Here is a 72,089-nt window from a genome sequence, read left to right as displayed (position 1 = left end):
TACTACTACTGGGAATTAATATTCATCAAGAATTTACTATAGCCCAGCACTGTGCTGCAAGCTTTCCATGAATTTCCTCATTTACCCCTCATATCAATCATTTACAGTAATTCTGTTATCTTCATTTTACAGATCAATAAACAAAGAATTCAGAAAAAAAAATGTATCTGGCCTAAGGCCACATAACTAATGTGGGTGGAGCCACATTTCTTTTCAGAGCCCATGCTGCTAGCCCTTAGAGTATACAGGTCTGCCTTTTGTTAATCTTATGTCCATGCTTGTATCCTCAACTTTCCTTTTCTCCTATCATTGGAAAGATAGCAGCAGGCCAAATTCAATAAATACTTATGGACTTTAAACCCAAAAGTGAATTGGTCTTGATTCACCCCTGGACCAAGAAAGACTGGCAGCATGAAATTGTTCCAGGTCATCAATGTTTTCAACGTACCAGCTATGGAAACTGTCATGTAGCTTTGTGAGCTATTTGTGTACTAAGATGAATAAAGTCCCCACAGTTGGTTTTCAAATGATCCAGGAAGTTCCTCTTCTCTTTAGCCCTGTTTAAAAAGTAAAATGAGATTAATTTCACCATACTGTATACACTCAGAATCCTACTATCTTCCATAAGATAACAAGGAAAATGATCTTCATACAAGTAAGACTTGGGAAACAGTAAGTGCAGGAAATGTGGCTCCTATAACACAGAAGATCCAGAAGGATCTGAGCACAACACCTGGCATTAGTGTGGCACATTTGTTACAATTGATGAAAGCTCATTTGTATAATTGTACCATTAGCTACAGTCCACGGTTTAACCTAGGGCTCACCGTGTTGTGCAGTTCCATGGATTTTTTTTTAAACTTTTATTCTGGTAACATACTTATAACCTAAAATATCTCCTTTTAACCACATTCAAATATGTAATTCATTGTTGTTAATTACATTCATAATGTTTTGCTACCATCTCCTTACTTTACTGGAGGAAAAAGGAGGAGGATGAAAAATAAAGAATGAATATGCATAAAAAATGGGCATTGGTAATAAAAAATCAATGCCTTTTTATTTTATGTTTAGAAGCATTGTTCACTATCTTAAACACTGACAGTTGGGGGCAGGGGGAAGCACAATTCAAAATTAGAGATTCTTCAACTGCTATTAAGTGGGCTTTAATGGGTTACACTCTTGTATGTCATGTGTGGAGGGCAGGGGGCAGGGAGGGAGGTGGTAGCCGAGATCCGGGGAAGGAGAAAATGGGTCAGTGAATTCCCAGCTCTGCAGCGAGGTGCTTTGCCAGCCTTGGCTCCTAAGAAAAGAGGCCTTGTGATCCATCACAGACCAATTTCTGCTGACTTCAAAGAGGATGTTCAAGAGGAGAAGATGCCATCATTCAGGAGGGATGAACATCTTTCCAAATAATTGCCAAGAACCTTTAAAATGTAGTTACTCATCTTGGGATAATATGAAACTCTAGCAAGTATACACTGCAATAATCATAATAAAGCATGAGGGAAATGAGCAAGATGGGCTCAAACAGACACTCATTTCTGTTCCTACCTTCCTTTCCTTTTCTTTCTGCCTTTTTGTTGTTCTTATTGCTATTGTTTTCCTTGACATATCTGTAAAATCTGAGGGGTGGGGAAGGAGAGCATGGATGGAATTAATTTGTTCATTCAATAAAAAATTAGGACAAAATCCACACCCAATTCAATCAAAAAGTGTTCAAGGTGTGTCTTGGTCCGTTAGGCTGCAGGGATAAATATCACACAATGGGTTGGAGTAAATAACGGGAATTTATTGTCTCCTGGTTTCAGAGGCTAGAAGTCCAAAACCAAGACTTCAGTAAGGCTATGCTTTCTCCAGAGCGTAGGACAAGTTCTGGTGCTGGCTTGCAGCGATCTTTGGAGTTCCCTGGCTTGCATTCCTGCCTCCCATTGTGTGGTCATCTCTCACTGCTTTTGTCTTCCACTGATGCTCACCTTCTCCAGTATGGCCTTCTCCAATAGGCTGTGTTCAAACTTCTGCTTATTAAGGGCTCCAGTAATACAGATTAAGGCCCATTCTGATTCAGGTGGGTTACCTTGTAACCAAAAGTAACATCTTCTAAAGTTCCTATTTACACTGGAGTCCACACCCACAAGAAGGCTGATTAAGGGCATGTCTTTCCTTGAAGTACATAATTCAACCTACCCCTAAGTGCTGGACCTTGTAATTTGCTAGCCATCCAGTCCGACCTGACTCCACAATCAAATGTCAGGTGGCTCCATAGAGCAACAGCAAAAGTCATTTATAGTGTCTGCATCATCATCACCTATCTCCTCAAACAGGTGTGAAGTGTCTGTAAGGCTTTGGGGTGCGCATTAGCAACATGGAGCACTAAAAGATATAGTTCTTACTCTCGAGGAGCTTACAATCTAATTGTGGAGACTGACAGACTCAGAAAAAAACAAAGGTCTGTTGCAAAGTGGGTTCAAAGGCAGGCCTGATGTGCCCAAAGACTGAAGTGGACTTCTTTCCATATGAAATTCTGTTTTATTTTATTATGCTATTCTATTCTATTCTAATTTATTTACTGTATTCACTGATTCCCATCTCCTTACTCTTCTGCTCTGGGTAAAATTAGAGAGATCTGCTTTAGAGATATTAAGAGTTTGAGGTGATGAGTGGAAAGTTAGCAAAAATTAAAATGAATATATTTGATGTGTAAACCTAAGAAATTAGAGCATGAAGCATTGAATTAGTAAGGGTTTTCCAGAGAAACATAACCAATGTATATATATACACACATACACATAAACGTACACACATATATAAAAAGATTTATTGTAGGGAATTGGCTCATGTGATTTTGGGGGCTGGTAAGTCTGAATTTTGCAGAGTAGGCTAGAGCCTGGAAATTCCAGGAAGGGTAATTTTGGAGTCTGCAGGGGAGGTCAGGGAGTAGTAGAAGGTGTAGTCTTGAGGCAGAATTTCCTTCTGATTCTTAAAACTCTTGGTACTGGGTTTTAAGACCTCGAACAGATTGGATGAAGCCCACTCCCATTGCTAAGTGTAATCTCATTTCCTCAAAGTCAACCAGTTGTAGATGCTAATCTTTTCTGTGAAATACCTCCACAGTTAACAACTGGGCCAAACAACTGAACACCATATGGTAGCCAAATTGGCACATAAAAATAATCATCACCAGTGTAGATTTGAAAATCATCTGAGAAAAGATGGTGGTTGAGGTTTGAAGGCATCTTTGAAGGAGTAAAGACAAACAGAGGGCTGAGGACGGTGCTTTAGTAAGTAGCAGGACATTAGGCACAACCAGAGTGAAGGCAGCAGAGAAGCAAAGACCAGAGCAGTGATGTCTGGTAAACCAAAAAGAGGAGTGTTTCCAGAGGCAAAGAGAGGTCAGGCTGACTATTGTAATTGCCGGTTTAATGAGTTGACCCCACCAGTCTGTGAAATCCATAAAGGTATGGACTCTGTCTGTTCTACTTTATAGAAAAGAATAATAAAATATGTGTAGGCCCTCAAAAATATTTGTTAAATGAAAGAATGATTGCTGGGAGGCAGACTTAAGCTTGAAGCCCCACATTCAAAGAAAGTGGGAAATAAGTACTCAAACAACTTGCATTCTGGGTAAGCTACTGTATTGGTGTGACTGGGAGGAACTCTTTCTCCAAGAAAGGCTTTCCAAGAAAGTGGAAAAATAGAACACACCAGACAGAATTCAGAAATGTTGATAAGCAATACCTTGTGATAGACCAGTTTCCATTCAGTAGTGATAGCTTATCAGAATGGACTATCATACAATACTAATCAATGTATATCTGCACCCCACTTTGCAAGAAATCCCTATATATGCTTGCTTCTGCATTTACATTATATAATCTGCCGCTTTCCACCCCCTTGGCAGGTTTCTTATCACTTTTTGCTTGGTACTGCCCAGTTCACGAATTATATGTTGCCTAAATATACTTCAACAAAAATTTTTAAATGCCTCAGTTTATCTTTCATAAAATGTGTTCATGTCATTTAAAGTCAAGTACAGTTCCAAGGTGATGCATAAATAAATGTACGATAGTTCAATTCCAAGTGAATATAGATTTATCCAAAATGTAAATTTGAAAAAAGAGACAATTTTCACAGACTCCAAATATGAAAATTAACTTCATTCATTCCTCAAGAGTCCAGAGAAAGTTCTAAGTTTGGAAAGGTCACAACGGGGTATAGTGAGTCAGGCAAGGCCATGGGTTTTGATTTTGCTTTGCACGAAAAGTGGCATTTGGGTTGGAAAGTAGAGGAAGATGGTCCTTCCCAAGGGGCAGTCTGGATGACAGGGAGGGGAGGGGCATGTGGGCAGGGGTTGGTTAGGAGTCAGGAGAACTGTGTCCAGCCCCAGCTGGACTACAAACCAACTGTACTACTCACTTTCCTCAAACCTCTTAATCTGAAAAATGAGAATACTATTAGATATTAGATAAGGATTATATGAGATGGTACGTGAATGAAGCACTTTTCTAGTGTAGTTAAACCCTTGATAAAGGTGAGAGGCTGGGAAAGCAATGGCTTTTTGAAGGAAGAAGCATTGCTTTATCCTTCATCATTATAGTTTAGGGACTTTAGCTGTATTCTCAGTAGGAAAATAATCTGGTAAATTCAATTTTCAGTGAGGGCTAGACTAGTATTCAAGAAAAGGAAAGCAAAATGGAGAGATACAATCCTAGGGCATGGGGAAGAGGTAAGGGAAAAGCATGAGTGGGACATTTTCCAATTCAATCCAATTTCTACTTTGTTAGTAGTGCCACAGAAAGGTAGGTGGCACCATGGGGGAAACATGGTGTCATAGAAAGAGGGAACTGTGGGAGAGGTGGAAAAGGCAAGATGGGGAAAAGGACAGAAAGGAGGCTTAGGAAAGGTATTTTGGACTCATCTAGATAGGATCCCAATACCAGCTACTATGTTTTGCAGTTAGTACTTGGGTGTAGACAAAGATTTCACATTAGCACTTTCTATAAAACGGCACAAGGCAAACCATCTCATTCACTAAAAAGGTGGGAGATATTTTGATATTGAGTCCCTTACTTGCCACATGAACTTGATCAAGTTACCTGTCTAGGTAAATAAGAAAAGTTCTTATATATGTGGGTATGACAATTAAATGAGATAACAAATGTAAAGGAGCTTGACACAGAGTCAGTGCTCAACTAGCTAGTGTGCCCGGGTGTAGGAAGAGGGTAGCACATTGTTACATGCAAGAAGCAATGGTTTTGGGCATTTTTTAGGATGTGTTTTTAATAAAATAAATTTTTTTAAAAAAATTAAAGACCCCCCCCTCTTTTGTGTGCCCCACTCTGCTCCTGTCTGTTCCCCCTTTGCCCCCATTTCTGAGGTGCACTGGGAGGCTCCCCTTCTGTTGGGGACTTGGTGACTTTCTTTTTTGTACCTGGGGCTGTGGTGTACCTTCTGGTGTCATTTCCCACCCCTAGACCCCTACCTGGTCCCCTCAGTGTTGTCACCAGATCTGATTTGTATCCTCCTGAGAGGACAGAGAGAAATACATGCCTTTTCCCAGCCTCTTTCTAGTGGTCTCTCTGTGCCTCGCTTCAGTCTCTTTTCTCTTTCACCCTTACCCTCTCCCCTGGGCTTTGATGAAAAATTGCCGACTGTAGCTTTGGAAGTTTATTTCTGAGAACCGTAGATGATTTCAGTAAAACCCGTTGATTGCTAAAAAAAAAAAAAAAAGAAGCCGTGCAAATCCCACTCTTTAAACTACTCTCTGTGTGGCCAGTGCAAGATCCTGAATTGCTTGCAGCCTTGGTGTTTTCATAGTGGGCATAATAAGAAAACTTACCTCACAGGACTTTTATGAGCATTATGAAATCATATTTACAAAGTCCTGAGAATAGTACCTGGCTCATGTAAGTGCTCTAAGTATGTTAGGTAGTAGTATTAAAAAATAATCAAAAGCTGTAATTGTATTAACAGCTCTCAACATAAAAGACACTCTTTCAGTCAAGAGGTCCTACTGACCTTGGATGTCCTATTTGAGGAGAGGAAGTAAAGACATAAAAGGCAGAATATGTGGCACAAAACTGTACGATACATGTCCCTGCACACAGAAATTTTAAAAGGCAGAGTTTCACTGAGGGGGGATTTCATGGACATTTATGGTCACAGTATTCTGATTGGCTGAGGGAATCAGTAGGCTTTTTGCCAGTTTACTTTCTGTTCACAGAAATAAATGTTGGTTGTGTCTGAAAAGTGAGCCATTTTCTTTTCCTTCACTTTATTTTGATAGAGGAATGTATGCAGTCAAGGCAGACTAGTTTCTGCTAAGTGAAAATCTGGTTTAAATAGTATAATATTAAGCTGAAGGGAAACCAGAAAAATGTTTATTACAAGATTAGTTTGTTGAATTTTCAACATTTCCTATCTAATAGCAATGAAGAAATGGTTCAAAGAGCACTAATGCAACTGGCCAAAACGTTAAAAGTAGAGCCAGCTTGTTTTTATCTACATGATAACAATCAACTGGATTGGTGGGTTATTTCCCTGGCACTCTTGCCACCTCAAGTGTCCTCTCTAGATGATGGCCTCGGCATCATATGGGTGCTTGTGAGAAACTCAGACCTACTGAATCAGAATCTGAAGTTTAATGATATCCCCAGGTGATTTCTATCCACATTAGGGTTTGAAAAGTACTGAGTTAGAGTCTGGAGTTATAGTTACACAATCTTAATCATACAGTCTTTATCTCAATCCAGTTTACATAGATATGACCTAGGATTCTTAAAACAGGGAATATGGATATGAACACAGAAATATTTCTTACTCAGTATAATTACTCGATGCAATAGATTTTCCCCAGCTCAGTATATTATGATCTAAGTAGATAAAGTGTGAACTTTACAAAAATGTAATAACAAAAGTATGCTGTCAATCAACAGAAAACCATACATTCAACAGAACAGCAGAACAACTGGGTTTGGACTTCCTTGGGGAGACTTTACTTCTTATTTGAAAGGCTGTTGTTGTAATGTTAGTAAGGAGGAAGCAGATGTTAGTGGTAACTGCATTTACTCCAGAGGTTTACCTTTGCCATCTAGTAACTGCCTGACCTTGGGCAAGTTGCTGCAAGTTTTTCATCTATAAAATGGGAAAGTTAGCAAGACTCACTTCATGGGGTAGTTGAGAAGCTTAGATAAGTTAACAAGTATACAAAGAACATACAGGGAAGCAGATGTGGCTCAAGTGATAAGGCCTCTGCCTATCATATGGGAGGATCCCGGTGAATCCTAGAGGAGAAAGACAAGAAGACAAAAAGAGAAACATACAGAAGATCACACAGCGAATGGACACAGCAAAAACAGCAGGGCAGAGGGCGGGGGGGGGGGGGGGAAGGGGGCAGCGGGGGAGCAAAAGAAAGAAAAGAACATACAACTGTCCCCAGCACTGTATAAACATTAATTATTAATGACAACCTATGTTTGATTTCACAATTCCTCTCCTGTTAAACTATTCTCTTCCCCCAACATATTTTCATGGCTTAAGATAAATTTGAATAAAATTTTAAAAGAACATTGGTAACTCCCTTGGACAAGTTGGAAGTTCCCAGGGGATTTCAAAGCCTGGTGAGGAATGCCTGCTGAGTATCTTTCTACCCGTGGAAGCTGCTGTTACAGTCTCAATTTCCCTCTCAGTTTATTATGATTATAGAGTCAGGCCACCTATCCTCGTTTTGGCACCCAGATAAAAATCTCTTAAGATGCAGGTTTGTGAAGAGGTTGTGGGGAGGTGTTGGATGAAAGAGCAGTGCCTCTTCCTATTTGGGCTGCGGGGAGGGAGGGCTACTACCACTCTTTTTCACAGAACTATTCCAGTTCTGTTTATAAGCAGTGTTCTTTGCAGAGTGGATGTTGAGCAAACACTTGTAACACTCCAGGAAGTTATAACATCAGGGAGACTTTCTAACCACTGGAATGTGTTCTAAAATGGAATGGATGGCCTTGTGAAGCAGTGGGAACCAGAAGCTGGAAGGATTCAAGTTAAGGCTGGTGCTTGACTCTTAGGGCTAATTGAGGACTGGCTTAAAGTGTGAGATGTTAATCTAATGGCCTCTACCACCCTAGGAATTCCGTGGCTTTACAGGTCAAAGGCTATCTGGGCTGGATCAGAATGGCAATTTGATCCAGGTCTTTTTTTTTTTAAATTTCCCAGGATCTTTTTGTTTTTTAAAGACTCCAATTTTATTTATTTTTCCTCCCCTTCTTCTTCTCCCTGCCCCTCAAAAAACAGCCATTTTTTTGCTGTCTGTGTCCATTTGCTGTGTGATCCCTGTAACTGTTTCTCTTGTGGTCTTCTCTTCTCATCTTTCTCCTCTAAGATTCATCAGGATTCGTTCCCCAGGGACCTCTGATGTGGAGAGAGGTTCCCTGTCAATTGCACCATCTCAGTTCCTGGTCTCTGCTGTGCTTCACCTTGACTCTCCCCTTCGTCTCTCTTTTGTTACATCATCATCTTGCTGCGTGACTCACTTGCGTGGGCACTTGTTTACTACACAGGCACTTGGCTCGCCACATGGGCAATGGCTCACCACGTGGGCCCTCACGTGGGCACTCAGCTCACCACATGGGTACTTGCGCAGGCACCCGGCTCACCGCATGGGCACCTGAATGCCACATGGGCACTTGCGTGGGCACTCGACTCACCTCATGGGCACTCGGCTCACTGTGTGGGCACTTGGCTCACCATGCAGACACTGGCTCATCACCCAGCCGTGCTTTCTCTTCTTTTTCACTAGGAGGCCCCAGGGATCAAACCTGGGTTCTCCCATATGGTAGGCAGAGGCCCTATCACTTGAGCCACATCTGCTTCCCTGTCCAGGTCTTAATGTAGATTCTAGACACTAACTCCAAATGAGGTTCTGTATTGAAGCTTTTTGTATTAAAATCACCAGTTTTTAAATGGAAACACTTAAGATACCCCACACTTAGTGTCAACCAGTTTTGATACTTGTATTCATTTTATTTTGCTTTGATATCTAAAGAAAACTTCAAAAGACAGATGTGGCTCAGGCTCTCAGAGTCTCTCTTGAGTTCTGAGAGGTCCTGTTCTAAGCATGCATGTTTTTGTGGTCCACTGTCCCCTTGCTCCATGCTTCTTTATGGCCTCTTTATCACTTCCATAAGATACTCAATTCAACCAAGCACATTGTGATTACTCACAGGGGAGGAGCCATTCAATAGGGCATAGCACAAAGCATTTCTTTGGGGGAAAAAATCTCGTCAGGTCTTTTTCCAAGTCATTCCTGTTGACCTTAATTGCCTGACTCCTGCCTTGCCCACCCCTCCCCAAAGATCATCACCCCAACTCTTAACCTCCACCCCATTCCCACGCAGAGCTATTGTGCTCATCCCAGCCTCTCCCAACCAGCAGACCCACATCCACATAAGCGTTCAGGAGTGTCTTCTAAGGAACCCTCCTTAGCGGGTGATATGTGCATAGGAATGGGTGCTTAGAATTTTTAAACCATTTTTAATCATATAAGTATATCACGCTCTTTTTTGGGACGGAATTTCCCATTATGATTTTGAATTACTTTAACATTATTTAGGCACATCATAAGGTAGGCTGTTCACATCTTTGTTCTTTCTTTTTCAAATGAGACTGTACCTAGTTCATGGTATAGTACCAGTAAATGAACCATAGACATAGAGCTGACTCAGCCTGCATTTTGCATTTAGTTATTCAGAACATCGTTGGGCTGGTCTGAATAGCCAAGGCATGTAAGAAGAGAAAGATGGCTTGCTACCCTTCAGACCCGAGCTGCGGTGAAAAGAGGCAACAGTCAGGCCATGAGAATGAAGAGCCTATATCCAATGATACTGTTTTAGTTCTTCTAGGGAAAGTTTTGAAATAAGGTTTTCTTCTTGCAGAAACTAAGATGATAGGCTTCAGGCCATGCTTATGCTGTATAATGTAGTGAGGAGAGCAGGACAGGTAAGTTAAAGAGGCACTGATGGTGGGGAGGGACTAGGTAAGTTGTCACCCATAAAAGATGTTGGTGCTCTTCCTGGTCTTAAGAGAACCATTTGCAAATTGCAAAAATAAAGTAAAATAAATTTACAAAATGCAAGACAAACACCCAGGCAAATCAATATTGCTGAAAGGGCTTATGCTTACCAGATCCCCAATTATTTGTAACTTGCTTCAATGTTTGCCTTGAGGGCTGGGCCTAAAAGAAAATATTAATGCCATGACTGGGTTTATATAAAAGCAGCTAAGTCTGATGATTACCTCATTTAATTAAAACACAGTGCAGACTTCCCTACATTGTATGGAGGGTAAGAGCCCAGGATTCGGAAAGGGACTGACTTAAAAGCAGCCCTCAGTTCCAACCCTTCCCAGCCACATGACCTTGGGCAGGCCACCTAACTTCTCTGAGTCTCAGATTATTCATGCATAAAACAGAGATAATAATATCTACTAAATGATTAAATGAGAGAATTCATGTAAAGCACTTAGCACAGTGCCTGGAACGTAATAAGGACACAGTAAATGAGTACAAGTTGAGGTAGTTATAGTAGGTTATGAATCTGAAGAGAGTCTAGAGAGCAAGGTCTTTATGTTCCAGTGAATTGCCCACAATCAGGACCAAAGGGCTGGTGTTCCAGACAGAAAGAGTGAAACCATAAATGCTGTGGACTCGGCGGTGGGCCACGGCAACCTGAACTCTGACTTGGATTCCCTTTCTCTGGTAAAGGAGGCCCACCCAGGGCCTGTCTTGAGCGTCCTTCTCAAGGCTGCTGGTGAGCAGGCTGGTGCTGGGGTATTTCCAGAAGAGGGGTAGAGAGTGGGCCCCATGTGTAACAACAGCTACCCCTAAGGCCCGAGAGCCTCGCAGGACGGGCCCACCTTTCTGTATCGTTGCAGGGGTCTAAGGAGCCAGGGTGAGGGAGCAGAAGAACCAATATTTGACTTCCCTAAAGTGCAGCTCTCTAGTTGAAGGCATTTCAGTTCTCTATGGAGAGGTATACGGCCAAGCATGGCTCCCGCAAAAAGGCCTGGGTGACATCACATGCACATTGCACTTGCTGCGGGGATCTTTCTGAAGCATCTGCTGAGTTTCTATGTACAGCTGGTCCTGTGAGGATTGATCTTCCTGTTTTACCTTTGCCCTACTGTAGGTGGGGCAAAGGCAGTGGGGCTGGCCCTGGAAAGAGTTAAATGGCAGTGTCCTGCAAGAAGACAGAGAAGGCCCAGTGTGTTGGCTTTTCAATAACATTTGACTTTGTCCCCTTCTATCGCCTTTCCTCATCTTTGATCTTTCTACTTCCTCACCCAGCAATTCAAAGCAAAGGCTGATATTTAGTACAATTAATAATAATAATTACCATCTATGGAGATCTAAGTATGAGCCGGGTGCATATACATGTATGGATGGATGTGGCTACATGCATACAGTTGGCCGTGGAAGTTAAGTATCATCACTCCTTTTTAACAGATGAGAAAACAGAGGCTGAGAAAGGTTAAATATTTGCAAAGCTTTTTCCAGCTAGTGAAGTAACTGAACTCGAATTTAAATCCTCAGTTAGATGTGGATTTAAATTACATTTTAGCTGGCTAAGGCCTCCTTCTGCAGGAAACCATCTACCTCTCCCTTCTATCCAAGTAATGTGTTCTGAACCGACCTCTGACTCCCCTTACCCTCTCTCCTCCAATACCTGCATCTAGATTTGAACTCTGTCTAGTCCTGCAGGACCCTGGCATCTTCTCTCCTCCACAGTCATTTCCCTTAAGTTGTCACTCAGCTTGTTCTAACAGGGAATGGTTGGTGCCCTAGTAGAACATTCCTGAATCCCCTTCCTTGCACACTACAAGGGAATTGAGAGTTACAACAACTGCCCCTCACCTGTGCTGCTCTGATATCTTCTCTTGCTATTTCCTACCCCCCACACGCACCCTGGCCAGCCTCCTGGGGAGGGCATGAGCCCAGGTTTGCTAGTCTTTTCTTTGATGGCCATTGCAGGGAGAGGAGGGGTAAGACTTTCCAGAAGTAAAGTAATTTTACCACTGATTATTTGAATACAGTTTTTAGGGGTATGTAGGCAAAGATTTTCTTTCAATAGTTGGATACCTTCTATTTTTGTCAAGGAGTGCTTATCTTTCCATTTATGGGTATAATATAATCTTTCATTTTAAAATAAAATTACTTAAGAAACTAAGTTGGTTTAAATTAAAGTACAAGTATAACACAGAAATGACAAATGGGTTGGGTGTGAATAGCTGATGCTTAAGAACCCTCGTTTTAAGCCAACCCTTCTGAGAACTAAACCTAATTTGTCCCAAACCAGCACCTTTGGAAAGGTTTCTCATGTCTGAACACTGGGGGAGTGGGCACATTTCTCAAGTGCAGATTCATAGACTATCTGTGCTTTTGAGGAAGTTCTATATGCAGAAATGACAGAGGAAGAGTGCCCAATTGGATTATGAGTCCAGTGTCCACAAGCAATTGTTTTCTCCACCCAATTACTGCCCTAAATGCTCTCTGGATCCTAGCTGCTAGCTACAGTTTCTTTAATCCACTGTCATTTTTCTGGTTATTGCTCATGAGGTGGATTAACAGACAAGTTTTCATGGTGGAAGAAATTGGGAGATTTAATAGCTTGCTCCACATCTCAGTTGAAGAGCGGCCAAGCTGTCCAGCCTTGATCAGCCAGACCCTAAAGGACTTTTTCTTGGACTCTGCTGCCCATGGCCTTCAGGCATGGGAACACGTTCACATGGGAAGGAGCACAAGAAAGGAAGCTACTCAATTTATCTTTCTTTCCATCTGAACTGTGGCCCCAGATTAGTAGCTTCTTCCTGTGAAGCTACTGCCTTTAGGAAAACAATGTAAAATTCACAACTAGTATTCACTGAGCGTACTTAGAACTTTGCATAAGTCATTTCTTTAACCCTGTAAGAATTTGTATATTCTCAAGGGAGATGAAAATATCTATATGATCAGTTTCACAGATGATCAGAATCAAAGTTCTCCCTCCTTTCTTTCCTCTTCCCTAAGAACCCAAATATATTCCTATTAACTGCTGAAAACAAAATTCAAATTCTGTCGCTTGACTGATGTGGGTTCTGCTGCCCTCTAGTGACAGAACAATTCTTCAGTGAAGTTAATGTCACTGGATCTTCAATTGTCTCTACAGGATTATTTAGACAATTATTCTTACTTGGTCCTGCAATCAAAATAGTTAATTTGTGACAACTAATTTTTCTAACAAAGCATTTTTTCATGCTGTACATAAGCTCTGATGGTGGGTCCCTTAGAAGTCTTTCAGTTATAAGAAACTGGCTTAACCAAAACCTGAGAATTCATTGAGTTGGGTAACAGAGTAGTCTGGGTAAGATTTCAGAACTGAGGCTCCACCTCTCAGCACTGTTTCCTGCGGGCTAACTCTGTCTTCAGGTCTGGCAGTGCACAAGCTACCTTTCACCAGCACATCTGTTCCACACCTCACATCCTCCTACCTCAAATCCAGAGGAGAAGAAAAAGAGTTTATGTCCCAGAGTTACTAGCAAAGGTCGCGAGGTTTATTCCAGTTGAATGTGATGTGCTGATTGGCTTAAGTGAAGTGGAGTTCCTAACTCCCCCACTTCTTCCTCACATCCCATCCATACATGTTGGAACTGGGATTGGTGTCAAGACCACCTTCTTCCAGCTAAGAAGAAGGGAGAGGGGCAGTTTTCCAAAGCCACTTGGAAAGTAACTGTTCCCAGGAAGGAGTGTGAAAGATGGAGGAGAAACAGTCAAAGGTGACCACTACAGTTGGGAATTATTAAAATCAAATTATTACTAAACTATTTAGTAAAAAGCAATTCACTTGACAACTTTTTAAAATCTTAGGCCCACGAGGGAAAGGAATAAATTACTGGGGAGAAGGTTTAGAAGTTATTTTTCCCCTCAGCTTTTTATATAGAGATAGATGAGTTTAAAGGCTATTCAGAGTGAGTTATTCAGAGGCAAGGGTATGTTTTCGAGTAGAAGAAGCAAGTTTTAATTTATATGGTATGGTTTGAGTAAAATCAGGATCATTTTCCAAAATACATCTCACATCTGGTAAAGTGCCTAATTCTATTATTAAAATGGTATTGTTAACAGCTGGGAACCAATAAAGTTGGGCTTGTTCAAAGGGGTCCTTGTCCTCTCAGGTCTGTGGAAAAAGCCTGCAAAACTAATTCTCCTAGAAGATTGTAATTTTTTGCACTTGAAGGTTTGGGAACACTCAGGAATGTGCTGTCAAATAAAAATAACTTTTAGAGATGCCCAAACTGTTTTTCCTAGAATACCAGCATTCATGAGTATTAATAGGTATTCTTCCCAAAGGGTCCCATAGACAAACAAGTTTGACAGCAGTATGTTTCACAGCTCCCTCTTAGATATTAAAAAATGTGCATTAGCATACTAAAGGTTCTGAGAAGTCTTGAATTAAAGAGATCTGTTTAAATTAACTCAGAATTTTCCAAAATCATTTAATCATGAGACATATTTCCCCCCCCCCCACCCCCACAAGCACTTATTATTATCAAGTTGAACTGGAGGGTAACTAGGTGTATAGGAGTGAGGAGGGGGGAAGACGATAAAGAGCAGGAACTTAGGAGCAAGGATATCTACATTTAATTCCTGGCTCTGCAATTCATCAACTAAGAACTTAGCTCAAACTTTACTCAAACTGCAATTCTTTATTTGTAAAGTAAGCTCTTAATAATCACCCATCTCATTGGGTTAAAATGATAAGTATTAATGAGGAATGATAATTTGTGAAAATCATTTGCTCATAATTCAAACTCAAAATGTGCTGATTTTGCCAATCATCCTTTCTCACTTTCTCTTTCTGTTTTCCCCTCCCCTTTGGTATGTCTCTAATTCAAATGAACTTTATTTTTTAAAATAGTTTTTCAGAAAAGTTACCAAGTTAATACAGAGAATTTCTGTATAGCTGTCCCCTGCCCCACCCCCCACCCCCCTTTGTGTTTCTTATGTGCTGAAGCTGTGTGAACAAGACAGGCATAACCAGGGGCTTCCCGGCACTAACAATCTACTGGAAAGCGGGGCAGAGACAAAGTAAATCAACACCTACAAACTGTGCAGGGACAGATCCAAAGCAAGGCAAGTAGAGCTACCTAACACAGACTTGGGTGCCCAGGACAGGCATCGAGAAGGGAAATACCAACTAAGACCTGAAGAATGAAGAGTGAGCCAGGCAAAGGTAGGGGAACAAGAGTGTTCCCAATAGGAGGAAGCCAAAATGGGAGGGAAGAAGGGCAGTGGAGTGAGGTGAAGGGCTTGGCGCTGGATGCCAAAGAAATATTGAATGTTTCAGTTCTGCCCAGCCTTCAAACTGCTTCCAGACTCAGGCTTATTAATGGTGTCATTATTAAAACTTCCCTTCTGTAAAAATTCATGCAAAACTATCTAAACAGAGATCTACTTTGCAAAAACAATAGTGATTTTGAAGTGTTAAACCAGAGCGCCAAAGAATTACAGGAAAAAGAAGAAAAAAATATATGTATACTTTTAAAAGAAAATTGGCCAGGAAATAATGAGTAACAAAGGAGGTGAAGTAACTGCGAACGTTTGATACAGCCGGAGCTGTGCGATTTGTCATATAGTTAGCTTTGCTCTCCTCTGAAACCTAATAGCTAAGATGCTCCTCCCTCTTCCGAAACCCATAACACAATTTTTGAAACTTTTCAAATAATAACGATCACTTTATATCCTATTCATGGGCTCCTGCCTACTCCTCAGGTCGCAGCCACAGTACGGGGACGCTGAGTGGAGGCCCAGCCTTCTTGGATTTTCCCCAGCCGTTTACCAACGGCCTCTTGCGCCTAGCCAGTTTTTGCGTTCCAGTCTGGGTTCAGAGGCCTTCCTAAACTCAGTTTGAACTACAGCAGAAGAGTTTATGAAGGACAGCACGTGTTAGGTTCCTCACCTAAACACAGCACGCCAGCCGGCCGCGGAAACGCGCTGGAATGGGGAATGCCCACTTGCGCAACAGACCCTGACTCCTTCCTGCCCCCCCCCCCACCTCGCTGCTGAAGCAAAGCTCCCTCCCGGACCCCGGATTCTCCACCAAAGCTTGCCCCACCCCGAGGTGGGGAGGCATTCTGTTAAGTCATCTTGTGTCTTTCCGTAGAGGAAAAAAAAAAGCGCTCAGAGTCGCTTCTGGGGAGAGAGAGGGAAGCGGTTTAAAAGTAACTCTGCCTGAGCCCCGGGGGCGGGCCCTGGCGGTGAACACACCCCCAGGCCGGCCAAAGCTCGCCGAGAGGCCGGGCGGGGCTGCCACCCCTCCCGGGGTGGGTGACCTGCTCGGCGCCGCGTTCCCCCGGCGCCTTCCTTCACTTGGGCGGCTTGCTCGGCAGCTATGCCGCGGCTTTCGGTTCTCCTGGCTCTGGTAAGTCCTCTCCGGCCCGGTGGGGGCGTCTCCGGGCCGGGCCCCGGGGCGGCCCGAGGATGCGCGCTTGGGGTGCGACCGGCATATGACAGATTGGCTCGCGGGGGTGCTGCTAGTCCTGTCCCTCGGGCAGGGGTTCTCAGGAAGCACATTTCCTGGGACATGATGAGAAGTGCGGACCCCGCGAAGCAGCCAGAGCAGACGGTGCGCGGCGCAGAAGTGGGCGCGGTGGGCGAGCGGGGATTGGGGAGGGAGCCCGGGGGCGCTGGAGGAGTGCGTCGCCGCGGAGAGGCGGAATCTTCTGGGCAAGTCCTTACTTGTCTAATTAAAGGCCCGTTTCTGCGTGGGTGGGCGTGCGCGCGGCGGGAGAACCTGAGGTGCTTGGAACAGGTGCTGAGCGTGTTCAGCAGTTCTCAGAGTTAGGGACTAAAGCAGCCCCGAGGCAGTGGTTAAAGCTGAAGCGTCAGAAGGCATCATTTCCTTCTGGAAAAAGTTATCTTGGAGTTTGTTTATTCCCTTATCTCAACAGAGAAAAAGGAACTGTTTTGTTTCCCTTCCGGGAATCCCTGTCCTTAAGACTGTGAGTCGTCCCAGGTTCTCCCCCTACCCCACCCCGTCATCTTCTTTCTTCACTTCTTAGTGTACACTCCCACAGATGGTTGGGAGGAAGCTTTGGTGTCCTCCTCACAAGGCACTACCCGCTCCCACCGAGCCAGCTCCCGGGCGCCCGATCTCGGCCTAGAAGCTTGAGCACCCTCCACCTCTTTTGAAGGGTCCGTCAGAACTACTAGCCTGATGACTGATGATCGAAGGGACTGACCCCTAGAGGTTCATTTGGTTACTTCAGCCACTGAGAGTCAATGGATTCTTATTATTTGGCTCCAGGTACCAGGGACTGTGACAGGAGTGTTTATAAACGTGATCTCATTCGATTTCACAGCAGCCTTGTGATGAAGTTATCATCTCCATTTTGCAGATGGGCAAATGGGGGCCCAGAGAGTCTGAATAATTCAACCACGCCCACATGGCTAGTAAGTGGCATAGCCAGGATTTTGCTCAGATCCAACTTCAGTGTCCAGGCTGTTTGTTCTGGAAGTTTTAAAAGCTTTTACCTGGACCTGATATACTTTTATTCTGTACCCACTGCCTTTAACCAGGGCTGAAAACTTTAAAAGTAAAAAAAGGGGCTTTGGGTGGAGATGGATCCCTACTGCAGCTGAGATAAAACTTAGGTCTTTGAATTCTACTTAAAGGTGTGCCTTGATGCAGCATCAGCAGCCCCAACAGATGAAAGTTAACTCTCCTCTTCAGCCTAACTAGTAAAAGGTATCTTTCAGATAGCATCAGGAGTAGAAAAAAAAGTCTGTGATGTCTGAGGTCTTCTTATGATGGGGGAAAAATACCCAGGTTCTTTCAGAAAGGACTTGTAGTATTTGGGCTCCTTTAGAAACTTCCTTAGGGAAAATTTATTATTCAAAATTGAGGAACCATTTAAACAAACTCAGAGGACACTCTCCTCTTCCTTATCATTGACCATGAGCTACTGCAGTGTTGGCTGTTTTTAAAAAAAATCCCTTAGGTCTTGGGGCAGCACTAATTAGCAAAGTGTAGTAAAAGGATTGCAGCCTAGGGCTATGCTTGTTGTAACTTTTGTACAATAGCACCTTTACTAGATAATACGTGTTTAAAGCACCTAGGAAGCTTTGCTTTTCCGAAAGACTGCACACATATACATATATATATATGCATACATATATACATACATTTATGTATATAAGCATACATATTATATTTGTAATATATATTAAATATAACATTAATTACATTTGTATATGATGTATGGATTAGGAAATAAGTTTATTAAATAAATTTATAAATGAGGAAGAGTAAATTAAGAAATCTGACATAAGTCTAGTATCCCAGATAAAATCGTTAACATTTTGTAATATATCTTCCATTGTCCCACTATAATTTGACTCTTACATTTGGTTACACAGGATCCTGTCTTGCATCCACCGCTTGCCCAACATCATGACCCTGTTCTTAAAGAAGTTTCCATACTATTGTGTCACCTCATGTGTCTCCAGAAAATGCTTGCTTCTGTGCCTTTGCATTTAAATCTTAAATGTGTTATGGAGAAATAAGAGTAGGGCGGTGCTTCCTCTGGCAATAATAAATAAAATGGGAAAATGTGCTGATTACATGGAACACAAAAGCAAATTTTGTTTAAATCACGTCAGTGGGCTGGAAGTAGACAAGGGCTGCTTTTTCTTCTCTTTTCTTCTCTCCGTGCTTAATTCTCTTGTCCTTAGTGTTACAGTCAGCACATAGCCCCATCAGTTACCTCTTGCTTCTCTTCCATTTTCTCAAACCTCTTAGAATTAGTTTTCCCTTCCCTAGTTTCTGAATATTGTTTCTATGGTGTCTACAATAACAAAATTTGAAATCCCCAAACATTCACAAATATCTAAACATTCACAAGAATCAAACTTACTTTAGAAATTTCCATGCTGAATAGCTATGGGCAGCACTTTTATTTTCTTTTTGCTAATACATGGCCTTTACAGGTTTTGCCTTATTCTAGTTAGTAGTATGGACTGGCAACTACTAGGTAACCTCTTTCTGCTCCTACATTTCTTAGAGCATTTGTCTCTAAACAATGCTCAAGGTAGAGAAGATGCTGTGTGGAAAAGAAACCAGGATATTTACAAGTGATTATACAGCATAGTTTGGAAGAGAAAATAAAAAGCAGTGTTTACTTATAATTTAATCATTTTCCTTAAGTTTATCCAAGAAATGTGACACAGGCTTGCAATATAGTTCTATTTATTGATTTTATTTATTTATATCTTTAATTTTTTTATTAGAGCAGTTGTAGGCTTACAGAAACATCATTCAGAATGTACAGAGTGCTTATCTACCCACCCCTCACACATGGAGTTTTCCCTAATGTTAATATTTTCATTAGGGTGATACCTTGGTTACAACTGATGAACCAATGTTATTATAATTATATTATTAACTATCATCCATCGTTTATGTTAGGGTTCACCCTGTGTTGTACAGGTCTATGAGTTTTTAAAAAATTGTTATTCTGATAGCATATACACCACCTAAAATTTCCTATTTTAATCACTTTCAAGTATACAATTCAGTGGTGTTGATTACATTCAGAATGTTGTGTTACCATCACCCCCATTCATTACCAGAACTTTTCCATCACCCCAAACAGAAACTCTGTACCAACAAAGTATTAATCTCCATTCTCCATCCCCACTCTTGCTGCTGGTAACCTATATTCTAATTTCTGACTATGAATTTGCATATTCGAATTATTTCTTATAAGTGAAATCATACAATATTTGTTTTTTGTTTCTGGCTTATGTCACTCAACATGATGTCTTCAAGATTCATCCGTGTTGTAGCACGTATTTTTTTTCATATAATAAACTTTATTTTTAAAGATGTTTTAGATTACAGAAAAGTTACATTGAAAGTATAGGGGATTCCTACATTCCCCACCCCCTTCCTCCTCACATTTTCCCCTATTAATAACATCTTACATTAGTGTAGTGCATTTGTTACATTTGATGAACAAATATTAAAGCATTGCTAATAATGAAGGCCTATAGTTTACATTATGGTTTACAATTTGCACCATACAATTTAATAGGTTTTGACAAAATGCATAATGGCCTGTATCCATCATTGCAATATCATGCAGAGCAATTCCAATGCCCTAAAAATGTCTCATGTTCTACCTGTTCTTCCTGCCCCTCCCCTCAGAACCTCTGGTGATCACTATCTTTATATCAATGTTACAAGTTCTTCCACTACAACAATAATAATGAGTCTACTTTCATCCATGTTTCCATTCCCCCCTTATGTTTGTACATTCCTCAATCTTGACAATTTTGGGATGGTAATGCCCACTCTGCTTCAGACTGAGAGGGAGCTTAGATCTTATGGAAAGAACTTTTTTGCTTGCAGTTGTAGAAACTCTGCCTTTTGGGATGGGCATTATCCATCACCGTTTTGTTCGTTGTCCTGGGCGAGGCCGGTGAACTGTGGAAAGTAGATGGTGGCCTCAACTCTGCTGAGATTCAGGGCTCAACCAGCATATGAACAGACTGAAGATTTAAGACTCGGGGGCATATATTTAATGGGCATAGTGCTAATTATAGGTTCAAATAAAAGGGGCAGAAAAATCATGTGTAGAAAACGGACAAATGAGTCTACCTCAGTTACACTGGGGAAATAGGTTATTATATATTCCAAGGTAAGCCCACTAACGGGGTTCTGATTGCATGGGGTTTTGTGCCTTGGCTACAGTGTCCTGATGTATCTAGAGCCCTTGGAAGCACCCCTGTTGGAGGCTTTGCTTACTGTGGCAATTAGTGAGATCTGCCTGAGATGGTAGCATGCGTTTTTTTGTTTTTAAAAAGGCTTTACTTTCATCATAAGGACTCAAGAAGTTTTACAAATGCAATACAGTTATGAAATGTAAATGAAAACATTAACAACTATGATGGAAAAACACCAATTTATAAATGATGGCAAGATTAGGAGACAAAAGTTAAATTGATATATGGAGACCATATGAATGAAGTCTTCCATTTTCCATTGCCTGCATCATAATTAACCCTCTTAGTGGCAAATTAGGAGGTTAATTCAGAAGAAATACATTTTATTTTTCGCACTGAGTTTAGATGGGGAAAAAGGTGAATGAGGCAAAGAGGACCTTGGCTTTAGATGTTGCCTTTGGGATCCCAGGCAACTAATTTACTTCTAAATAACTTACAGTGTAAGTGTCAAATAGTTCAAAGGAATGTCTTCTGAAGACTAATATCATTCTTCAGGGAAGCCAGTTCACTATGTAGCACCTGACACAACTGCCAGTTGGAGAAAATAACTTCTCTCAGAGATGGTCAGAAACTTGATTAAGGAAATTCCCCCCTTTGAAAACCCCTAATGAGTTAAGTGCCTTTTGATGAATTGTCTTGAGTCCCAAAAGTCCCTTAAAGAGCACATGATTATAATAGATACTAGAGACTATTTGCTCTGATGAAAAATAATGAAAGAATGGAAGAGCCTAATTTAAACTCTATCCGTAAGATAAAAAGCAAGTTGAAACCAAATTTATGACAGTGAATTCATCTTTCTTCTCTTTTAAAAAGGCAAATTATAGAAATCATGAGTATATGTTGTGAAAACAAGTAATGAAAATATTTTAAAAAATAAAGTTGTTATTCCACCACCCTCATACTAGCATTTTTTAAAAGTTTACTTATAGTATATCTCCTAGTCTTGTCTATGCAATACAGGAACAAATAATTCTATCCACTTGCCTTTATTTTCTTTGACGTGAGAATGTGAGAGTAAAGCCCAAATTAGAAAAAAAGTTGATCATTGTAAGATTGTAACCTCAACCTCCACCCCAGGAAGGAAATGAGTTAGTTCGTCCCTTTGATCACAACTCCCTTCTTGATTTGAAAAGTACATTTGGGGTTCACAGAAATCGTAGCCATATTGAACAACAGGCCTGAGTTCCACAAGTGGGAATGGTGGTGAATTTAACAAAGGATTATGTAGGCACTTTGAGCTAGGCCAGCCTCGTAAATTAGCTAATCTGATCACAAATTCAATCTGCATATTTACTTGGTCAGTGATGTGGACAGGCTTACTGAAGGATATGGTAAACATATGAAGCTATGGACTGGGATGAACTTGCACAAGTAGAATTAAATCGGCATTGGCTGCATCAATGATATGATGTCCTTTAGTCAAGTCCTGTAGCATTATGTGTTCATTTTCGTCTGTATTCTATGAAGCCATAAAAAATTTTAATCTATGAGAACAGAGATCTAGGGTGGGGAAGGAGGAGAGGAGAAAGAGCTCATGAAAGTGAAGTTCTTACCCTGGCTGAAAATTGAGCTTTGACTTTTTGCCATCATCACAGAAGAAGCTTTGATCCTAGTAGACTGCTTCTTCATATGGTTATCTTGAAGGATTTAGGCCTGACTTCAAAAACTGGTCTTAGATGGCACCCAAATTCATGTTTTGTTTGGCCTTCATAGTATTGACACGTACAGTAGTTAAATTTTATTCCTTTTTAATATGAAGTGTCACTGTTTAAACGTTGGAAAATTTTGGTTTCTCTTGAAAAATGGTAGGTCTGGGCTGACATCCCAGTGGATCTCCATGATGACTGTCCCTTTGGTCCAGGCCCCTCCCACTCCTCATTGTCAGTTGCACCTGCTGCTTCTTGTGTTACCTACATGGTCCCACTGGGCATTTAAGTGCTGTAAGTTTCTAGTTTAGGACTTGGTGACCCTCACATAACCCATTTCCTCCACTAATGATGACTTTACTTCTTTTCAGGCTTATTTTTGGAAAGGGCATTATTTGTCCTTGAAAAGTTAAATTCTGATTCACAAGGACAGAACTCAGATGCTGAGTCTGTAAAACTTTTATTTTCTCAAGGTAAATCTAATAGGTTGCTAATCTCAGATTTTGCTTCCTCTAGCCCAGTTGTTCACTAACTGTGGTGAGCCTCAAAAATCACTTGTTAAAGATAATAACCAGAAGGGCCCACAGTCAGAGGCACTGTTTTGTTAGAGCTGTGATGGGGCCTGAGCATTTATTTTTGTGTGTGTATTTATGTGTGTGTGAGTGCATCCTTCTCCGCATGATTCTCATGCTCATCAGATTTTGAGAACTATTTTCTATTAATAACTCTAGCAGTAAACACAAAATCTAACCTCAGATGGAATTTTCTAGGTCCCTTCATTTTATTTTATTTATTGCTTGGTCAGTCACAGTTATTGCTTGCCTAACCAGTCACTCCTACTTTCTGAAGTATCTCTCTCCCGGTATTCCAGGAAACTGGTTTTAAGAGAGAGGACAGCACTGGGTTAAGATTATCTTCTGTAGTTTTATTTACATACTTTGAAAAAATTTTTTAAAAATAATGAAAAGGAATCTTCACTTATTTTTCATGTAAAAAATTATTTTTATTTCAGTTTTTCAATAATGAACCTCCTAAAAATATCATTACAATTTTTGTAAAATATATTAGAGTGTGTTGTATAATTGGAAATGATGGGCTATTAATGTTTTTTTTTTAATTTCTTTTTTCCTCAAGTGTGGATAAGCAATAAAAACTCTACAGAGCAAGCAAGCAGAATTAGAGAGAGTGAGCTTTATCTCTTATTCCATTTTTTGTCCTCAGCATCAGAGGACAGTGACAATTCAACCCACCTAGCAGGGATCAGTAAGGGTGGGAAGCCGTTCTAGCTGTGTTAGCTCTTGATGACTCCAATTCTAAAGACTCTGGAAAATCTCTAGTCTATTTAGCTCAGCACAAAGTTCAAGAGGGAGAAATCCTCCTTGGCTCAGCTAAGGGATCCCAAGCATGTATGTACCACTGATGTCCTTCAGATTAGGAATGTGAGGGAATCAAGAGGCTCTATTTCTGGTCTTGACTCTCCCGAGCTAGCTACTTGACCAGGTGAGTCACTCCACCAGTTCCGGGCATAGCTTCCTCTCCCAGATAAGGGGCTCAGGTTGGGTCATCACCAAAATCCTTCCTGCTCTAAAATTATTATAACAACAAATTTCAGTTTTAATATCGAAGGTCATAGGAATTACCTGGAGACATTCTGGTGTCAACACCTTAAAATTTTTAAAAAAAATTTTGTTTCTACCATCCTCCCAAGTTCAGTGCTGCCCCCTGATAACTCAGCTGAGTTCTGAGACAGATTTTGTCTAGTAGGGGGAGAGAGACTTTTTTTTCTCTAAGACCTCATAACCCAAATATTTTCTCCAATATATTTGAAGTTCAGAACCAGAGATTAAAATTTCTACTTTCTGTTTGAGATGTCTAACTTTGAAATCACTCTAAACATGCACATAAAAATATTTATATAACGTAACATTTGTTATTGTAATAATTTAAGCGTACAATTCATAGCATTAATTACATTCAGTGTTGTACAATGATCACCACTACCAATTTCCAAAATTTTTTCATCATTCTTAACAGAAATCCCATACCCAGTAAGCAATAATTCTCTCTCTCCCCAGCTTTTGCCCCTGGAAGCCTCAAACCTACTTTCTGTCTTCATAAATTTCTCTATTCTATATATTTCATATAAGTGGAGTCATACAGTATTTGCTGTTTCATGCCCGGTTTATTTCACTGAGTATAGTGTTTTCAAGGTTCAGCCATGTTGTCACCTGTATCAGAGCATCATTTCTTTTATGGCTGAAAAATAGTCCACTTATGTTTGTACCACATTTTGTTTATGCGTTCAACTCCTGAATGGACACTTGCATTGCTTCCACCTTTGGCTCTTGTGAATAATGGCTGCCGTGAGCATTGGTATACAATTATCTGTTTGAGTCCCTGTTTTCAGTTCTTTCGGATATTCACCTAGGAAAGGAATTGCTGGGTCATATGGTAGTATTATGTTTAACTTTTGGGGGAATTTCCAAGTTGTTATGTTTTCTTTCATTTTTTTCCCCATAATAACTCTTCTAGTGGATGTGAAGTAGTATTTCATTGTATTAATGCACATTTTAAATTACTTTTTAACTAAGTGTTTTGTTTTATTATATTTATAGGGAATGTATTATACTCGTATAATGAGGTATAATTTTTAAAATACCAGGTTTAAGTATAAAATATTCCTGATATTTAAAGCAAACTTTCTAGAACTTATACATTCAAATAAATGTCTTTTGCTTTCCCCCAAAGTAGTCTCTAGTGGTTACTAAACAATCAACTGTACTATTGGATTATTTTCTGTCAGTCTATAAAAGACACACTGGAAAATTAGCCCATGTGGCCTCTAAATGTCTACAAATACTCCAAGAAATTAATCTATTTGTAGTTCACAAAAGCACAATGAGATGCTAAATTTGGAGATTTTTAAAAATTTGTCTTCTCATCTCATTGATAGTCCAAGGACTCAAGTACTATATCTTCTCTATAGGAATCTATCAGAGTGTGGTTAATAAGGTATATTTCTCAGGTAAGTAATCTTTAAGAAAAGTATACAAAGATTTAATGAGACAGAACTTACTGCAAACCATAGTTTCTGGTTTGTGGTGATTTGTGTAACGGTGCTTTCTATTTCATAAATTAAAAAGATAAGTTTCCTTTAGTGTGACACATCTTTTTGTCCAATGATTGTACTTCAAAACTAAACCAGAATTTCATTCACAAAGAGCGCTGCTGTTATGAGTGCTGATGCATTTAATCTCAATGGACCAGAGGGAAATTAAATAGCGGTGAAAACAATGGTTTAAGGACATATTTTCAATTAAACAATAGTTAATGTGTATAATGAAGTATGATTTAGTAAAACTACAGAACTGCTAAAGAAAGACTAGAAAAGAATCAGAAATTTTACATGAAGGATTAAATACTAATAATTCAATGATTTCAAAAATTTGTTCCAACTAGATACACTCTATTACAGATTTACTACTACTACTGTCCTGATTTTCTAATCTTATTGAAAAATACACATGATAATGCAATATAGATTTTTAGGCTTAGCACCCTTTTGTTACCTCTAAATTTGTCTCATTTGATTTTTTAAAAAAAATTACGCAAAACTAATACATGTATAGACGAGTTAAGCAAAATGGAAAAAAAAAAGTCAGGCACTAGAAAGAAAGACGATTAACATTTCGATGTGCTAAAAATAATTTCCTGCTGAAACAATTTTTTTCTTGCCATTTCTACCTCTTATTCCTCTTCCTTCCAGTATTGAGTTGTCTGGATCACCATTATCCTCCCATACCATGATAATGGTCATCTTGACTAGACTCCCTTTTGGGCTGTGGTTAGAAGTACAGCAGTCTTCAAAATGGTCATCGAAGGGTTTGCTGCTTTCGCATTAGGTCACAATACGCCATTTGCAACAGTCTCCTGTCTGTGCTCAGTATTGAAAAGCCTCACTGACTGTCTATACATTCTTGTCATTTGGATGGTTGCTATTTTTTACCACCCCACACCTTTTTTTTTGGTCATTTAAAAAAAATGTTTTTTCCTGTTTGCTTTAAACATCAATAAGAACAGGAAAAAAATGTTATTTTTTAACTTCCTTTTAAAATCTTTGCTCATCTCTCAGTGCCAGTTGCTCTTCATAGAATTCCTTAGTGGGAGTCTCACTTTCTTCCAGCAGTTTAACTCAGGGTCACTGAGATGTTACTCTGTTGTCACTGTTAGGTCTTGTGTGATATATTTCCTGAGGCTGTGGAAAGCCTGTCAGACTGAAGGTGGGGTGGGGGCAGGGGTGTCATCATCCTCTAGGTCTGGCCATTCCTGCATAATTTCTATTTCTTCAGTAATCTGGTTGTCTATAAAAGTGACTCATCACTAATGCAGCAGACCAATAAGGAATATCCATTATTCTCTCAGTTTTTCATCATCTGATATAACATGAGAGGGACACTCTCTCATACATCCCTGTTTCCAGGACGTTCAAAGGGAGCCAAGATTCTGATATAGGATGACTTTCTGTTCCTAATTATTTGTCTGTGCATTCCAGATCCTGGCCCCTGCAGGAAGCTGCACCCACAGAGGTGGTTGGAGGGGGTAGGGAGTGGGGGGGTGTCACATGGTCTTTCTCAGAAACTCAGCTCCCAAACTGGAGGGACAGAATTGTAGACTGGACTTCTTCCTGTGCCAATGGCCCAGGAAGGAAAAGTTTGCCTTCCTTCCTAGCCAGAACCCTGGCCTTAGGAATCTTGCTACCGTTTTCCCCAGCGAGAGGACCTGGGCAGACTTCTGGTTCTCAAAGAATTCCTGCCAGACCCCAATTGCCACCATCGCCCTCCCCAACATTCATTTGGTTTGCAGGTTCATTAGCATAATTAACTCTCAGGCTTCTTGCCAGCAACTGTCTGAAAATAAACTGAGTTGTTTGTGTGCCTGGATGGAGTAAAAATAATTAGGAAACTGACCTACAAACGTGAAACCCAGCCCAGATTTGTGCCAGAGTGCTGGGTCTGAGTCTTCCCTCAGCCACTCCTAATTGTGGGATATTGCACAAGCCGTTTCACCTATCTGATGCCTGCTTCCTCGACCATAAAATAGGACAGTAACAGTTCCTCATGCCTAGGGTTAGCGTAACTGCCCATGAGGTGTTATGGGAAGGAATGTTGTAAAAGGCCAGTCAAGTTTGATGAGGAAGGGCTAAACGACCCTTTAGGGACTGGTGCTCACATTTACTTAATATTTTCATACATAATTCAGAAGGGGAAAGAGAAGCAAATTTTCCAATTTGCAGAAAGTATTAAAATCCTGTAAATAGTGAAAGGCTCATGGAATTCCATTTTAAAAATCTGTCTTGATGCTGAACAGAGAGGCATACTTGACCATTTTGGCAAGGGCAGAGAAGTTCACAGGGGAAGATGATAGAGGTCAGGAGGGCTCTAGAAGTGACTGACGCATCCACAGCCAGGCAGCTCTTCTAGCGCAGGCTGAATATGATCCCAGATCACTGGTTCTCGGCCTTGTCTTTGTGCCATGACATAATTCCTTACCCATCCAGACAAGGTACTGCTTGAAAACAGAGCTGGTGTGGCATAGGTGTTAAGAATGTGAACTCAAACCATTCTACCTGAATTTAGGGCCTGACTCTTACCCCTTAATAGGTGAGGGCCTGTGGGCAAATTGTACAGCCCCAATGTCCTCATTGATATAGTGGATGAGGACATTGTTAAGAGGATTAAAGATCATGAAAAGCACATAGAACAATACCTGATTAATAATAAATACTCAATAAATATTTTAGATATTATAAAGGTTGAATGAGGGGAGTAATAATTGTGCATATTTACAAATAGTCCTAACAATCACTGGATTATTGTGAAAATGTGTGATAAGGATAATGTGAGAGTTCCAGTTCTATTCGTTTGTGTGTTTTATAATGCTATTTACATGGGATTTTCTGAGGTACCTTATTTTTTAAATTACTTTTTATTTTTAATAACAGCATGATAGAGTGGCAAGGATCCTTTAAATTGGCATAAAAGGGTTCACTTAATAGTCCTATATTAACTCAGAATAAATCTTGGTAAAACATTAACATAGTGGCAAGGACTAAGAGTTTGAAGAGTAAGTCTGGAGGGAAGCAGAAAACTGAATTGTGCTGCCTTCCATGCACACACCACATACACTGGGCACACTGTCCTCATGACATTAGATACTCTTTTCTCCTGCATGTCTGCATAAGAGACAGGGTGCCCTTGGCATTCAGGGGACTACTCTAGGCCTTGGTGTCTCCATCTGAAGCTTACAGTGCCTTTCTGCTTCAACATTCCAGGATACGATAGAATTGTAACATCTGTAGTTGTGGTAGGCTATATGATCCCTGAAAAGCCTGAACAGTTAAAGAAGCTAATTGCTTGTGTAGTTCAGGAGACATTGATTTTTATTTGTTTTTGTAGTTGCTGGTGGTATTTTGGCTGAGGACATCAGGTGCCGCCCCACTTTGGCTAGGATAAGTTTCTATAATTTCCCTAGGTGTGACTTGCCTGGAAAGTCCTGCCCGAATTTCTATCCATATGGCTCTCACTTGCACTTCCATCAAGTCACTGCTCAGATATCATCTTATCCAGTGGCCTTCCCAGATCACTCTTTCTACAACAGCACTGCCCCAGCCCCTAAGCTTGTTTTATTCATTTAATAGGACTTACCCCTTCCCGAAATATCACATCTTTGTTTATAGATCATCTTCTCCCACTTGCATATAGACTCTGTGAGTGCAGAGATTTCATCTGTTGTTCACTGCTCTGTCCCCATTGTGTCAAGCAATGCCTGAGACAAAATTGGTACTCAATAAATATTTCCTTATTTAATTGATTAATATTATGTCCAGCAGAATACAGAAGCAAGTTTTCTCTTACTTGTAAATCTTTACTATCATGGAGATTTTAAATGATTTTATTCCTCGTTCCTAGCCATTTGGTTCATTTGCCTTAGTTAATCTGCATTTCAGACCTTTAATTTAACCCATATTTCAGGCCTTTTCAGCTTTTATGAAAAACAATTAAGCATTCAGTGCATTTAGTTCTTTGCGGATTTCCTGCTTTGTTACAGTCAAACCCCCTGTTTCTGTCTGGAAAGTTTGGGTTAAGTCTTTGCATACTGCAGAGTTGAGTTAAAGCAAAAATTTAAAAAATAGCCTATGGTAGCATGATATGAACACTGCTTGTATCACATCATGAAACAGTCACAACATGCTTTTCAGAACCATCTTTCCACTTTCCACCAGACGTAATTCTTCGATGCTGTCCTGAACAACAAAAGGTTCCTGAATTTCAACTCTGCGAAGCAGGCATGATTAGACATGTGATAGAGGTGGTGCTGGTGTCTGTGGTTCATGGTCAGTGGTATTTGTGTGTCTCGTCACTGAGCTAGTCCAGAATTCACATTTCTGAAATTCTGAATGCAGCTTGGGTAACAGATTTTGATTTCCAATCGGAAATTCAAAGCTAAAACAAAATGAATTAGAAAATGTATTTCTTTTAGGCAGCTACAGAAAGCTAAGTAGATACGTAATTTTCCAGAAATAGCACTAAAGGTAACAGTCCAGAAATGTAGAGCGTGCTGCTCCCTCTGAGCATTTGACCATTTAAATCAGGAATTGTGGACCTGCTGATAATATTGTCTCATGAATATTGGGCAAAATTAAAACACCAAGGAAGATAAGGCTCTGTAGCCATAGGACGCAGACACACACACATATACACACATGTAAACCACAATTAGATATAAGTATTGAGTGCTTCTGACTTACCAGTTTTGACTAGCCAAGTACTGAGGAAATGTAAAGAAAATCCTCTGGGTTTAGTGGAATATTCGTTGTCAAGTAAACATGGTTGGCTAACCAATGAGAAGTTAATTAAAGCTGTTGGATTCAATGGTTGTAAATAAAAGGGGAAGAAATAGAACATACTATAAACTAAGTACTTGGTTTCATAGAAGTGATCACTCTGTATCCTTATAACACTTAAAGATGGAAAGTACTGTTCTCACTTCACAATTAAAGAAATTGAGGCTCAGAATGGTTTTATAATTTGTTTAAATTCAGTGTTGGTAGCAGAACTAGAATACATACTACAGTCATTTCTAAATTCCATGCTTTTTCTTTCTTTGCTATACTGCCTTTCACTGTATCTTTTTGGTGATGATACTGCTGATAATAATGATAATAATAATATAGGAAGCATACCACTTATTGGGCACCTGTTTATTATGTGCCAGGTAATGTGCTAAGAGCTTTAAGAGCATTATGCCATTTAATTCTCACAACAAACCCATGAGAAGTTTATTTCCACTTTACAGATAAAGAAACTGAGATTTGGGGAACTTAAGTGGCTTCGCCCAGGGTCACAGAGTCGGTAAATGGCAGCCAGTGTTCACTTTTGAGCCCAGAACTCTGGCTCCTCCCATCCACCATGCTGTTCCGGGTATGGCTGGGAACCCAAGGTCTGGGCTGCTGTGCCGCTGGTCTGCTCTGCTCCTTTACTGGCAGTGAGGTGTTAGCAGGATGGAGACCCACAGTGATTCTGCCTGTGTAGCAGTAGACACAGCAGCTGCTTTCCTGGATGCCTAGTTCAGAAGTCAATACAGTGCTCTCTGTGCTTTTCTTTTACAGGTATTTGCCGTTATTGCTGGCTCACTGTCCAAAAGTGAAACAGCCCAAAAGACTGATGCCAACTCTCAGGGGGTGAGACTGAGGCCAAATGTTACTAAACGTGACACTGTGTGCTCCGAAGGCCTGTATCCTGGGGGCCAATTCTGCTGTCTGCTCTGTCCTCCTGGTATGTTACACAAAAAGTCCAGAGTTTAGAATGAAAACCAGGGTGAGGAGTAGCATATAGTAGTCATGAATAAAATATTTTTACAACCTTTGCTTCTTTTGGTTCTCTTGAATTGCAGGGTAAACAAGACAAAAAACAAAAAACCAACTAAGCAAATGAAAAACACCACTGTGAGTTTATTTTCCCAAGACTGGTTTTGTTCATCTTTATCACACTTGGTTGATGTGGGTATTGAATAAATTAATTTATAAATGACATATGCATCTGGAATGAGAGGAGTTTTCTATTTAGCTTGATTTTTCAGGAGCAAAAATAGAGCAATTTGGGATATTGCAGCTAATCACATCTGAATGGATTATGATATATCATAATAATTATGGGGCTCTGAAAGCAAGGGACTTCCACTACGTGAAATATATCTCAGCACTTCCCTTCAATAGAAGACCTCTACAAAAACTATTTGCTCTGGCTAAAGCCTGCAAAATACATTTGCATTTTGTAGTCAAGTAGCTAGGTCAGCTAGAAAAGTAACAGACAAGTAGCTAGATGAGCTGGAAAAGTAACGGACAAAAAGGAGCATTAAAAAAATCAGTATTTTGCATTGCAAAGCAGTTTCAGAACTGAAATTCTTCAATCACTAGTAAATGAGAAGCTAAGCAAAAATGCCCTTGTGTAAACCTTTTCACAACTTGCCTAGAGTGAACTACATTTCATACAGATATGGACCCCTCTCAACTACCGTATGAAGTAAGCTAGGATGATAAAGGAGGACAATGCATGGGTTGACACAGAGATTGATAGAACCAGAAAGGACTGTGGTCTTAGGGTTGGCTTCCCACTTGAGCTGCTACACAGGAGTGAGTCCTGTCTATTAAAAAGACTCCAGCAATCTCCTGTGGTCTCCTGTCGAGATTTTAATTTCCCTTATGTAATAATCTCCTTTATAATCCAATCCATTTATACTTATTCTTCTCCAAATGGGAATAAAGAATGGCTTCCCAGTTTTTTCATAGCACACTAAGCACAATCAGTTTACCCTATGAACTGGAATCTTATAATTTAAAAAATTAATATGCAAATTAAGAAGATCATATGCTTTGTATATCAAACTGTCAAGAGTTTTTGTTCATTCTTTTGTTTTGCTTTGCTTTGTTTTTGTTTAAGAAATGCTCTCAACCCTGGTGAGTTGGTGGTGAAATGAGAACTCTCATATACCACTGTTGGAATGTAAATTGTAACAATCTTTTTTTTTTAAATATATATATATATTTTTAAAGAAGTTTTAGGGAGGAGATGTGGCTCAAGGGGTTGAGCTCCTATCTCCCACATGGGAAGTCCCGGGTTCCATTCCCGGTGCCTCCTGAAAAAAACAAGAACAAACAAGCAAAACAAATGAAAAAACAACTCAGGGATGCTGATATGGCTCAGTGGTTGAGCACCGGCTTCCCACATACAAGGTCCCAGGTTCAACCCCGGGCCCCTGGTACCTAAAAAAAAACGACGCTTTAGATGTTACATCAAAACTATAGGGGATTCCCATATGCCCCACCCCTCCCCCTTCCACACTTTCCCAATTAACATCTTTCATTAGTGTGGTACATTTGTTACAATTGATGAACACATATTGAAGCATTGCTACTAACCATGGAACATAGTTTACATTATAGTTTACACTCTGCCCCGCACAATTTTTTAAGAAAGAAATTTGGATATATGGGACCAAAAACTTGAAAATGTTCATACTCCCTCACAGTAATCTCACTTCCAGGAAAATGTCTTAAGAAAATAATAAAATATAAACTGTTATATATATCGTTTCATTTTGATACGCAACAATGTGGGATTGCTTAAGTAAATTATGAAATATCCAAAGGCTGAAATATTATGTATCTATCTAAGTCATGTTTTCTGATACATTTCTGATATACTTCTGAAATAATCTTCAATGTCCTTCAGTGATTTTTAATCAATCCATTGGCTGGATGAACTGTTTCTCTCCACTCCCTCTCTAAAATATCCTGAATGCTGTCCAATGCATGCTGAATACTCTTTCTACCTCTCTTCCCTCTTGTTGAATTTTAGTCTTAGCAATATTCAGATTGCTTTCAAATCTTTTTTATGTTCATTGATCTTGTTACTTTAATATGCAATTTAATCAAACATTATATAATTCAATGATACATGAATGCAGAAAAAGATTTTCTGTGAGAACTAGGTTGAATGCTTTCAACATGCTAAAGGTGAATTGCTAAAAAATTACTGGTGTATTAGGTGAGGGCAAAATAACAGAAATACTAGTAAAAATCACAAAAATCTGGAAAGTCTAAGACAGATTATTGGTGTCTTTAGTTTTATTTCCTGGAGAGGGGAGGGGAGAAGAGTGGAGAAGAGAGGAGATGAGAGTGGGGGAAGGAATGACAGACAAACAGGAAACCATAGATGATGCAATATGGGTGTGACTTAAGTGAGAAAGAATCTTGAGTTCTAATAACTTGGTTCTATATCACAAGATTGACCAACAATTATACAGTTATACTTTATAAATGAAACTTAAATGTTCACAATATTTGTTCAGTTATTCCTTATGTGAGCTGACATTTTGATTAACTGGCCAAAAACGTACTGACCACATCACCATATCCAATAAGAAGGATTCTGCCATGTCCTCCTAGAATATTGCATACATAATATGCAGAGGGATATTGGCCATGCTAAAAATCTTAGCAAAGTTGATTCATTTTTTAAGTAATTAATGAACGTGCCTATAATTTAGATATCTTCATGGTACTTCTCACCATCTGTGTTGCTGTGTATCGCCTGCTTCTATTGTCTGTCCCTAAACATTTTATTTTTATTTGTGTCTTTTCTGACTCTACCCCAAGAAGGTAAAGAAATAAGGCTTTGTCTTATTTCCTGCTTGATCTCCAGTTCCCAGACAGTTCCTGGCATTTAATAAACATTTGTTAAATGAATTTTCCAGAAGGCATTGTTGTATAAGCTTAGCAATAACAACACAATAATCTATTTTTAAAGTAACTAAAGCATACATGAGGATGATTGAAAATTGTTCATATTAGTTAACAAAGCTGGTAATAAATTTCATGAATAAATATGGTCAGGTCTGTCCACCAAAACTGACTATGTTTCTTGATGAAAAAGTAGTAAAAAGGGGAGGGTGCGAGGAGAGAAAAGGGAACTGTGAGTGCTTATTAGACAGGTCCTGTGCAGTTCTGACAGCAAAGCAAGAGAAGTATTACTATCCCCATCATATGGATGAAGAAAGTTAGGCTTAAAGAGGGTAAGCACTTTGCTTGGAAGGATTTGACCAAGGCCCTTGCAACCATGCATGCTCTTTTTTTATGCTACACAATCTCTTATCAGGATTTATGGAGTTTAGAAAGTAAAATTAGAAGTCAGAGCAAAGTCAATTACTAGTTAGATAATTTCTGTGGCCAGTGGCAGCCATCTCTACCCTGCGTCTACCAGCCATCCCTCCACTCAACTCCCTAGAAGGAAGTGAGTTGGTCAAGGCATTTCTTCCAATGCATTTGGCTGTCCTTAGCACTCCCTTTTTTATATGTTGCTATTGTTAATCATTCTATCTCTGCAAACAGATTCCTTCAGGCATGATTTTGGCTCTTCTTGGGACTTCCTGTGTCTTGACATGACTTGTACAATAATCTTGTCCCCCTTTTAGTTACATAAGATTAGCCTAACTCCCCCTCTTTTGTCATCCCTGTGTACTTGCCATGCTTTGGACATGGGCACCTCATGAAAAAATATACGCGTTTTTTTTTCTTGGTCAGGCACACGGAAAGACACTGACTGTATAACTGATGGGGGCAAATCAAAGTGTGTACTATGCCCAGAAGGGGAAGAATACACAGACAAGGAACATTACTCTTCTAAATGCAGAAGATGCAGCTTGTGTGATGAAGAACATGGTAAGTATCTTAAAAAGCAATCAAAAGAGATCAATCATGGTACTCCATGTAGAACCATCTATAATACAATTGGAATTGCAGCCTGCTCTGGTGCCACGATGGCATACAGGAAGGGACAGGACAAGACTGGCAGGGGAGAAGCAGGACCAGGTACTCAGCTCATCGCTGGTCGAGACATTTATGGGTAAAGCCTAGGCAATTTTCCTGGATGGAGGAGAATGACTAAATAAGGACTCTGTGAACAGAGTTCACCAGCTTCATCCAAACAGCAGAAATTATTTGCTCTTTATCTCAATTTCATGCATGTGTGATGGCTCGTGTTCATGGCCAGAAAGTGCTCAGAAGCCTGCAGACAGGGGCAGAGGAACCCAAGAGGTGGATGGGATACCACACCTTCTTTGGGGGTCTGACTTGTCCTGATAATCCCAGAATTTTCATGAATATGTCAATCGATTTTTAGGGCCCAGATTATAATACAACAGGACTCCCCAGTTTTGTATGACATTGAGAAGCCTCTAGACATGAAATTTCTCCTTTCCTATTCAGGCTCTAAAGTGATGCTTCTCAACCCTGGCTCACATTAGAATCACCTGGGCAGTTTCTTAAAATGCCAATGTTTATGTCCCACCTCACTGCAATTAAATCAGAATCTGTAAGTGAGGGCCTTGGCATTGGTCTGATTGAGTAGGTCCAGGGTAGGACCTGACATTCTGCATTTCTAACAAACTCCCAAGTTACGCTGCTGCTGGTCCACTTTGCGTCACCAGGCTTTAGACTAGAGGAACAAAGGAGCCATCTAGGCCAGAGTGGGCTTGTCTTCGTTGATGGATTGGCCGCTTAAAACTCTGATACGTGATCATTGGCCACCTCAACCTGAGTTTGGATGTCTTGCATTTAAACACTAGCTATGTTTAATGATATGACTGTTGATAGGAGCTGTGGCTCTCAAAAATCCATGTAACTGCTGCCTGTCATTTTCATTAATAGTCTGCAAACTGGTTTTCTAGGCTTCGAAGTGGAAAAAAACTGTACCCGGACCCAGAATACCAAGTGCAGATGTAAATCAAACTTTTTTTGTAACAGTTCTTCATGCGAACACTGTGAAGCTTGCATTACGTAAGTTCTAGTCTTTCTCTCATTCAAGCACTAAATATACCTTGTGTGATAATGTCTTCCCAGGGGAAAGAAACACTGTCTGCAAGTCAGGACTGTGGGTTCTAGTCTTGTGTGCTTCAAAGCAGCTAGATGGCCATTTCTTCATTCAGAATCCACAAATCAAACATTTATTGACTACTTCCTGTGTGCCTAACACTATGTTGGCTGTGTAGGCTAAGGCAGGGGTAAGGTTCATTCCTGGCATCAAGAGTCTTAGTCTAGACGTAAAGAGAGTCAAAAAAGAAATGTCTATTGGGTGTCAAATCATGGGGCAAGCTTCAGAAGAAATGTGTGCCCAGGGTGGTATGAGTATACAGGGAAGCCTTTCAATTCTGCCTGGAGATATGGGAGTGAAGATATGACACATAGCCTGAGACTTGAAGAAAGGAAAGAAAAAGCATTAGCAGGTGTACATGGACAGAAGGCACATCTCAGGCAGGGAAACTGCAGCTATGAAGAGACAGTGGAAGCTTAGGAGAAGAGGCCATCTGTCTGGAATGTAGGTGAGACAGAAGGCATCTGGGCCAGATCATGAAGGGCCTTGTATTTCATGCTAAAGAGCTTGGTTTTGATCCAAAGTTTAAAAACCTGATTGTGCATTTCACTGCTCTGTGATTAACTGGTGAGTTTGGACAGATCATTTAACCTCTCTGAGCATCAGTTTCCTCACTCATAGAATGCAGATTGTGTTCTTGCCTTTATTTGCCTCATTCTTTTGAAGATCAGATGGGATAATGTATGTTGTGACAGTGGCTTTTGCCTTGTAAGATATTCTTTTGTATAAATAGAAAAGTTTAGAATTATGCTTCTTTTGCTTCTCCTAAGCCTTGCAATTAGTTTTGAGGAACTTTAGGGTTCAAATAATAGGCATAAAGAGTAGGGACATTACATTGTATGTCCTTTGTCTCTACTAGAAAAAAAATGTTAAGTTATGTGCAGCAACCCTAACCTCTTTCTTTTAGCCCTGAGTGCCTGAGAGTGTCCCCAGAATGACAGGAGAGGTAGTGATTGTGACAATAGTAGTTTGAAACACTTTATTATCTTGACTGAATTTTCTCCTCACCACAACCCTGTGTGGTAGATAGTATTATTATTTCCTTGTTACCAATGAGCAAATAGGCTCATGGGGGTTAAGTGACTTGCCCAAGTTCAACATGGTTAGGGAAGTGGCAGAGCCAGACTGTGAAATCAGGCGATGTGACTATCGGTCTTTTACACCCGAAGAAAATCCCATCTGAGCTTCTTGAGCTCTCTAATCATCGCTTGCTGCTAAAATTGGCAACCAGGCCAGGTAGCCTCTGTAAGCAACATGGAAGTGCTAGTGCCTGGCTATTTTGTTGTCCCATGGTACTTAACTGAAATTGCTTTTGGTAGTTTATGATGGTTCCCTAGTGTTTTAAGAGTTTGCTTTATTACCAGTTTTAAGTTTATTTTTGTTTCTATCTCTTCCTCTCTCATATGTTAAAATTTTATTATCTTCCTTTAATTCTTGCATTTAAAAACATAGAATCTCCTTAAGACATTTTTTGATCCACATATCTGAATTATGTTATTAACTTGTACTAGCTTTAGAGCTAATCTAGAAATATTTGAGGGAATGAGTTTGTCAGAGAGGCAAATATAAAGAAAATGGCTCCACATTTCAAGTTTATTATCAAAAATGACTGAGGGATCAGTTCACCAGGGCTTTTAGTATTTCCTTTGTATTTTTTTCCTAGGTGTGAACATGGAATCATTGAGAAGTGCACACCAACCAGTAACACTAAATGCAAAGAAAAAGGTTATTTCTCTTTATGATTATATTCCCCTTTCTCTCATCTCCAAAGTAAAATATGAAGTAAAGTCAATCCTTTTTGAATTTCTCTCTGAAATCACTTTGCTTAACCTTAAAGATTACTAATTTTTATATACAACATCCAATGTTCCAATCCACAGGATCCAGATCTTACTCCTTGTGGTGGTGTTTCCTTCTCCTGTTCCTGCTTGCAGTGCCTATAATATACTTGGGTAAGTTCTTACTTTGTGGAAACCGTGGATTGAAATAACTTGGGATATAATTGTTCAAAAGAATTTATCTCTCTCCTCTCTATAAGCAAACACCTACCAGGTTGGTAGCTCTGCTGTATTATTAAATTCCTGCCACTGAATGCACTCCTGATAAAAATGGGAGTATTATCTCTCAGCTACTCTTTCTGAACAACTATTTTGGGGCATTGATCGGTATTCCTATGCTCCCTACAAACAAAGGTGCTTTCATCCAAACAGCCACAGAGTTGGCAAAGAGTCACAAGTAATCCTTCAGGCCTCACTGAGATCATCCTATGCTAAGGAGAACACAAGAAGCCAGGGGCCTTCCAGGGGGGAGGCAGTGCAGGGGACCCTGGAGGAGCTCATTCCTCCTTGTTTCTCATCTCCTTTAACAAAACCAAGTCTTTTTAAAATCTTTCTTCTCCTTACCTTAAAATACTGTGGAGATGCATTTTATGCAAAGGTTATTTAGTTAAGTCAGTGAGTGAGCCAAAATTGGATATAACCATAATTACTCCAGAAAAATCCCTTTAAATCATCCATAAAACACAGGGTGAGGCCAACTTTCAGTAGCTCTGAAGCAGGCAATTTTTCCTTCTCTTTTGGAACAAGTCACTGTTTTTTCAGATCATTATAAGAAAGAGGTTGACTTGTATTTAGAGCTTATTTAGCTAAAAATACATACTCAGTGTATGTATTTGTACATGGAGTTACAGATTTATGTTCTTCTACCTCACACTGACTTCAAGGTCAACCCTTACTGAGTATATATCTGAGTTTTTTCTGAGTGCATGTACTTGAATTTCTAGACATTAAATGCCACTCCACAGCAAGGTTAGGCTGACTTTCCATTTCCCGTGGCTTCCATGCCCTGCTGCAGCCACACCATGCAGCTCCACTGTGGTGGGAGAGGGTAGTGGTGGCCATGCCAGAAGTCAATTAAGATGTGGCATATTCCAACAGTACTTGTTGCATGGGGTGAGATTTCCAAAATTAGAACAATGCTTCCTCTTGTGGTATTTGGCCACTTCAACTTTCACCAATGAATTCTCCTTCTTCCATTTCACACTTCTCTTAGTGTGAGAGTGTATTCTCACATGCTTCCCATAAGGCTGATCTAAATTTCTTTGATCTTTCAACAGTGAGAAGATATAGAAGGAGCAAGCAAGAAAGGATTGTTCCCTGTAAAACCACTGTAGGTGTTGAAACATGCATCAGCTTTAAAAACTGGGAAAGTAGTAACTCAGATTTGTATCTATTACTTGTTAAAAAAAAACATTTATTGCATGCATGGGTCGGAGCAATGCCAAAAATGAATTAAGAGATGGTATTAATACCTAATATATAAGTAAGCTTCTGCACAAATAACCTGAGAATCAATAAAGGGGGGCAGTGAGAATGTGTTCCATGTGAGAAGAACAAAAGGACATGACCAACCTCTGTGTTTCATGTTGGTGTTATTCCTGCAAAGAGGCTATTTGGACATTGTGCCACAGCATATAAATAACACCATGCTTTCTGTATCCAAACTTGAGCAAAGAGATACCTCTTAAGCCCCATTAAAGAGGCACAGATCAACTCTCTCCAGCTGCTTGTTGACTTTACCCCTCACCGTATTTTTTCCAACATGGAATCAAGTCATTTCAAATAGCAAAAAAAGATACACTGGGGAGAGAGACCCAGTCTGTTTCATTGAATGATTTTCACATTTGGGGACAGAGTTCAGTGGGAGTTAGGGTTCTTTAAATTAATGTGGAAAAAATTTCATTTTATGGTGTCAAAAATAATACAGTAAATTATAGAATGATTGTTTATTTTAGTGTATTTATATAAAAATAATCTCAACCCATTCCCATGAATTCAGTAGGTTCCTTGCTTTTGTGAAAAATAAGCAAATATTGCTCTTAGTTTCTGACAAAACAGGAACCTCTCAGAATCAGAATTTGAATAGTGAAAGAATCTCTATAATCACTTAGTCTAATGTCCTAATTTTGTAGGTCAAGCAACTGGTTGTGCTTCATTTGGAAATAAGGAAGAATTAAGGAATTGTATTTAGAATATTCTAAACATATTTTTATTTATTTCCTTCCCTGCTTCTATTTTTTTTTTCTCCCCAGGAAATGTTGCCAATGCATTTTCCAGGTAAGGCTTTTATTTTTATTTTCATAGAGATGGCTTCCTTACAAGTACTAGGTCATTATTAGACTAAATCAGTGTTGCTCATTTCAGTGATATATTGTAGGGACTTGTTATTTCTTGAGCTTACAGTTCTTCTTGCTCACCCACAATAGTTTATCAGGTACTCTCTTTACATTTATAACTATTATCCAAAGTTAAAAAATAAATGAGGTTGCAGCAAGAGGACTCTATAGTCTGATGCTTGAGAACATTTTCCTTCCTTGCCAGGTAGGTGTATTGTACATCTCCTGCCTAAACTGACTTAGAGGTTAATCTGAATTGCAGCATCACTTATTACTGATGTAGACTCGCTTTATAAACACGTACACGATTATATTCAGTCCTGCTTTTTGACGTGGTTCAGCTATAAGATCACCATAAACTCTCTGCTTGCCGCTTTGGGTTTGTGGGTCATTGATCATCAGAACTGTTAAGGGCCTTGGAGGTGATCTTTTCCAACCCTCTTATTTTACAGATGATATCAGAAGATATAGAGGTGTTATTTATCTTTCCAAAGTCATATGGCAAATTATGGAAACATAGCAGGAATTGGGATTAAAACTCAGGGATTTTTGTTTTCATTTTTGTTTCTTTCCCCAATCAGCTCTTCAGATCACTATAATCTAGTGTATCTTTAAGTACTCTAAGGGGAGAAATACATATGGTTCACAGTAATGGAATTTATTTTAGTAGAACAAGTTTTCAGAGAGTCTTTTCTATTTTTCAGATATTGACTTGAGTAAATATATCACTTATATTGCTGGGCAAATGACATTAAATCAAGTTAAAGAATTTGTTCGGAAGAATGGAGTTCAGGAAACCAGAATAGATGAGATCAAGAATGACCATCCCCAAGATACAGCTGAACAGAAAGTCCAGCTGCTCCGTATTTGGTATCAATCTCATGGGAAGAAAGGTGCATATAGCACTTTGATTAAAGGTCTCAGAAAAGCCCATCTTTATGCTCTCGCAGAGAAAATTCAGGATTCTGTCAAGGTGGACATTAATAATGACCATGGAAATGCAAACTTCAACAACGAAAATGAAAGACAAAGCTTGGCCTAGAGTGAAAAATAACTAACTCGTTTCTGAGTATGTGCAATCATTGGAAGGAAAATGTATGTTTCAGTATGTTCTTAGTAGTTAAATGTTGTAAATATTGCATGGCTTTTTATCTTTTCATGTATTAGATTTATAAAGCTAATAAGTTTATAGGTTTTAAGGATATCATGATTCTTCCTTCAAGGACACTGAAAGTCTAGTTGGGAAGAGAGTCACAAGTCATTGCAATAGCATGTTAAGAATCCAAATGGGAGTATATACAAAGAACAAAATATTGGTATCATGACCTAAGATCTAATACATGAGCCTGTAGGTATGAATGAATTAACACATGTACGGTACAAATGTCTATCCACAGACCAACCTCCTTCCATGAATCAGTAGAATTTATGACCTTTTGTTGCTTTGTTGAAGCCACTGAAAAAGCCACTTTGCCTCTGAATTATTTCCCCAAGCTCCTTGATGGTCCTACATATTTTATCATCTTTGGAAACTTTATTTACAATTTTGAGAGGAGCACACACCCAGGTAAAGCTTACAAGGATAACTGAGTGCAGAATTTAATAAAGTTCTACCTCAAAGATCTTTGCACAGACTATCAGCGTTTTATTATGAAATATTTCAATTTTGAATTCATATAGAAAGTGCAGATTAAATTATAATGCTTGAATATTTTATATTTGTTATGGCATTTTACTGGTTCAAAATAATTTACTTCTTTCTCAGGTTTCAAGAGCAATGTTAGCAGGAGAGTATCACTAAAACATTACCACCTCTCCATTTTCTCCTTCATGTGTTTCTAGATAGCTCATTACACCTCCAAACTTGAAAGATCCACAAAGAAATGCTTATAGATCTATTAGAAGCCAGGACTGCCCTTGGAAAATTCTCACCTGGTTTGGAAAGACTATCTCCCCTTATAGAAGGTAGTTTTATGGCATATCCTGAATCCATGTCTACCACCAAATCTGGTAAGGTGAATTCTCATTTTGCCTCCTCTTTCCCAGTATGTGTTCTTTCTTGCTGCAAGTGGCAGCAAGTGGCAGCTTACACATAGCAAAGGGAAAATAATCATTAGGTTTTAGGCATTGCCTTTGTTATTTCCTGCAGCTTTTTAGACAGTCCGACCCCTCTGACAACTGCTACTTCCTTACTTTTACACTTAATCATCTCCAAAAGTTCTTATTAACTGTGAATTTTAATAAATATTATTTATATAAACATGGATTGATGATAGCTGTAAACTGAAGTAGATACTGAGAGATACTCTAAAGATCTTCCATTGATGGGAGAATTTTTCCCCTTATGTATAAAATATTTAACTAAAATAAAGTTTTTGGTGTTTCTGGTTGTTTTCTTTTTTGGCTTATGTTTTTTTCCCCTTATGTATAAAATATGTATAAAATATTTAACTAAAATAGAGTTTTTGGTGTTTCTGGTTGTTTTCTTTTTTGGCTTGTGTTTTTGTTTGTTTTGGTAGTTTGTTTTTTTTCCTTTTCTTTATTATTAAGTGTAACCGGTTATAAATCTCTAATTCCTTCTTTTGTCTCTTTTTTGCCCATTTTATCAGTTAAGTAATTCTCTCCACAGGCTGTTACTACCAAGAGTACCCTTCCAAAGCAACACATGATTATTTGTTAGATAGGATTACATTTAGACACTAGAATGTGGATAAGAAGATAAAAATTTTAAGGAATAGACTTTATTGAAAAGAAAGCTAAATGCGGACTTAATATCCTTTTCTACATAGCTTCCCTTTAGGTACTTGGTGACCACTGGACCATCTCAGTTTTTTATTTAATTTTAATAATATATTTTATTTAACCCATTACACAAAAAGTATTGCCATTTCAACATTTAATCAGTATAAAAACTATGAATGAGATAGTTTACATTCTTTTTTCATGTAAGTCTTCAAAACCTGGTGTATATTTTATACTTCCAGAACACCTAGGTTTGGACTAACCACATTTCACATATTCATTAGGTACATGTGGCTAGTGGTTTACCATATGGGAAAACTCAGGTCTATATCTTTGTTAGAGCAGGTATAAAGTAACGTCACAGCTAGTTTAGCCCTACTATTAAGGTATATTAACCCTAATTTAGTCATTATATGGCCAGAAGCAATATTTTTTACATTTTTAAGTTAAAACTAACAAGTTGTTTTTCAGTTTTATTGGGTCTTTCTACAGGAATCAAGAACAGGGACTATGGGGTTTTGTACATGAATCTGAGCTTTATTATTATGAAGGCTTTACAGTCATACAACTCTGGAATGAAATATTTATTTTCCTCAATGGTGGAAGCAAAAAATGTAATCTCTTTGAGCCTATAAAATAGAAAATTATGTCAACATTTCTATGTTTCTATATGGATTAAATAAAATGTAAATGAAGTGTGTGCCACAGTATCTGACTGTATACTTTGATAGTAACAGAAAATTCAATTCAGATGCTTAAGCAAGATATATACTTACTGGAAGTACAGAGAGAGGGTAGGTTTAAGTACTAATCTAATCCAGGGCCTCCAGCCATAAGTCCTTGTGATTCTCTTGGATCCACCCATTGTCAGATTGATCGTAATAAGGTGGCTTAGCCATCCTGGCCCTACATGTCACAACATCCAGAAGAGAAACACTTATGTCGTGGCATTTCAAGCAAGATTCCTGAGAGCCATTCTTATTGGACTATTCAGATCATAAGCAAACTTTGAACCAAGGACTATGATAGGGAAATGGGATGTGCCGACTGGCTTAAAATACAAACCCCCTACTTGGGGCTGGGGGAGGGGTTAGTGGTCAGGCTCCCTGAGTTTCATAGGTTGTGGGGGGAAGAGGGAAATTTTTGTTAGATGGGTGAAAGGGGGTATTGGTACCCGACTCAAACTAGTTAGTCTAGAAGTATGGCTCAGTGGCCTGCTGAGCCCAAGGCATACTTATACCTGCTCATAAGAGCCAGTTCTTAAATACTTAGGAATTTTGCAAACCAGTTGTTAAACTGTTGGTAGCTTGATATTGGCAGTGGTGAGAATATTTATACCACAGAAATTAGCAAAGGTTTCAAATCAGGACGTTTTTCCCCTGGAAAACTATCTTACCAGCACACCACTGGGCACATGCCATTGTTGGCTCAATGGTTCATTGAAACCTTTAGGGATACAGGATCTTTTCTAGCTCTCCAATCTGCAGCCACAGCATTGGTTTTATACTAGTGTTGGTTTCCTGCATGGTCATAGATTGGCTTCATCAGTGAATTAGCAAGAGGCTCTCTTCTTACTCATATCTATCAGAAAAAGAAAAAGGAAGCTTACCCCCAAAATGGGAACATACAGCTGGTACAACTGAGCCAACATTAGTCTTTTGTCTACTCAAGTCACCAAGGGTTTTGCATGTACTGACTTGCTTAGGTAAGTCAGGATCTACCTCTGGAGCTGGGGACAGGGTGAGCTCCTAATTTTTGTGAGTTATGAGGAAAAATAGATAAAAATTGAGGTTCTCTTAGGAAGATGAAAGGTTTAAAAGGATGTTGGGTCATGCTCAATGTAGGAGGAAACTGACAAAATCCACTGCACATATTCTCGTCTTTCAAAAAGGTGAGTAAGCAATCTTCATCTTTTTAGAGAATCTAGTCATTTAAAGAGAGTCTGTATACTAGAACAAAAGGAATTCAGTTATTACTGACCTTACTATGTTTATGACCCCTGGAAGAGGCACATTAATTATTTAATAGAGTAGTCAGAAACCTCCAAGAATCATTATACTGTTTACATAACTCTCAGCTTGAGACTAGATAAGCTTATGGCAGTTGGAGATTGTCTTTAGTTGTGTTTCCCCAAAAGAAGCATTGAGACAAGGATTTGAATGCAGGTGGTTTATTTGGGAGTTGATTGCAGGAAGCATGGTGATAGACTTGGAAAGTAAGACAAGGAATACAGAAAAGCCCAGAAAACAGGCTTTAATGACCAGGTTATTGCTTTAGGCAACTGGGGCTCAATCCCATGAGGGTCTTTCTAAGAGGATCTACTTCAACATTGACCCAGTGAAGGGCAAGGAAGCTGGGCCTTTGCACCAATCCAATCTTCCATGTGTTTAGCAACCTTTCTAGGGCATTCCCACCTCTGGCCTGTCCTCCTCCTCCAGCCTCCAAGGCCTGAGACCACATTCAGGCAGAGATGTGGAGGCCATTTGTCACATTTGTGACCTCTGGGTTATCAAGGGCCCCAATAGTGTCTCTTACATACAGAGGGCAAGCTGCCAGATGCCTAGATTCAGAAGGACTAAGCAGTCTCTTGGGAGAACTCCCTCTGGGTGAGAAAAGTGTTATGCATGCTGAAGCTGATTTAGTAAAAGTGCCTTCGTTGATGGCAGGAAGAAGCATTCTGAGTGTAGAATGGCATCTATCCCTTGAATAGTTCATGGATGAATGCCTGGTTGCTAAGTAAAGAGAGGTCAAAAAGGAAAATTAAGAGAGCTGTTTTACAAAGCTCTCTAAAACACCGGACCCCTCAACTTGTCACAAAACTTTTGTAATACAAAAGGATCTGAGCATTCCCCTCTTCTCATTTCCTTCTTCCCTGTTCTGCCCCCCACCCCAGTAACAAAATCCTATTGTCCAAACTACTTCCCTGCTAGTCAGTGACAGAAGGCTGTGGTACCTGGGGAAGGAGTGGAGGAGGCCCTCATCCAGGGAGGCTGACCTCTCTGGTCAAACAACAGAGGGACGTCCAAGAAACACAGGGAGGCTTTGCAGACACCTGGGGTTCTGTGGAGGTCAGTGCTAGGGGCTTTACTGTTAGGCTGGGAGATTTGGGATGACAAGTATCAAAAGCAACTTTTTGCTCAGACAATTCTCAATATTTCTAAAGGAGGTGAGTTTATTATGTAACCAAGTGCATGTTAGTGGACTGTCACAGGTTTTGCTTCCATCTTTAAAGTCCCTAAAAAAAAAAAAGAAAGAAAGAAAGTAAAGCCCCACACTTATGTTTTAGACACCAAGCTAAGCTTCTGTCTGGAGATATTTACTGTTAGTAAAGTTAAGGCTAAACTCTATTTACTTTTCTCACATAATAATCCCCAAGGTATCTGATTGACACCAACACTGGGTTTTTTTGTTTTGTTCTTTTTTTCATGAGAGGTGAGCCTTCTAGATGGTAGCATTAGCCCCTTTGGAGATACCTACAGTCACCCCTAATCAACTCCCGTCTCAGCCACAAACCCAGAAATACAGAAGTTGGGATGTAAGAAAGAAATCTTCTGGAAGAACATAAGGCTCACCCGATTGTGGAGAAGAAAGGAGTTTATTCCCAGTCTTGCAAGAAGGGGCGCACAACCAGAAAACGTGGCTGGCACCCCAAACAAAGAAAAATGACACAGTTTTATACCCCTAAGCCTCGCACGCAAGCCCTTCCTCTGTTTCTCCATAGATTGGATACTTTAGAGGTTACAGCCTATCTGAGAAGTCTAACTCCCCCGTGCAAAAGTTTTTGATTAACCACTTCCCCCATCACATACATTCCAACCATTTTAGCTTTTACCTCCTTTTGCCAAATAAGAAATGGAATTTAGTGCTGAATTGGTATTGAATTAGCTCTTACTTGTGCATCCTTTTTACTGTCTATAGGCCTGGCTTAAGCTGGTTTCCTTTGTTCCTGCTTAACCCAGGAGTGGGAGACTGAGGCAGTAGGCTGCCAGGTTACATTAATATTTTCTTCAGTTACATGAAAACTAAACTAATCTCCATTTCTTATGGGTGCCACAGGCAACTACCAGAGCAGCAAAGCAGAGGTGTCACTCTTTCCTCTTCCTTTCTGCTCTCTCTCTACTTTCTCTTTCTTTTCTCCCTTCTTCATCACTGATGTGAAATCATAGTCCTCTTGCTTTCTGCTCTCTTCTACTTCTCTTCCCCTTCTTTGTTCTCTCTTTCTCCATCCCATGCCAGGTCACATCCTTTCCCTTCTCCTGTCCTTACAAGGAGAGGCCTTAGTGATTGGGAGTGTGATCCCTGCCCCCTCCACAGCCAGCCTGCCACCAGGTCCTGTGGACTCCCTCCATTTTCATCTCATCTGCTGCCACACCCTCTGCCCAGCCACCACCTTATCTTGTGTTATTGTAGCAGTTTCTTAACTGGTCTTCTTGCTTTCACTCTTGCCCCAACAATCATCCTCCAAACAGCAGATGCTATGATTTTTCTAAAAGGTAAATGTGCTCTTAGAATTGAGTCTGCACTTGGTTTGCAAGGCCTTGTGAGCCCTGGTCTTCATATGCCCCTCTACATCTTTTCTCAACTCTGTCTCACCTCCCAGCCTAAAGCCCCAGCCAGGCCAAACCACTTTTTGTTGCTCAAAGCAGCCTTACAATTTTATCTTGCCTCTGAATCTTTACTTCTCCCTCATTTTCCCCAATTTGCCCACCTACTACCAATTTATCCCTTAGGTTTCAGCTTAAATGTCAATTCCTAAGGAATTCTTACTCCAATGCCACCTAAACCATGTACCTCTGAAATGTGTTCACATATAATGTTCTTTGTAGTTAGTTGTTTGTCTCTCTTGCTAGGCTTTAAGCTAAACAATGGTAGAAACCATGCATAGCACAGAGTAGGTGTTCAATCAATATTTCTTGAATGGATGAATTAATGAAGGAATAAATTTTACACTATTCATTTGTGACCAGCATTTGATAGGAAAGTTACAGTGAGTGTCAGAGGTGCTGATATTTTCCTTAAGAAAATAATCATATCATTACATTAAATTATTATATTCATCCAAGCCCTCAAGCTTCCCCCTCCCCCATATCATTCCAGCCTTATTTCTTACTGTTCTCCTTGGATGCCCAACCCTCTTCTTGCTTATCACAGCATTACCCTTGGTCCAAATCCTGCCATCACTACCTGTACTCTACTGTCCCCCTCCCTCCAAAAAGTACAGTCTACTCAGATTCCACACCTCCTCAATGGCCCGGGGAAAGTCCTGACTCCCCAGGAAGCCATCAGCAGCTTTCCATTAACCTCGAGTTTCTTCTGAAGTCATCTGTACCTGTCTTCTGGACTCCACCTGGCATTTTAGAATGCACTCCTGTATTACATGCCTTGTGGTGCATAGGTAAATATCTTGTCCCCCCTTATAAACTGTAGAGTCCTTCAGGGCAAGAATGAAGCCATAAGGAAGTAGTTAAGAGGGAAGGCTCCAAAGACAGTGCTTTTGGATCCTTTTGATTCCTAGATTCGGGACTTTAGCCACCTTGAGGAGTGCCTTAAACTCTCCTGGTCTCAGTCTCCTCATCTGTAAAAGATGAGTAATAATAGTATCTGCCAGATGGTTCTGCTGGGAGGATTAAATGAGATAGACCACTTAGGGCACATGGAATGATGTCTGGCACATGGTAAGTGTGCAGCTTTCCTATAGGTGCACTAATATCCAGGGCCTCACAGGCCCAGTGGCTGACACAGGATGCATTGTTAGGTCATTGAGGTGGCAGTGCAAAGAGCTAGTGCTATTTGAATATACACTGGCTTTCATGCAAAGCTTGGACTTCACTTTGCCAGCTATAACATTCTTCTGGCTACCAGCTTTAGGTTTGTTGGACTTGCACAAGTTTGCTAACAGGAAGGTGAAGATGGTCACCCACCACACCAGGGAACCGAGAGTGCCAACCACTCCAAGCAGGAGAATCACTTCCATCAACCATGTGGGATCTAAGCCCCATCTCGATATAGAGGTGGAGTGGACATCACCATCCCAGGGTCCACAGGATGGGGGAATAAAATATGGATTAGAGTGAATTTACTGGTATTCTGCTATAGAACTATTGTGACTAGTAATGGAAGAAACTGTAGCATTGATCCAGAGAAAATGGCCACGGTAGTGCTGAGGGCAGGGAGAGGGAAGTAGAAATGAGATATGGGGGCATTTTCGGGACTTGGAGTTGTCCTAAATGGTATTGCAGGGACAGATGCTGGACATTATATATCCTGCCATAACCCACTGAAAGGACTGGAAGAGAGTGTAAACTACAATGTAAACTCTTATCCATGCGGTGCAGCAGTACTCCAAAGTATATTCACCAAATGTAATGAGTGGGCCACAATGATGAAAGAGGTTGTTGATGTGGGAGGTGTGGGGGGATTGAGTGTGGGGTATGTGGGAACCTCTTATATTTTTTAATGTGAAATTTTTTTTGTGATTTATGTATCTTTTTTTTAAAAAGACAATTTATTATTAAAAATAAATAATTTTTTTAAAAGAGAAAAAAGAAAATAACAAAATGTCTGCAGTAAAATGCAGTTAAGTGGCCATGAGGTAGTGGTCAAAGGTTATGACTAATGAAATGGTCACAAGTAAAAGGTTAAGACTCCCTTAATTTCAAGCCTTCCTTTCACTCTCTTTTCAATGATGCTATAGCAAACATGACAGGAAAGCCACACTGAAGTGAAAGTGAGAGTAGCAAGAAAGTATTTCATTCCTATGGGGCACTCTACCCACCACAAGACCCTCTGTCCAACGTACACAGCTTTGATTCAGAATTGCAGTGATTTTAGAATTGCATCCTTCATCTGGCACTCAAAGCTCTCTCCTCCTTAGTCTACTCCCAACCAAGTTTATCTCTCTTGAAAGTCTTCCTATCAATCCTAGCAACCCAAATGGCTTAGAGTCCTGACCTCATGACTACCCTCCTCTGTACTGTTCCTTAGTTTTCTTTTTTTCTTCTTTATTTTCTTTTAAATGTTACATTCAAAAAATATGAGGTCCCCATATACCCCCTACCCCATCCACCCCACCCCTCCTACATCAACAACCTCTTCCATCATTGCAGCACATCTACTGCACCTGGCAAATACATTCTGGAGCACAGCTGCACCACGTGGACAGTGGTCCACACTGTAGTCCACAGTCTCCCCCAGGCCACCAGTGGGCCATGGCAGGACACACAATGTCCAGCATCCATCCCTGCAGCACCACCCAGGACAAATCCAAATCCTGAAAATGTCCCCACACCATATCTCTTCTTCTGTCTCCCTACCATCAGCAGCCACCATGGCCACCCACTCTACATCACTACTACAATTTCTTCCCTTACTAATCACAATAGTTCCCCAGCAGAATACCAGTAAGTTAGACTTCTTTTGACCTGAAATCCTCTTCTTTCCTCCAGGGAGCTTCAATCACCACTTTTCTTTCAAGCCTTATTTGAAGTTCACTTTGTTCCGATGTCTTCCCTGGGCCCTCAGGCTGAAAGTAGCATCTCTTTCTTACTCTAGCATTCTTGGCCTTCAGGCCCACCTGTAGATCAGGACTAATAATGGTATGGATCAGCAATGACTGTATAAAGCACCCAGAAGTGTCTGGCTCATTAAAAAATGGTAGCTATTATTATAGTAATCATTCTCATCATAATTAATGATATACAGAGCTTATAGCCCTAATTGCGGGAGGGCAGGAGTTGTACCTGATTAATCTTGCATATCTAGGCATTCAAGACAAGTTTGCTGCACAAATGAGCACACAGGTGAATGAGCCAATCAATTCAGAATTCATTTCTGAGCCAATATAGTGAGCAACTAACTTGCTGTGGGGTTTGTGTGTATGTGTGTGTGATTATGATTCTGAAAAACAAGCTAGCAGAAACTTATTGTTGTTCGTTCCCTTGATTATGAAGCTAATACATAGTCATCTAGAAAATTCAGGAAATACAGAAAACCTTAAAGAAGGAAGTACAGATTTACCCCAAATGCCACTGCTCATAGATAACCACTCTGGTGAATTGCCAGATATCTTTGTACACACAAACATGCACACATGGTACCAAACTGATAACAAGCAAAAGTGAGTTCTTTTCTCTCAATGCATCTTTAAAACCAATTCCTGAGACACTGAGGCTTCAAAGATGATCATACCACTTATGCTTGTAACCCGCTTTTCAGTAAACAATGTTTCATGGGCATTTTTTCTTGCTAATAAATATAGATTTTTACTAATTCTTTCTTTTTGATTGCCTAGTATTCCTCTGCTTGGAGGTAGCATACTCAATTTAAATGCAAAGGTTATAATGTATTTTGCTAAAATACAAATGCTATTTAATCACTATGGGCCATTAATACTTTAGTTCCTACCTGATTTGTCTAACCTTAAACTAAAGACTTGGTGGGGGAATGCAAGAAGACCATATCCCAGAAACTGGGCCCTGCTATGGTGGCAGGCTCAGGTGAGCATCTTGCCGCTAGGTGGCTGGGAAGGAGGGAACCCTGGACCAAGCTCAAGGAGAGCAGGTTGATTCTAAAAATGGACTTTTCTAAGTAGATGTATTTTGGTCAGCCCTGACTGGGGCTTTGGACCTCTCTAATTCTCAGCCCACAATACAAGCCCCATGCAGCAAAGTTCTAAGGTATTAGTTCTAGAGCTCTATACTCTCTCTTTCCCTGCTGAGCAAAAGAGATTATTTCCATATTACTCAGTGCTGACCAACAAACTAAATCAAGAAGTGATGGGGAGAAAGCAGAGGAAGATATTACAGAGGGAGGCAATTAACTTTATAGACTGCCCATTATAAACCATACTGTATGCTTATGCAGAAAAAGCACGACTAAATTCAACATCCATTCATGATAAAAATGTTCATGATACTAGGAACAGAATGGAACTGCCTCAATTTGATGAAGGACATCTAGAATAAAACCCATGACTAACAACATTCTACTTAATGGGGAAGTTTGAATTGTTTTATCTGGCTGTTCCTTCCAATGAGCCTGAGAGCTGTGCTCTGCTATCCCATTTTACAATGAAGGAACTGAGTGTTGTAAAGGCCAACTGACTTTTCCAAAGTGACACAGTCAGTAGAGACAGAAAATTCTAAGAAAACACAAGGCTATTGCCAAGCAAAATTGCAATCTTTCAAGGTCTTAGACTCTGAAATTGTGTCAAACTTGCCCCTACTTCCAGATTTGGGTTGAGATGAATAGGGCTTAAGCAGCAGCTTGGAGATAGTTGACACCAAAAGATCTCAGATTTACTCTGAAGACTAAGGCAGAGTCTCCATCAAAGATATGATTTGGGAGATATGCTTTGAGGGGAGTAGGGATGAGGTTGTTGGATCAGGATTAGCCTCATTTATATGTTCCTTCATTCATTCAATGATTATTGCACTTCCACTCTGTGCCAGGCACTGTACTACATTCTGAGTCTTATAATCCGTTACCTCCTGGAGCTTCCAGTTGAAAGACTGACATTAATGGGTTAGTGGCACAATCAAGTATTGAGTCATAGAAGCTATTAAAAGACAAAGTAAAGAGATTCGATGATAGCAGGATCTGACCTGCCATTTGAGGTTGGGAAAGTGACCAGTCATCTGAAATCTGAAGGAAGAAAGAGTTTGCAAAAGCCTCCTGTGGCCTGAGCAAGCATGAGTAGAGAGATTTGAAGGAAGGGCAATATGGCGCCCCTGGAGAAGCAGTACTGAGTGAGGCTTTATCTAGGCAGCAGCTGTGGAAGATTGCTGCTTGAGGCAGGGGAAGTACACATGAAGATTTCTGAAATTGAGGATTGTTCAGTAACTAGCAGTTTGCACAGATATTTGGGGCAGTTTAAACCATGTTTTGGCTATTTTGAAGGCTGATTCTTGTATATCTGGCTGTACTTGGAATTCTCTGGATAGTTCTGTGATCTGGATGACATGTCTGCCCAATGTTAGCACCCTCATTGTATCCTTATGATTTTGCAGAGGACGGTATGGTGCAGTTGAAGGGAGGAGATGAGTGCTGTCATTTCTGTATATTCTTGGGAATGGGGGCATGGGGACTGTTTCCCTATTCCCCAAAAATGAGATTAAACCCTTTCCTTTCAGGAAGATTTTGTTACCATGGCAAAAAAAGAAAATACTTAAGATTAGACATATCTTGGTTCCAGAAAACATTTCACCAAGGCCCCTTGGCTCTCCTGGTGTCATGGCACTAATAAGCCACGTGGTCCCTGTCCTAGGGGAGTAAATTAACTTAAACTAGGAGAAAATCTCAGCTACAAAACTAAAAGCCATCTCTCTTCATGCAGCCAGGTGGTTCTTCAAATACATGGTCTAAGGGGATGTGCGTAAAGCAGGGCTGGCTCAATACAAATCCATCTCCTGCTGAAAATTGTTTAGAATGCCACGTGCACACTAGCAACACAAGAGGATTTCACCTACTGTTCAATGACAAATTTTCAGAAGGCCACAAGATGGCAGTATTTCTCCTAGTACTAGTACTAAATTTGCCTCTCCTTGTATAAACAGCTCTTATCTCAATGGAAATATGTGCCAGTCATTTCACATTGGATTCATTTTTTTCGTTCTGCAAAGTGGCACATCATGGAGTAGAGTAATAACTGAATATAAAATCAGACAAATCCGAGTTCAAATTCTAGCTCGGTCACGATTTAACTGTATGGTCTTGGATTTAACATCTCTTAACTTTGCTCCTCTGCAAAATCAAGACACACCTTCTCACTCACTGTATCATGGTGATGCATAAGATTAGAAAATATATGTGTAAGTGCAAGAAATTATAAGATACTCTGACACTGGTTCTTAGCCTTTAATGTGTACAAGAAGCCCTCGAGGAAACTTTTAAAATACACAGAGCAAGTCTGTGAATGTTTCAGTAGGTCTGGCGCTGTGCTGGGAATCCACACAAGGATATTAAATGCCCTTGATAACTCTGAAGCTGATCCTTGAACCACAGTTTGAGAAAATGCACTTTGCAAACACATATCAGTAGAAGGCACAAAAGTTAATATTTAGCTTCCATCAATGGCATTTATTATTTTCTATTTTGAATAAAAGTTTTTCAAAATGCCCCTACTCTTAGGTTAACTCATTAAGGGCAGAAACTTCTAATTCATCCTCTAATGATCATAACAAGTATTTGGGAGTATTTGTTGCATGACGATTGGTCAATGATGGTGGACAGTCTGGAGAGAGCATCCCCATCAGCGTCAACCCATCTAGAGGTATATGTAAATGCTAGATGAATTAATTGTACTGGGCTCTGACCATGGGCCCCATGGATTATTCTTTGCTTCCAAATAACTAATTCAGTACTTTCTTTCTTTTTTTTTTTTTTCCTCATGAGACATTCAGTGCATTTGGTGAATACATCTCTGAGCACCGCTGTACCTCATGGTCAATGGTCCACACCATAGCCCACACTCTCCCACAGTCCACCCAGGGGGCCATGGGAGGACATACAATGTCCGGTAACTGTCCCTGCAGCATCACCCAGGACAACTCCAAGTCCCAAAAATGCCCTCACATCACATCTCTTCCTCCCACTCCCTACTCCCAGCAGCCACCATGACCACTTTCTCCACACCAATGCCACATTTTCTTCAATTACTAATCACAATAGTTCATGAATAGAATATCAGTAAGTCCACTCTAATCCATACTCTATTCCTCCATCCTGTGGACCTTAGAATGGTTGTGTCCACTCCACATCTATATCAAGAGGGGGCTTAGATTCCACATGGATGCTGGATGCAATTCTCCTGCTTTCAGTTGGCTTCCTGGTGTGGTGGTTGACCTTTTTCACCTCCATAAGTGGGGTTGCAGTCACCCCTCGGGCTGAAGTGTGGTTTGCTGGCCTGGCGGGGGAGCAGCCGCAGCAGGCCAAGCCACTGCCCCCATAATAGGGTGGCTGGTTGGACTCACCGCCACCCCTGAAGGGAGCTCGGCATGGGCGCAGAGTGCCCTCAGGTCTCCCCTTCTCGGCAGCCATGCTTCCGCGGCCGCCCCTCCTCCTGGATGGCGCCACACAATGCCTGTGGGGCGGCACCCTTCTTCTTCTTTCTCCCTGCGCAGGCGCAGGGCAGAAAATTCCAGTCTGCCCTTTTCCCCTCCCCCGACAGCAGCAACAGCCAGGCGTGGGCGGGAAACTCAAGTCTGCCCTCCACCCCAGCAACAGCAGCCACCAATCCCTAAACCCTGCCCCTTCCCCCAGCAGCAGCGACAGCCAATCCCTAACCACCACCCCTCCCCCGTCCAGTACCGTACCGCCCACTGACCTTTCGCCGGCAACCAATCAGAACAGGGCGTGGCTTCGACCAATCAGCCTTCCCCAGCCCCTATAAAACTGTTGCCTCTCCCTCAATAAAGTGGACTTGCATGTTTACCTTGTCTCCACGGTAGTTCTTCTGCCGTGCACCCTCCAGTCCTGAGAGCCCCTGACAAGGGCCTGGCCTCCCTTGTCCCCAGTTCGTCGCCTGCTTCTCCGGGCGACCCCTTCATCACCGGCTTCGCTGGGCGACCCCGTCAGCTGAACCGCGCAACCCCTGTGAGATCGATCCCTCGTCTGCTGCCGGACCGGCCCCTCGTCCCAAGTGGGACCGACCCCTCGTCCCAAGCGGGACCGACCCCTTGTCCCAAGTGGGACCGACCCCTCGTCCGCAGCCAGACCCCACCTCTACCGACCGAGCAAGCCGTCGCAGTTGGCGCCCAACGTGGGGCAAGGCAACTCCACCACAGCCTCACTCCATAACCTGGCGGCCCCCCCCCTTCTCACCTTGGGACTTCTCTCATGCAACATTGCTGCTACCTGAGCCTTGGCTACCTCATATGATCCACGGCGGTCTGGGAGAATCGCTGGATGGCTTTCTCCTTCCATGTCGGGGGCTTATACCGACCCGCTATGATTAAGAGGAGCCTTGGATTTCTCGGGAGCGCACACTTGCACGTCTGAAGTAACCCTCCCACAGTCCTACGCCCTCCTCTCTTCTCACCCCTATCTTTTCACTCTGCATTGCTGCTCCTGAACCTTGGTGACCTCATACGATCCACGGCGGTCTGGGAGAATCGCTGGATGGCTTTCTCCTTCCATGTCGGGGGCTTATACTGACCCGCTATGATTAAGAGGCGCCAATAAAACTCAGGAGCGCGTGCCTGAGCACCTCCACCCCTGCCTTAACCTCTGCCTCCTCCCCTCCGCGCTTGCTCCCCTTTGCCTTGCTCCACTGCTCGTCGTTCCACCCTCCCCTCGTCGGGGCCTTCTCTTGGCCCGCGACCACCGTCGGAGTCCCATCGGCTCCGACCCCTCGTCTCACCGCGCACCTCGGCTCCCATCGCCGCGCTCTCAAGGTAAGGGCCCCTTTTCTTATCGGCTCCAAAAGGCCATTAGCAATGGGTAACATCCTATCTGCTAAGCAAGCCCCACAAGTTCGGGCCCTCGCCGGTCTCCTAGACACTCACCGGTGTAAGATCTCTTTGAAACAGCCCCAAGTCTTCTGTAACCGCGGCCCCCCATGCCGCCATCGCTCTCAAGCAGCTCCAGCCCCGCTAAACGGCCCGCAACCCGCTTTCCCCGGCCGCGGCCTGCTTTCTAGCATCTAATAACGTTTCTGCTTTTGCCTCCCTATACTTCTGCGGAGCTTCCTCCTGTCTCGACCTCACTCCTCAGCCATCCAAAGCGTCCTTTCTCGTCCCCCGCCCCCCTCCTTTTTTTGCCTGAACCCCCACTGCATTGCAGATTGGGCTGCCCCATGTCAGCCTGCCCCATTAACATCGGCCTCTCTCGCGCCCGTGAAGACTTTGGCCTTCTTGTTGTCCTCGCCTACGTCTCCACCACTCCCGACGCTGCCGCCACCACCGCTGCTGGTGCCCTGACGCGACTTGTCCTCACAGCTGTGATCCTCCAGACCATCACACAGTCTGCCTCTACCGCTCTTCGCCGCCAAGAAGAGATCAACTACCTGTAACGCGCTGTCATTGGGGCTTTTAACAACAGATGGATCTTATAGCCGCCGAGATCAACAAGAATTGGACATTGGCCACCCTTGCTTGCAACGGCAAGATACCGCCCCCTATTGTACATTTATATCCCCGTCATACTCACCTCCCTCTTCAGCCCCGCTTCCCTCATTGCTTACTGCCTCTTGGGCCTCGGCTACTTGTTGCTGCTGCCATCCTGGCCCTTATTTGAAAAGAAGGGGGAAATGCGGTCACCCCTCGGGCTGAAGTGTGGTTTGCTGGCCTGGCGGGGGAGCAGCCGCAGCAGGCCAAGCCAGTGCTCCCATAATAGCATAATAGGGTGGCTGGTTGGACTCACCGCCACCCCTGAAGGGAGCTCAGCATGGGCGCAGAGTGCCCTCGGGTCTCCCCTTCTCGGCAGCCATGCTTCCACGGCCGCCCCTCCTCCCGGATGGCGCCACACGATGCCTGTGGGGCGGCACCCTTCTTCTTCTTTCTCCCTGCACAGGTGTAGGGCGGAAAATTCCAGTCTGCCCTTTTCCCCTCCCCCGACAGCAGCAACAGCCAGGCGGGGGCGGAAAAATCCAGTCTGCCCTTTTCCCTCCCCCCGACAGCAGCAACAGCCAGGCATGGGCGGGAAACTCAAGTCTGCCCTCCACCCCAGCAACAGCAGCCACCAATCCCTAAACCCTGCCCCTTCCCCCAGCAACAGCGACAGCCAATCCCTAACCACCACCCCTCCCCCGTCCAGTACCGCCCATTGACCTTTCGCCGGCAACCAATCAGAACAGGGCGTGGCTTCGACCAATCAGCCTTCCCCAGCCCCTATAAAACTGTTGCCTCTCCCTCAATAAAGTGGACTTGCGTGTTTACCTTGTCTCCGCGGTAGTTCTTCTGCCGTGCGCCCTCCAGTCCTGAGAGCCCCCAACAAGGGCCTGGCCTCCCTTGTCCCCAGTTCGTCGCCTGCTTCTCCGGGCGACCCCTTCGTCGCCGGCTTCGCCGGGCGACCCCGTCAGCCGAACCGCGCAACCCCTGTGAGACCGATCCCTCGTCTGCTGCCGTACCAGCCCCTCGTCCCAAGTGGGACCGACCCCTCGTCCCAAGCGGGACCGACCCCTCGTCCGCAGCCAGACCCCACCTCTACCGACCAAGCAAGCCATCGCATGGGGTAAGTCCAATAAACCAGAATGTAGGAGTTGCAAGTCTGTTGAGGCTCAGGGTCTGGCTATCACATGGTCAGTTCAGAGATTCAGGTCCCCTGGGTATACACTAAACCCCAGCACCAAGTACAGATCCAGTAAAAGTAACAGGAGAGGCTTATGGACAAGGATCACATCTGAGTCCAGCTCCATCACACAGAAACACAAACTCTAAAGTAGGGCCAACTGACATGGCACTGAACTCCATCTGCCATGACCATAGAACCTGTGGGTCTCTGTAGCCCTCGGAAGAACCAATACCTGTGGTTGTATCTAGTTAATCTGTCTCTGGGACTCTGCTGAGCAGTGCATAAGGGCAATCCCTCTGATAACCTCCCGGCTCTTTTTGGAGACTCATAGCCATATAAACTCATTTGTCCTTTCCATTTCCCCCTTTTATTCAGGTCAAAAAGCATTTTTAACTCCTTGTATTATACGTAGACTGAGATATTCTGCTGGTCCATCAGTACTTTCTGGTAGTGGTTTAATTGCAGACTTCACTCTGCTGAAACAGGCAGTTGTGTAAGAAGTTTAGCAATGAATTTCCACAAACTTCCTGGAATTCTCCATCACTTTGGCTATCACAGACCCACAGGAATTTGGACCAGCAGTGGCAGTGTTTTCCTGGTCCCTAAGCAGAGACTCAGTCCACCACTCCTCAGAGGGTACCCCCTGCAGGGCAGTTGCCCCAGATGAGAAGGTCTGGCTCAAACGGTGAATATAGCAGGAAAGGTGCCATGGCCAAGTCACTATGGCTTGGATGTGATAGTCTCAGCACCTGGAGGTGGGTGCTCTACTCCCATCTATGTGACAGCAGACAGGGCTATTAGCAATGTTTTCAGAAATGGTTACAGACATTTAGACTTTAATACTGATAAAGGAAGGCACTTATATCAAATGACAAGATTTTAATCTTTCAGCAAATATTTATTGAACAAACACTCTTTTTCAACCAGGCACTATTCTAGGCCCTTAACTAAAACATTAATGAATGAAATATCTAAAGACCCTCACATTGTGGCACTTGATTCTATCATCAGGAAACAAACAACAAATGTAACGATTGTACAAATTATTATCTGTTAGAAAGTGGCAGGTGCTCTGGCAGGTAGAGCAGAGTATAGGGGATTGGGCAAGCAAGGAGATAGGGGAAGAAGCAAAGTGTACTGTTAAATAGGGTGGTCAGGAGAAGCCTCACAGAATTTGAGCAGACTTGAAGAGGAGTGGTCCAGTCGGGAACAGCTAGCACAAGACCCCCAGAGCACAGCCAGCCTGGTCTGAGAGAGAAGTAGCAAAGAGGTGGGTGGGGCCACAGCGGAGGAGGGAGGGGAGAATGATAGATGATGATGCCACGGAGGTGAGAGGGACCCAGATCACATAGATTTGGCTCAACTGGGTGACAAGGACCTTGCTCAAGTCATCTTTGTGTCCTTTTTGACTAATACAGAGGTTTGCAGGTACTAGATGCTCAAACTGAGTAGCATCAGTATAGGAAAAAATCTTGAAAGAGATGGAGTTGGAGGATTGACCTTTAGAAGAACGTTTACTAGAAATGGATACTGATGCGAATTCAGGACTTGATTGCAACTTTGAGAGCCTGTGAATGCCATTTATACAATTAGCAGAAGCCTGAATCAGCAGTTGAGGGCGGTTCTACACCCCCCATCATTCTAAGCCTTTGTTGGACATTTTCTCCCCCCCATCATTTTACTTTCCCAGTGATTAACCTATGCATCACACCTTACTCATCCTTTCACTGAGAGAGAACTTTCATAAGAAACTGAATGTGGAAAGTCCCTTTCTTAGCACGAAAAACAATCAAGTGAAGCTGCAGATTTTTACTTACTACACAGCCAGAAAAGGAAATACTGGCAGCTAGCTATTATCTGACAGCAGCAATGAAAGGTTTTTCAGATTTTTTAGCATCAGAAGCTGACACAAGGAAAATGAAATGTATATGCTTCTCAGACTTCTATTTCCTAAGATCAATTTGCTTTGGATAAAGATCCAGAATTTGGATGACACCAGTAATTGTTCTGACAGATCATCTCACAGCCTGACCTGAGTTTTCTGCCCTTACAGTCAATAAAAACAATTGTTCAAATAGGGAAATTTACTTTACTGGTTTCCCTCAAGGGGCAAGGGGAAGGGGCAAGGGAAAGGGGCGAGGGCCTCAGTTGCATATATAAATAAAGCTCTATAATCTATACATTTATATATAACATGTATATCACCTATGTATCTGTGTGTGTATACATAAATGTGTGTATGGCACAAATTTGGTGCTAAGTAAATGTATATTACCTAAGGGCCAAGTTTTGCTTTTCATGCCCACAAACTACTCGGGTTTTTCCAAAACTAATCCTGTTTACAGTTTCTTGAGATTCTTGGACATATATATTCATGTCTTTAGTAAATTTGGAAGTTAGCAATCATTATTGGTTTGAATATTCTTTTTACCCCTTTCTCTCTTCTCCTTCTGGGACTCCCATAATGCATAAATTGGTGTGCTTTATGGCATCCCATAGGTCTCTTAGGCTCTGTTCATTTTTTAAGATTACAATAACTGCCATTTATTCACTACCCCAGTTTGTGTCAAGTGTTCTACATGTGTTTTCTCTTTCAACCTTACTTAGGATAAACTTGTGGCATAAGTACTCTTTTTTCCCTTTATTATGGAAGTTGTGGGTTAACAGAACAATCATGCATAAAATATAAGATTCCCATATACCACCCCACCACCAACATCCTACTTTGTTGTGGAGGATTTGTTGCAGTTGATGATAGCACATTTTTATAATTGGACTAGTAATTAATAGTTTAACTTAGAGTTCACTGCTTGTGTACTGTAGTTCCATAGATTTTTATTAAAAATTTTATTCTGTTACCATATATACAATCTAACATTTCCTCTTTTAATTATATTCAGATATATATTTCAGTGCTGTTGATTGTATTCAAAATATTGGGCTACCATCACCACTATCCATTACCAAAATATTTCCATCATTCCAAATAGGAACCCTGTACATTTTAAGCCTTAAGTTCATGTTCCCTATCCCCACCCCATTCCCTGGTAACCTATATTCTAGATTCTGACTCTATGAGATTGCTTATTCTCACTTTTTCAAGTCATTGAGACCATACAATGTTTGTTCTTTTGTGTCTGGCTTATTTTACTCAACATGATGTCTTTAGGATTCATCCATATTGCCATGTGTATCAGGACTTTATTCCTTTTAAAAGCTGCATAATATTCCATTGTCTCTATATACCATATTTTATTTATCCATTCATTGGTTGATAGAGCTTGTGTTGCTCCCATCTTTTGGCAATTGTGAATAAGACTGCTGTGGACATTGTTGAGCAAATATCTGTTTGGGCCCCTGCTTTCAAATCTTTGGGGGTATATACCTAGTAGTGGGATCACTGAGTCATGTGGTAATTCTATATTTAGCTTTCTGAGGAACTGCTAAACTGTCTTCCACAGCAGCTGCACCAGCATTTACATTGCCATCCTGCTTCTCTGCATTCTCTCCAACACTTGTTACTTTCCATTTTTTAAAATAGTAGCCATTCTAGTGGGAGTGAAATGGTATCTCATTGTGGTTTTGATTTGCATTTCCCTGATGGCTAATGATGTTGAACATTTTTTCATGTGCTTTCCGGCCATTTGAATATCTTCTTTGGAGTATGTCTTTTCAAGTCCTGTGCCCATTTATAAATTTTCTAATTGGGTTGTTTATCTTTTGTTGTTAAGTTGAAGGATGTCTTTCTATTCATACAGGATATTAATCCTTTATTGTTTATGTGGTTTTCAAATATTTTTTCTCATTGTGTAGGTTGCCTTTTTACTTTCATTATAAAGTCCTTAGAGGAGTGAAAGTTTTTTTATTTGATGGGGCACCATTTATCTATTTTTTCTTTTATTACTTGTATTTTGTGTGTAAAGTCTAAGAAACCATTACCTAACACAAGGTCCTGAAGATGCTTCACTCTGTTTAGCTTTTCCATACTTGCAAAGAATGCTGTTGGAATTTTGATTTGGATTACATTCAGTCTATAAATTGCTTGTGGTAGGACTGACGTCTTAATGATATTTAGTCTTCCAACCCATGACCACAGAATATTCTTTCATTTATTCAGGTATTTTTTACTTTATTTTAGCAATGTTTTATAGTTTTCTATGTACTAGTCCTTTAAATCCTTGGTTAGATTTATTCCTAGATATTTGATTCTTTTAGTTACTATTGTGAATGGAATTGTCTTCTTGATTTCTTCTGATTGTCCATCACTTGTATATAGAAACACTACTGATTTTGAGGGTGTTGATCTTGTACCCTGCCACTGCTACATTCATGTATTAGCTCTAGAAGATTTGTTGTGGATTTTTTCAGGATTTTCTGCATAAAAGATCATATCATCTGCAAAAAGAGAAAGTTCTCTTCTTCCTTTCCCATTTGAATGCCTTTTTTCTTGTGTAATTTCTCCGGCAAGCACTTCCAGTACAATGTTGAATAACAGTGGTGATAGTGGGCATCTTTGTCTTCTTCCTGATTTTAGAGGGAAAGCTTTCAGTCTTTCGTCAATAAGTAGGATGTTAGCTGTGGGATTTTCATATATGTCCTTTACCATGTTGAGGAAGTTTCCTTCTATTCCTAATGTTCTAAGTGTCTTTATTAAGAAAGGTGCTGTATTTTTGTCAAACACATTTTCTGTGTCAATTGAGATGATCATGTGTTTTTTATCCTTCATTCTATTAAATGTGGTGTATTTCATTAATTGATTCTCTTAAGTTGAAACTTGTTGACCAGAGATAAATCCTACTTGGTCATGGTGTATAGTTCTTTTAATATGCTGTTGGATTCGGTTTGCTAGTATTTAGTTGAGGAATTTTGCAACTATGCTCATAAGAGATATTGGTCTGTAGTTTTCTTGTGGTAACTTTATCTAGCTATGGTATGAGAGTAATTTTGGACTCTTACAATGAGTTAGGCAGTGTTCCCTCCTGTTCAAATTTTTTGAAGGACTTCAGCATATTATGAGTTAAGTCTTCTTGGAATGTTTGGTAGAATTCCCCTATAAAGCCATATGGTCTTGGGATTTTCTTTGTTGGAGGTTTTTGGCTACTGATTGAATCTCTTTACTTGAATCAATAGTTTATGTAGTTCCTAGGTAGTTTATGTGTTCCTAAGAATTTCTTCACTTCATCGCGGTTAGTAATTTATTGGCATACAGTTGTTTGTAGTATCCATTTATAGTCTTTTTATTTCAGTGGGGTCAGTTGTAATGTCCCCCTTTTCATTTCTGATTTTCATTTTTTAAATCCTCTTTTTTTTCGTCAGTGTAGCCACAAGTTTGTTGATTTCTTGATCTTTTCAAAGAACCAAATTCTGGTTTTGTTGATTCTATCTTTTTTGTTGTTTTCTGTTTTTATTTATCTCCACTCCAATCTTTGTTATTGCCTTCTTTATGCTTGATTTAGATTTAGTTTGCTTTTCTTTTTCTAGTTCTTTCAGTTTTGAGGTTAGGTCTCTGATTTGAAGTCTTTCTTATTTTTTTTAATATAAACATTTAGAGCTATAAACTTTCATCTCAGCACTGCCTTCTCTGTATTTCATAAAGTTTGGTATGTTGTATTTTCATTTTCATTCACTTCAAGATAGTTCCTAATTTCACTTGTGATTTCCTCTTTTACCCATTGATTGTCTAAGAGTATGTTGTTTAATTTCCACATATTTGTGAACTTTCCCTTTCTCCATGTTATTGATTTCTAGCTTCATCCCATTGTGGTCAGAGAATATACATTGCATGATTTCAATATTTTCAAATTTATTGAGACTTGTTTTGTGACCCAACATATTGTCTATCCTGGAGAATGATCTACACACACTCAAAAAATGTATATTCTGCTTTTGTTTGGTGCAGTGTTCTATATATGTCTGTTAGGTCTAGTTGGTTTATTCTATCATCATTCAAGTCCTCTACTTCCTTTTTGATCCTCTGGCTAGATTTTCTATCCATTAATGAGAATGATATGTTAAAGTCTCCTCCTATTAATGTAGAATGGTCCAATTCTCCCTTCAAATAAATCAATACTTGCTTCATATATTCTGGGGTTCTGCTGTTAGGTACATATATATTTATAATTGCTACATCTCCCTGTTCAATTGTCCCCTTTATGAGTATGTAATGACTGTCTTTGTCCCTCGTAACTGTTTGTTGTTGTTGTTGTTTGGTGGATAAGACTTTGTAATGAAAACAATTTTTGTATAACAGAACCAAATGTAAACACTGCATAGAAAAATTCATCTGCTTGAATTGAAAAGGTATCATCTTAATGTTCATATCAGAAAATAAAAAGTAGAAATTAATGTACATGGAGATAAGGTAATGGTAAATTCCATTTTCCTAACTATGAATTTCTGCTCCATGAAATTCCTGGTATGAATTTCCTGCTGCACATAAAGGGAAATGGTGTCAGTGAAGGCTTTCTTACATCACTCAGTCACAGGATGTCTCCTCTGAGGGAGGGCTCATAGGCAGGTGTCTTAAGGGAGAAGACACACTGAAGGCTTCTCTTGTCTTTTCCAGTCACAGGATCTCTTCACAGTGTGATTCTCACATATTGCCTAAGTTCTGAAAAAAGACATCTAGATGTTACTAGTTACACTGTTACTCTTGAGTATGACTCCTCACATGTTCATCAGGGGTAATCAGCAAAGGCTTTCCCACGTTGAAAGTATGGGGAAAAAGCAAACACTTGTACACATTCCTTACACTTACATGGTTTCTCTCCCATCTATCTTCTTGCAGGTTTTCAAAAAGATGAAGGACAACTGAAAGCTTCCAACATTACTTACACATATATTTTTCCTTTCCAGTATACCTTCTCATGTCTTCAAATGGCTGAGACAAGCAGAGACTTTTTCCACATTCTTTACACTAATAAAATTTCTCTCCCTAGTGGACTTTCATATGGTTAGTGAGGTCTGAGGAATAATTATAGGCTTTCCCACACTCTTTATATTCATAGACTTCTCTAAATATTTCTTATGTTCAATGAGGGTTGAGGACTGCCTAAAAACTTTGTCACATTCATTACATTCATAAGGCTTCTGTCTGGTGTGGGTTCTGATATGTTCAGTGAGGGATGAGGAACTACTAAAGGCTTTCTCACATTCCTTAGAATCATAAGGCTTTTATCCACAATGACATCTTTTGTGTCCCAAGAGATTTCTCCTAACATGGAGAGCCAGTAGTCATTCTTCATGAATTGCAATATTGTATGTTCATTGGATAAGTGTTGTCCATTATTATTATGTTGAGAAATTACTGAGTCCAGGTTCCTCAGGTGGTCCACCATCACATCTCTATAGAGTTTTCTCTGAACGAAATCCAGCAAAGCTCATTCTTCCTGGGTAAATTCCATTGCCACATCCTCAAAGACCACTGAGTCAGTTCTGAGGCCATGAAAATGTCCAAATCAAGTTCAAGTCTAAAGGCAATCTCAAGAACAGTGGAAGTCATGAGGAGTTGGGGGGAGATTCAAGATACAGGATAAACTGTAGGTCAAATGGTTGGCAAGAGAAACTCATGAATAAGATGGCTGGGAGGAATCCTCCTAGGATCAGAACAAAAATCAAACATTGACCTCAGAAACTATTCTTTCAGAGGAGCCAGAAGTTGATTGATTTAGCTTGTAAAGTAATGTAAGCATTGTTAAAAACAATAGTAAGGAGAGCTAGCAATTACAGTTTAACAGCTGGGTGTGGCTAGGGAAAGTAAGGAAAGAGCACCCTACCAAAACCACTGTCATCTCAATTATTCTGTTAACTGCTCTATCCTAATATAACCTGTGCATGAATTCAAAATTATCTAATTCTGTATCCAAGTGTACCTAGTTTACAGAAAGCCAATTAAGTAATATAGGACCTATAGGCTGCAAATATTCAGAAAGGATGTAGACTGAATATGTATTCAAAGTTACATCCAGACAGAATGTAGGCAATATGTTAATTCAAGCTTACCTGGAATGTGGATGATATTTTAATTCAAAACCTACACTTAAAACTCTAAGAAACTAACAAAGAAAAGTCCTTTTTGCATAAAAGCACCATTTGACTCTCCGCTCCTACATCCTCTGTATAAAAGGAATCCAGAAATCCTGTTCAGGGCTCCACCAGAGCCCTCCTAGGGGAAAAAGAACAGAAGAACTGAAGGGTCTAAAAGGAAATCCTGAGAATGAAAAAATAAAAAAACTCCACACACCAGAGAGGTAAGGTCCCTGGGGGCAATGTGTAAGAAAAGTCTAACTGTAAACATGAGAAAGGGGGCCTGATGGGCTCCAAAGAGGACCCTAGTATCCACAAAAGTTTGGGGGGAAGTCATCTTCTCCAGGCCTGAAAAGAAAAGAAAAAAAGCCTGATGTTTGGTTTTAGTTAACTGTGCATTGGTATCTGGTTTTGCCTTCATTATGACAGTGAAGGTTTGGTTATAGTGGGAGAGGCATTAATGGGTTTAAGTCCCACTCGCTACCTCACTTTAAAAAAAAAAAAAGCCTGTTGCCTCTTGTACCTTTATTTTGGCTGCTCTCGCTCTCTCTTTTTATGCTGCCATAGGAAATAAGGCATCATTATCCCAGTGCTTTTCACTGGCATGCATCCTGAAAAATTAGCCTGGATTTGGAAGATCTTGGTTACAGAAAAATGGATTGGTTTTTGTAATGAAGCTTGGCCTGAATATGAATTGAACAGTGGAAAGGTTTGGCCAGAAATAGGTCTTTGTTTTGGTGCTGGATTGCAAATGAGCTTGCTTTGTAAACAGCAAAGTTAGGCAAAAAGTTCTATTAGAAGTTCCCCCTCACTAATTAACAAGCTGTAGCTCAAAAATGGCCATATCAGAGAAATGAAAATTATGAGTCAAATTGATGGGCTTTGTGTTTCTGTGTACTGTGGCTCTTTAGTGTTTGTCAGTTTATTTGGTACCAGTGTATGTTTTCATGCCTCCAGATGGGAGTATTGAATTATGTGAAATGGTGAACTTTGCTTGGGCTGGAATTCTGGAATGCCAGGTCAGTCAACTGAAAGAGTGTCTCTTCATTCTTTATAGAATAATAAGCATGGCTTCTGGCATGCTAGCAGGCTCCCCATGGAGTCTCTTCTCAGGAATCAGGAAGTCCTGCCTGCTGCTGGTCCACGTGACCACAGAGTAGCCTCAGTGTGAAACCCTGAAATCCAGTTAAACTGGTATAAAAAAAGGAAAAAAAATGAACATATAGATCTGAAACCTAGAAACCTCATGTCATGTCTCCTTAAAAGAATGAGGAAATAAACCTGAAACTTCTCAGTTTAAACTCAGTTGTGCCTATATAAGGTGCAAGTAGTAACCAAAAAAAAGGAAAACAAAACAAAAATAAGAAAACAAACACATGTGCCATCAATTAAGGTCAAAGAATTCCTAGAAATGTTAAATATATGAAATTCTTCTGTTTTAATCTGTGCATAACCTTATGTTCAACTTTGAAATCTGTATTTAACTTTGTTAGTTTGTTTATGCGTAGGAAATCAGATTTGGGGTTCACCCGTTACAAGTTGGATAATGGTAAAAGGTAACCTAAAAATGAATCTTTAAATGCCAATACTGTCTTGCTAGTGGATTTAATGCATAACTCATGGGTGAAATTTATTTAATTGCTGGAAAGGTGGAAAAACTGCACAGAGTTGTTACTAATAAAATTGTTTTAATTGAATAGTTAATAAATAAAGGTGCCCAATTGATTTTAAGTAAAAACTTTCTAGAAACTAAGAGTTGAAATCATTGTATAAGTACCTTTCTATATAAAACAGTTAAAAAAAATTAGTCACTGAAATTATTACAGTGGAGTAGATGTAGCTTAGATTTCAGCTATTGTAATGATAATCTTAAACTAATTTACCTTTGTTTATGGCTACTTCAAGTCTATCTAGTGCTTACTATAGTAATGGTAATTATAACTTAAACTTATCTTTAATTAGGGTTATTTTTTAACTAACTTCACCTACTCCTAGACTTTAACTATTGTGATGGTAACTATAAACTGAGTTTGCCTATGCTTATGATTACTGCAAGTCTGGGCCCACCCCTTGCCTCTACTTATGGTTCTAAAACAAAGAAAAATTGTATCATAGCATTGGAAACATTTTGGTTATAAGCCATTAATTAAGAAAGCCACAAAGGAGGGAAACCAGGAACCCCTAGTCTGGAGAAGCCAGCAAAGGAAAGCCATCAGGGAAATCTTTTAAGTGTTGTTTTACAGTTAAACTTGTTTTGTAAAAAAAAAAAAAAGTTTTAAGTAACTAAGTTGTGTTTCCTTATCAAACTATTCATGTCTGCCTATTTGCTCAGCATATATATTCATATATCAGGATAATAACATCAAATAAACAAATAGTTCTTTTTAAAAAACTCTATTCAAATTGTTAAAAATTAAATATGCTGTTATATATGTAATAAATATTCCTAAAACCCAAATTAGGCTAAGCAGTATGGAAAGGTCATATAGAAATCTGAATATAAAAACTATTGGGAAAGGGAAAAAAATTTTTTTCTGAGCTCTTTGACCTGCCCAGCCCCCAGAGCCTTCTCTTTGCAAGAGCTCTGAAGGAGGGGCCAGGTTTGGCAGATTAAAAATTCTGTCTTCTGGGCTGGGGAATGAAGTCAGATTTTCCTGTGGTTACCTATTTTAAACCTTTTATCAACCTTAAATAAGGGCAAATACTAAACCTGTTACCAAATTTCAGTAAGTAAAGAAAAAGTCCTTAAATGCTATGAAAAAATCCTTACTAAATTATAATTAAAGCAAATGAAATAATTATATTATTTTCCAGAGCCTAAACTTCAGTATGCTTTTAAGATTATTCACAGTTTTAGGATTTTATGAAAAACAAGAGGTTTTAAGCCCCTGTAAAGAAAAGAAGGGAAAAAAAAAAGAAAACAACATTCTTTGTTTCAACAATAACAGTTTCAACTGATTTGGCTTGGGTGTTATCTCTTTGGTTTATGGGATACTAGGTTAATAGCTTAATAATATTATATGTATTGGATCTTTAAAATGATAAAGACTGTAGGTTCATGTTTAATGAAATTGAGTTGAAAAAAAAATACAGATCTGCCCTCTCCTAAATGCATAAAGTAAAACCCATCGGTTGCTAATTGTAATCTAAGGTAAATTAACCAGTCTATGTAATTGTGTTTAAGTATAAAAAGTTTGTAAGAGCATCTTCCACATTAAAGCATTTGAATGGCTGGTTCTAAAAAGCCATTATTAATTAAAAATCTAAATTAGTATTGATGGCAAAAAGTAACTTCATAACAATACAACCTGTCTGGAAGTACCTCAATGTGCATATTCAAGTGGTGGTAATGAAAAGTTACCTTGATTCCATTAGGAGTCTTCAGTTTTCATTTTAAAAATAGAAAAAGTAGTTTTCCTCTACTGCTAAAATAAAATACCTGTGTAATTAATGTCTTCATGGTGAAAAGTGTAGAAGTAAAAAGCAAAGTACTAAAAGTTCATTTAATGTATAACACATTGCATTAAAAATGTCTAAAAGATATGTAAAACTCAAGAGATAAACGTCAGCATTGTCAAAGTCTCTTGTGCATTCAATCCAGGCATCCAATACATGCAGGGTTCTTCTCCATGTGAGTTATTGGCTAGGTTGATCACTGACCCCTAAAACAATAAAAGTATCTACTACATCTCTAGTCATACTCCTGAAGTGGATGGGAATTACTTTGCAGTTTCAAACTCCTGCAGAAGCCAACAGTGGCTCAGTACAGCCAAATGTACAAAGGATATCATCTCCAGACTGGCACTGTTTCATAGTGTCAGAGAGTGCTATGCACCAGGCTGGGAAAATCTACTTCATTTCTCTCTAGGGTGCTGCAATTTCTTTGAAGAACATATGAAGTGGAGCAATGAATACCAGGGTACTGTGAGTAGAACTTAAACACAATTGGCACTATAGCTTGCTCCCATGGAGAAATAACCTGTATGGTATTGCAAATCTGAAGCTTAAAGCTATTAATTGCAGCTAAAAAAAAAAAAAACTTACGCATTGAGTAGTACATTAATTAGTATTAAGTACTGTACCATATCCTATTCTAAACATATGTCTGATGATTATAGTAATACTTCTAGTAATTCATATGCAAAAGAACATTGAGCATGTTAAAAGTCCTGATCAACTTCATTTTCTGAGTAGTTAATGAACATGTCTATAAGATAGAAGAATGGCCACCTTGCAGAGGAGCCAACAGCCCTTTTAATTGAAGAAGCCACCTAAGTAACTTGAGGGCAACCTCTCACAGTTTTCACCCCACACCAGGTAAAGGATGTGCTTGAGCCCGGGGCTGCCAGTGGCTTACAGGTAGTTGGTTAATTAATACCAGGCTCAATTACTAGAAACCCCTGAGGTGCAAATAAGGGTGTGTCAAACTCTCAACCCAGCCACCCTGCTACTGGTAAAGAGCCAAAGTCAAATCCTGAAGAACCCCTTCTCTACTCTTGACAGAGACTCTCTACTGAAAACTACTCAAGCAGACTAGATCTAAAGGATGAGCCTCTTGTGAACCAAAACATTAAATGGTTCACAGATAAAAGCAGTTTTATTAAGAAAGGAATTAAAATGGCAGGCTATTCAGTGGTTTCTCAATTTGAAACCATAAAAGCCAGAGCTCTTCCCCCTGGAACTTCAGCCCTGAACGAAAACTAACTGCCCTTACCTGAAGTTTAAAGCCAACAGCTGGGAAACAAGCTAATATTTACACAGATTCTAAGTATGCTTTCCTTGTCCTTCATAATCACTCTCCTGTGTAATGAGAGAAGGCTTCTTACTAACAGTGAGTCAACTATTAAACACATGCAAAAATCCTAAATTTACTTAGAAGCTGTACTGTTACCTTAGGAAATAGCAGTTATGCATTATCCAAAGCATCAGAAAGCAAACACCACTATAGGAAAAAGAAATGCTCAAGCTAATGCAGCTGCTAAAGCAATAGCACAAACCCAGGTTTCCCTCCTACCCCTTATTCCAGCACTTGTACCAGTACTTAAAGTTCCACAGTGTACCCAGGGTGAACAAACCAGGGCAACTAGCTTGGGGTTCACCCTAGAAACTGATGGGTGACTTGTTGGAAATGCTCCTGCCAGGAGTAGTGCAGTGAAAAAGTCCTTCATGAACTTCACCAAGGCACTCATCTGGGGAGGGATGCCCTAACCAGCTTTTGGGTTTTCCAAAAGACAAAGCCTGGTAAAAACAGTAAAAAAAATGTGTCAGGCATTGCTCAATTAAAGCCAAAATATAAAAACTTTACTCTGTAGTTCTGATCACTCCCATAGCTATTAAAGCTAAAGGAGTGTCCAGCTTGGAGTACTTACTAATCCTGAATAGTCAGCTGCCTAAGAGAGTGCCAGTTCACCAGAAGCACCTGTCAGAAAACATGAGTGCCAGTCATTGGATAGTCTGAAATATCTCTCCAAAAGACAAAGCTA

General features: G+C 40.4%; 1 protein-coding gene across 2 annotated transcripts; it reads left to right on the top strand.

Annotated features, from left to right (window-relative positions):
* Positions 1–16,167: 16,167 nt before the first annotated feature.
* Positions 16,168–44,060, top strand: FAS (Fas cell surface death receptor). 2 transcript variants are annotated; one of them, XM_004464540.4, is made up of 9 exons: positions 16,168–16,439; positions 31,118–31,283; positions 35,090–35,227; positions 36,235–36,343; positions 38,101–38,162; positions 38,318–38,389; positions 39,553–39,605; positions 40,528–40,552; positions 41,316–44,060. In XM_004464540.4, the coding sequence occupies exons 1-9, from the start codon at positions 16,410–16,412 to the stop codon at positions 41,651–41,653; spliced, it is 993 nt and encodes a 330-aa protein (XP_004464597.1). In that variant the 5' UTR covers positions 16,168–16,409; the 3' UTR covers positions 41,654–44,060. The 2 variants fall into 2 exon arrangements, with proteins under 2 accessions (XP_004464597.1, XP_071071887.1); XM_071215786.1 differs by lacking the exon at positions 16,168–16,439 and adding an exon at positions 29,771–29,842 and having other exon boundaries at positions 41,316–41,806.
* The last annotated feature ends 28,029 nt before the right edge of the window (positions 44,061–72,089 follow it).

Source organism: Dasypus novemcinctus, chromosome 6, assembly GCF_030445035.2.
Source record: "Dasypus novemcinctus isolate mDasNov1 chromosome 6, mDasNov1.1.hap2, whole genome shotgun sequence".
Lineage (NCBI taxonomy): Eukaryota > Metazoa > Chordata > Mammalia > Cingulata > Dasypodidae > Dasypus > Dasypus novemcinctus.
This window is presented reverse-complemented; position numbering and strand designations above follow the sequence as displayed.

Coding starts and splice junctions, on each gene's coding strand:
- FAS (XM_004464540.4), top strand. CDS start 16,410: ATGCCGCGGCTTTCGGTTCTCCTGGCTCTG. Junction 35,228..36,234: donor CTTGTGTGATGAAGAACATG/GTAAGTATCTTA, acceptor CTGGTTTTCTAG/GCTTCGAAGTGGAAAAAAAC. Junction 40,553..41,315: donor GTTGCCAATGCATTTTCCAG/GTAAGGCTTTTA, acceptor TCTATTTTTCAG/ATATTGACTTGAGTAAATAT.